The following is a 64891-nucleotide window of genomic DNA, read 5'->3' as shown; positions in this document are numbered from 1 at the left end:
GTAATAGACAGTGGGTGAGAGGCACCTACCTTAATAAACGGGTGGGCGGAATATTGATTGAGAGTGAAGAGCCTATATCAATAATGGTCACAGTCGCAGTCTAAAAGTAAGGCCTTTTTAGAGATGAGGAGGAATTTCTTCACCCAGACAGTGGTGAGCCTGTGGAATTCTCTGCCGCAGGAAATTGTCGAGGCCAAAGCACTGAAGACTCTCAAGAGAGGTGTAGACCAAGTTTTTTTTAATACTGGCATATCAATGATGTGGAGCTGATGGTGTTGGACTGGGTTGGACAAGGTCAGAAATCAGACAACACCAGGTTTTAGTCCTTCGTCAGGTGTTAATGAGGCTCCGAAAGTTTGTGTTTCCAAGTAAACCTGTTGGGCTACAACCTGGTGTTGTGTGAATTCTGACCTTGAAAGTATCAAGGATATGGGGAGAAATCGGGAAAGAAGGGTCTAGGCCCGAAACGTCAGCCTTTCTGCTCCTATGACGCTGCTTGGCCTGCTGTGTTCATCCAGCTCTGCACCTTGTTGAACTGGGTATTAAGTTGGATGTTCAGCCATGATTGTATTGAATGGCAGAGCAGGTTTGAAGGGCACAATGGTCTATACATGCTCCTATTTTCTGTGTACCTAAAGCATAATCGTTGTTGTCAAGAAGAAAGTTCAACGTACTTTATTGCATTAATGTAGGAACTTGTAATGGTCAGATCATATGTTTCTTCAGGACAAAAGCTAGTCATAACCCAAGGAGTTTCCTTGCTGTACTTTGTAATAGTCCTGTGGGATCTTTAACAACTACCTGTGGAGGCAGATAGAGCCTTGGTTTCAGTTCTCACTTTAAACATGGCCCCTGCAACAGTGCAGCACTGCTTCAGCATTGCATCTGTAGTGTCAGTACAGATTTTCTTCTTGTGTCTTTGGAACGGCGCTGTGAACCCACACTTTCTGACCAAAGAGCACTACCCAGTCAGTCACCATTGGTGCTGCTCGTTCCTTATGCCAGGGAACTGGAAGTTACAGGACTGGGCTTGAGCCTCTGAGACCTGGTGGTGGGTTTGAAATTGTATTGTCTGTCCACGCCCGAAAGATGAAGTGAGCGAAATTTGATCTTGTTTCTCTTTCACCTCTGGAATGGAAGGGCTGAGTTTAAGGAGGAAATGCTACGCAAGCGTTATGAAGAGGAAGTGGGCTCACTGGCTGAGGAACGAGCACAGTTAGAAGCTGAAGAACATCAGAAGCTCATGGCTTTCAACAATTTGGAAAATGAACGACTCCGAAAAATACGGTGAGTCAAACATCTTTTAATGCAACAACAAGCACGGGATGCTGGAGAAACTCGGCAGCATCTGTGGAGAGAGAAACAGAGTTAATATTTTGAGTATGGTATGACTTCTTCTGGACTCTGAGTTACAAAATTGTCAGACTGCTTAGTTGTCAAACAGAGAGACCCAGGGATTCAGATACACAGTTCTTTGTAAGTTGCATCACAGGTTGACAGGGTGGTTAAGAAGACATTTAGCACACTTGGCTTTGTTGCTCAGACCATTGAGTGTAGGTGTTGGGATGTCATGTTGAGGTTATACAGGATGTTGATGAGACCACTTTTGGAGTAACGTGTGCAGTCCTGGTCGCCTTGTTATAGAAAGGATATTATCAAACTGGAGAGGAGTCAGAAAATATTTACCAGGATCTTGCAGGAATTGGAGGGAAAGGCTGGGACTTTTGTTCACTGGAGTGTTGGAGGTTAAGAGCTGACCTTATTGAAGTTTATAAAATAATGAGTGCATTGATTGATTGAATAGAAAAAGTCTTTTTCCTAGGATGGGGTATTTCGAAACTAGGGGGCATATTTTTAAGGTGAGAGGGGAAAGATTTAAGAGGGACCCGAGGGACAACATTTTGACTCGGAGTGTGGTTTGTATCTGGAATAAACTGCCAGAAGAAGTGGTAGATGCAGGTACAGTTAGAACATTTAAACGACCTTTGGACAGTTCCATGAGTAGGAAAGGTTTAGAGGGATAGGGACCAAACACAGGTAAACGGGACCAGTTTAGTTTGGCAAACTCGACGTGGACAAGTTGGACCGAAGGGTCAGTTTCCATGCAGTATGCTCTATGACGTCCAGTATTGAATGAGCAGAAATACTTAAATGCTGATAAGACTGAAACCATTTTTTGTCCCCGTTTCCGATCTCTTTTCCTTAACTTCAGACTTGTTTCGGCAACAGTCTGAGATTAACCCAGTCTGTTCACAGTCTTGATGTCACATTTGATCTTAATGTGAGTTTCCAAGCTCTCACAATACTATATATTTCCACCTCTGTAACATCACTCAACCTCACCTGTCTCATACGTTTACTGCTGAAATCGTGCCTTCATTACCTCTCGACTAGGCTTGACTGTTCCAGCATGCTTTGAGTTAATCTTTCACATTCCACCTCTGAGGTTATCCAAAACTGAGCTCTGAAGAAGAGTCATACTGGACTTGAAACGTTAACTCTGTTTCTCTCTCCACAGATGCTGCCAGACCTGCTGAGTTTCTCCAGCATAGGGAAACAACTGGGAAAGCTCTGAACAAGAGAATTAATCTCCATGTGGAGAGGCAAGGTTTGATCAGGGATAGTTGACATGGCTTTGTCAGAGTGAGATCATACTTTACAAATTGATTGAATTCTTCAAGGGGGTGACCAGGTGTGTCAATGAGGGTGGTGCAGTTGATGTAGTTTATGTGGATTTCTGCAAAGCCTTTGTGAAGGTCCTACATAGGAATCTGATAAAGAAGATAAAAGCATGTGGGATCCACGGTAACTTGGGAAAATTGGATCCACGTTGGCTTAGTGGTAAGAGTCAGAAGGTGGTCACTGTTTGTGTGAGTGGAGCCCAGTGTGCAGTGGCATACCCCAGGGATCAATGCTGGGCCCCTTAATGTTTGTGTATTTACAAATGATGTAGGTGAGAATGAGAGGGCAGTGATAAGCAAGTTTGAGGGCAACAGAAAGATTGGCCAGGTGGTTAATAGTGAGGAAGAAGGCCTTAGGTTACAGGAAGATAGAGATGGATGGGTCAGTTGAGCAGACCATGACAGATGGAATTTAATCCTGATAAGTGTGAAGCAATGCACTTTGGAAGAAGGAACTGGACAATGGAGCACTCAATGAATGACGGGACACTAGGAAGCTCGGAGGAACAGGGGATCTCTGGATGCTTGTCTACATGTCCCTGAAGGTGGCACAACAGGTTTATAGGGTCATTAAGAACCTATACAGGACACTTGCCTTTATCAATCATAACATTGATTATAAGAGCCGGGAAGTCATGTTGGAGCTTTACAAAACTTTGGTTCAGCTACAGTTGGAGTACTGTGTACAGTTCTGGTCATCACATGATGGGAAGGATGTGATTGCACTGGAGGGGATGCAGAGGAAATTTGCCAGGACGTTGCCTGGGATGGAGCATTTCAGAGAGGCTGGATAAACTTGAGTTGTTTTCTTTAGAGCAGAGAAGGCTGAGACAGGATCTGATAGAGGGATGTAAGATTATGAGCAGTGTGGATAGGAAGCAGCTGTTCCCCTTCATTGAAAGGTCAGTAACAAAGGGATATAATTTTAATGTGAAAGGCAGGACGTTTAGAGGGGATTTGCGGAAAATCATTTTTATCCAGAGAATGCTGGGGGTCTGGAATGCACTGCCTAGGAGGGTAATTGAGGTGGGAAACTTTACAACTTTTGCAAAATACGTGGATGAGCACTTGAAAAGTCATAACATTCAAGATTTTCGGCCAAGTGCTGGAAGGTGGGAATAGTGTAGGTAGGTTGCCGCAGACTTGATGAGCTGAAAGGCTTCTACTGTGCCCTATAACTCTTTCAGATTTCCAGCATTCACAGTATTTGGCCATCATCCAAAACTCTGTGGCCTGTGTCTTAATGCACACCACATTCCATTCCCCTGTCACCTTGTGCTTATTGAGCTATAAATGGTTCTTGGTCAAGCATGTCATAGAATCCCGACAGTGTGGGAGCAGGCCATGTGGCCCGTTGAGTCCTCACTGACCGTCCAAAGAGCATCCCACCCAGACCCACCCCCCTACTCTATTCCTGTAAACACGCATTTCCCACAACTAGTCCACTTAGCCTATCCATCTTTGGACTGTAGGAGGAAACCCATGCAGACACGGGGAGAATGTGCAAACTCCACCCAGACAGTTGACCGAGGGCCGAATCGAACCTGGGTCTCTGGCGCTGTGAGGCAGCAGTGCTAACCACTGAGCCACCGTGTCGTCCCAATGTCTTGATTTTAAAATTTCCGTCTTTGTTTTCGTACCCCTCCATGGCCTTACCCCTCCCAATCGCTGTCATCTTCAGACACTCTATCCTCCAACATACCTGCAGGTCTCTAATACTGGTCTCCGTGTGTTCCCAACTTTAATCACTCCACTATTGGTGCCTGTCTTGAGTCACCTAGGTCCCAAACTCTCTTCCTATCTGTTGTTATTCTCCTTGAAGGCAATTCTTGATATCTATCTCCTTTGAGCAAGCATTTGGCCCTAATATCACCTTGTGTAGCTCAGCATCGTACTTTCTTTTATAATGCCCTCGGGAAGGGCTTGGAACATTTCCTCATGTTAAAAGCACTAGTAAGAAGGGTCTAGGCCCGAAACGTCAGCTTTCCTGCTCCGCTGATGCTGCTTGGCCTGCTGTGTTCATCCAGCTCTACACCTTGTTATCTCAGATAAATAATAGTTGTTGTTAAGTCTCACACTTCACTGAGCCGTATTAAATCACAGCCACCTTATTCCAGCAAAATTTACAGCAGAGAAATGGGCCGTCAGACCAACTAATCTATACCACACATCTCTCCCTCAATTTATCATTTCTTCCTATCGGTCTGTCCATTCATTCCATCTTGTGATTATCTCGCTTCCCTTTAATACATGAGTGCTACTTATCTTAACTGCTCCATGGCAGCATGGTGGCTCAGTGGTTAGCACTGCTGCTTCACAGCGCCAGAGACCCGGGTTCAATTCCACCCTCGGGCGACTGTCTGTGTGGAGTTTGCACATTCTCCCCGTGTCTGCATGGGTTTCCTACGGGTGCTCTGGTTACCTCCCACAGTCCAAAGATGTGCAGGTTAGATGGATGTGCCATGTCCATGGAAAGTGCAGGATTATAGGGCAGGGGGATGGGTCTGGATGGATGGTGATCAGAGGGGCACTGGGCCAAATGGCCTGTTTCCACACTGTGTAGAGAGTCTAGGTGTTAGTATGTTCGGTGATCTCCCTGATCTCTATGTAAAGAGGTTTCTGCTGAATTCCTGTTTTGATTTCTTTGCGACTGCCTTAGACTGATGGTCTCGAATTGTGCTATCTCCCACAAGTGGAAAAGCAACTCCCTGTATCTGATCTCTTAACAATCCATAAGGTTGGTGATTGAGGAGTGTGAAATCACAGAATTTCATGTTACCCCACGGTAGTGAATGGGCACGGTATTAAAATCTTTATTTGTTTTTGTTTTAAACTGTGAGAAAGGGCAAATCAACGAGGCAAAGTAACACCCAGATATGTTTCAATCAATGCCTTTGTATTTGGGTTTGTGTGGCAGTGAGGAGCGACTACAAAGAGAGGCAGAAGAGGAGCAGGAGCAGAAACTCCAAGCAGCCATCGTCAGAGAAAAGAAACAGAGTGAATTCCTCAAGGAGAAGGAACAGGAAGTACTGCGGCTTCAGGTACACATCGAGCGTGGGTGCAATGTACAGCTTCATTGTCACAACTCCAATCTGTTACACATCCAGTGTAATCCTCCCATCGTGCTGTCCCCATCGGACACTCCCAGGACAGGGACAGCACACGGTTAGATATAAAATAAAGCTCCCTCTACACTATCCCTATCAAACACTCCTGGAACTGGTATGGTGTGAGATTAGATAGGGTAATTGCATCAAATATTTGCAAGGTAGGTAAAACATGTTAGATACAGAATAAAACATTCTCTATGTCGTTTCATCAAACTCTCCTCAAGCAGGGGGAGATGTGAAATAAGCATTCTAGCTATTTGGCTGCTGCACTTTCCATTGCCTAACCTTGACTCAGTTGCAAATTCTTATGCACAGTTTATCTTCCCAGCATTCTCACATATGTTTTCAAGGTAAGGGGAAGCTGAGAGACAAAAAAATCTTTTTATCTGCACAAACTCTGCTGGATTTAAACTGTGCTCCCAGATAGATTGTACCAAAGAAATGGATTTCTCATTTGCCATTGAAAGTGTACTTGTGTGAATTAATCATCGATGGTGCGGTTGTGATATCGTTAATAATCATTAAAGATATATCAAAATATCACTCAAGTTTCTCCACACACAGCTGCTTTGCCAATTAGTCCAGCATTGTGGAAGCTCCCTGCTGCTTTATGGCTCTGTTTTCCAGTGTTAAGGTCATTACAACCTACATTATGTTATCCCCTCAATATAGAAAAGCATCACAAGGAACTTTTGCAGGAACATTGTTGGATAAATAATGACATTGCATTAAAAACAGAAACACAAGAACAAGGAACTTAATGCCTGGTCAAATATTTAGGAGGGAAGAAAAGTTCGGGGTAGTAATTCCAGAGCTTGTGTCCTGAGACCTAAAACGATTGGTGCAAAGGAGATGGGGAAAGCACAAGAGGTCAGAGTTGTACAGCCGTGGAGCCCATGGAAGATGGTTATGGTTCCAGAACTGCTGCTACAGATGCTCAAAATGGAGCATACTGCTTGAAATTTGAAATAAATACAGAAGATTCTAGAAATACTCAGCAAATCTGTGGAGAGAGAAGCAGAGCAGTTTATGACCTTACATCAAAACGCCATGGATGCTGCAATGAGATGGAGTCGTAGAGCTGTACAGCGCAGAAACAGACTCCTTGGTCCAACTCGTCCATCTCGACCAGAAATCCTAAATTAATCCAGTCCCATTTTGCCAGCATTTGGCCCATATCCTTCTAAAACCTTCCTATTCACGTACCCAAGCAGAGCCCTTTTAATTGTACCTGCCTCACCACCACCTCTGACAGCTCAATCCCAGCACACACCACCCTCTGTGTGAAAAAGTAGCCCCTTGGGCCCCTTTTAAGTATTTCCCCTCTCACATTAAACCTATGCCATCCACTTCTGGACCTACCCACCCTGGGGAAAAGACCTTGACTATTGACCCAATCCATGCCCCTTGTGATTTTTTTTATAAACCTCTATAAGGTCTCCCATCAGCCTCTGACACTCTAGGGGAAAAGGCCCCAGCCTATTCAGCCTCTCCCTATAAATCTTTTCTGGACCCTTTCAAGTTTCACAACATCCTTCCTAGAGTTAAATGGCCAGGTTGTGTGTTTCAGTCATGTCACTCGTTGGGGTGAGCTGAATTTGCCATTTTCATCAGCTTGACAATTCCTGGTTTTGATTTTGTGGAATCGCAAGTCTGAATGATCCAGATTTCCGAACAGTATCTATGGAGAGAGACAGAGTTAACATTTCAGTGCAGTGACCTTATATCAGAACTGCACAGATGCTGTCTGACCTATTGAGCATTTCTCACTTTCACTTGGTAATCTATCTCTACATAGTACAGAGAGGTAGGCACCAAGCGAGAATATGGCTTTTGAGATAGAAGATCACCCATTAGTTGAAGGGATAAATGATATACTCCTGCTCCTAGTTTGTATGTTTCAGCTAGGGGTTGTAGGTAACATATCTGGGTAGTGGGTGGAGGAGCTCCGACACCTACCAATAATCATTTCTTCTGCTATAATTAGGCAGCCCTTGTATTTTGGAAATCTGCTATAGAGCTGGCCATTTCTGCAAACATCCCCACTGTCTGTAAGGAAGTGTGCAGTCCTGGAAAACTCATACGAATGGCAATCTTTGTGCCAAAAGGTGGTTCGTACATCAGCGGTTTGTGATCTTGACAAAACCTTTTAATACAAAAGTTGTCCAGTTCAACATTACTCACTATCACCTTCCTCAAGAGCAAATAGGGACAGGCAATAAATGCTGGTCAGGCAGCAATGTCCAGGTCCCACGAGTAAATAAGAAAAATTCTTGTTTCTGGGATCTGGCTGTGCTGTTTTGATGGTAACTCTGGACAACCAGATGCCACAGCTCGATAAATCATATGCAAATATTTTGTAAGTTGATTAGTATGGTGGTTAATCACCAAAAGAAATTCGCACAAGGCAGAAGTTCTTTAACAGCTGGACATAAGTTTATGACATGAAATAGGACAAAACAAGGTTATAATGTTATATAGGTTATAAGGTTACATAGAAGGCACTTAGATCTTAACACAATTCAAAACAAAGTGTCAATCTGTCTCCAACACTATCCATTACTGAAACCAAATTCCAGAGAAAAATTCCTCTTAAACTCAATTTTTTAAAATCTTTACTTAATTGACATTTTCCAATTTCATTCCCCCTGTTGGCTGAGGCTGTTTTTCATGATTCGTTTTTCATGATTCATTTCCAAGTCTGCTGGTATGAACCTTTCACAGTCCTGATTATCTCAACATTCTTAGTTCTGACAACCAGAAGGTTTCCACGCACACTCTCCTGGTTTGGAATATACCGAGACTGAAAACCACTTCAGCTGTGAGAACTTTTTTTGTTCTCTCATGAGATGTGAGTGCCACTGGCTTAGCAACCCATCTTTCATTCTGCTTGAGAGGGTGGTAGTGAGCTGCCTTTTTGAACTGTTGCAGTCTATGATCTTACTCTGTCGTGAACCGACAAACCCGCTTCCTCTCTGAGAAAGACTCTCTTCATTTAAACAGAAGTCTTGAGTTCTTCGGAAACCGGACCTTTCCAACCAGAAGTCAGAGCTAAGCTAACTGCCTTAATTTGTTTATTCTATCTGTTATAAACTCAACAGTAGAAATATTTTATCCATTAACATTACGTGACTGTTCGGAATCTGCCTGGTCCTATTTTAAATCTAAATCTCAAAAATGATAATATGTGCAGTTTGCAGACTGTCTGCTGTACAGAGTTATAGAAATGTAAAGCATGGAAACAGACCGTTCAGTCCAACTCGTCCATACTGACCAGATATCCTAAATTAATCTCGTCCCAACTGCCAATATTTGGCCTCCGTCTGTTTAAACTCTTCCTCTTCATGTACCCATCCAGATGCCTTTTAAATGTCCTGCATTGGGCCATTTCAGAAACTATCTAAAACATTGGGAGATTGCAGATATTTTTAATCAAACTGTTCAGACATATTATGACACTCCTCTGAAGCAGTTGGTATGTGAACATGGGACTCCTGACCACTGCCACATAAGCCCCTAGATCAATAATATGCCATGCAATACAGACCCTGATGTTATATAAAAGTGATATGCAAGTTTGGAAGTTGACACAATCGGTATGAAAAGCCTGGCTTTATCAATCCTCTCTCACCTTCTGTCTTTCTGTCTCTCAGGAGGAGGTGAAGAATTTCATCACGCTGGAAAACTTGGATCAACGGATAGCAGAAGCTCTGGACAATCCAAAAAATTACAACTTTGCCATTGACACGGAGGGCAGGTTCATAAGGAGCCCTGTGAAGCAGGAGGCCACGCAGCATAGCTGAGTAGCCACCGCATCTGAACCCTACACAGTTCTGCCAAGCTCCCTTCTCTGAAGCGTTTGGGGCTGGGGTGTCATTGACATGCAAGATTAGGAAGGGAGGTGGTGAATGCCTTTAGACACTGAGAAACTGTACAACAGGTTGATTAATTTAGCATGGTTGAGGTATGTCCTGACCTGATAATCCAGTAAGATTTAACATCTTCAAAGGCTTCTGAGCGTTTGGTGCCCCCAAATTTGACTTGTCTATTGCATACGTCCAAAAGAGCTGTTTTCAGGGTGTATATCGTGAGATTTTTTTTTTCAGAATGTAAAGTCAGTTGATTTACTTGTAAACTCCCCTGAGTGCTGTGCAACAGTGAATATACTTTAATAAGGCTGGAGTTAAATTGCACCAATAAATACAACTCAGTTTGTGGTCTGGGTGTGCATTGTATCAATAAATACAACAGTTGGTGTTTATGTTCCATTACCTGTAATATAATAGGGAAAGAGGAAACTTCTAATCTGTGTGCGCAATAAATATAATTGAGAAAGCCTTAATTTCTTTTATTCATTCACACAATGTGAGTACCACTACCAGGCCGGCATTTATTGCCTGTCCCTAATTGCACAGAGGCCAGTTAGAATCAACCACATTGCTGTAAATCTGGAGAAACACATAGGCCAGACTAGGTGTTAATTGGCTTATCTGACAATCAGCAATGGTCTCATGTCATCATTAGACTTCTAGATTTCATTTTATGTTTAATTCAAATTTCACCATCTGCCACGACATATTTGAACCTAGGCCCCCAGAGAATATTACCTGGGTTTCTGGATTAGCAATCTAGCAATAATACCACCAGGCCATTCCCTCCTCTTCAATAAATATGAAGGCTGTGTGCATTATGTTATAAATACAAGGGTCTCAATTTGGTTGCACTTCAGCCCCACACTCCTGATCTTTGGGCACCTGTGCGGAGGGTGGGGCCAGATCAGAGGACCTCCTCGTGGGCCTGCTCCTGAGCCTGACCAGGCTGGCTATAAACCTGGGTCCATGCAGCGGGCCATGGAGGGGGTCATGTCTGCCGACTGCCCCTATTTGGTGGTTATGATTGTGCCTGGGTACGCTTGGAGAAGGAGCACACGGCATGCATCAATGCTCTTGATGCCTTTAGAGAGAGGTGGGCATCGCAGGGGGATAACAGTGCTTCCTTTTCCCCCTCCAACTCCATTTTTATTTATTCCCTTCCTTCTCTCCCTATCTCCCCCTCAACTTTGTTGGTTTGCATTGGCCTTAACATGTAAATATTGAATTGGCTACGTGAGTGGTTTATTACTGGTGGTGGTTAGTAGTTTACAAAGAAAAGATCATGGTGATTTTGGTTGCAGGAAGATCACTCAGTTGTGTGTGGTAACACCCTGGTGCTCAAGTGGTTGCAGGCTGAGCTGGCACTTTGGAGGTGACAATGATCATCTATGTCCGCCTTCCTTCAAAAAAGGGATTTCCAAGGTGTGGGAAATGGTCAACGTTCTTACTGAGTACCTGGAATGGAGAGAAGCAAATGGTTAAGATCTTAGACCAAGTGCTTATGCTCAGGTGGAGGCAGTGACAAATGGAATAGGTGCTGCACTAGTAACCCCAAACTAACTATAGACAATACGCTGGGACCCAGGTTCAAGTCCCATCAAAGAATATCTGGAACTAAAAGTCAAATGATGACTATGAAACTGTTGATTATCATTAAAAACCCATCTGGTTTACTAATTCCCTTTAGGGAACGACATGTGATTCTGAAGTGGTCTAGCAGGCTACTCAAAACTATTTTTAAAAATCTGAAAAAAAAAACCAGATTACCTGGCATCAACCTAGGTGCCAGAAAGGGCAATGGTAAACTCAGCAAAGACTTCCTTACCAATATCTGGGGGCTAGTGCCAAAATTCAGTGAGCTGTCTCACAACCTACTCAAGCAATATCTGACAGAGTTATACTCAGAGATAGTGTCCCACAAAATGCAATCACCATCCCTGGGTATGTGCTGTCCCACTGTTGGGACAGATCCAGCAGAGGTGCTGATACAGTGGGAGGGAGCTGTCCTGAGTGTCATGAATTCTCATGGCATCAGGTCAAACATGGTCAAAGAATGGTACTGACCACCATGTACCACCCTCTCGCACTGTTTAGAGGCATACGGCATGGAAACCAACCCTGCGCCCCAACTTGTCCATGCTGACCACATTTCCTAGACTGAATAGTCCCATTTGCCTCCCTTTGAACTTTTCCTATGCATGTATCTGTCCAATTGTGTTTTAAGTGTTGTAATTGTATCCACCTCTAACATTTCCTCTGGCAGCTTGTTCCATATGCACCACCCTCTTTGTGAAAAAGTTGCCCCTTAGGACTCTTTTATAAGTTTGCCTTCTCACCTTAAACCTGTGCCCTCTAGTTTTGAACTCCCCTACCCTGGGGAAAAGACTTTGGCTATTCACCTTAACTATGCTCCTCGTGATTTGAACCAATTTGTAATGGGGTCAGGAGCTGAGTGGCCCTGGCAGAACACAAACTGGATGTCACTGAGCAGGTTATTGCTGAATAGGTGATGACACCCTCCATCACTTTACTGATGACCGAGAGTAGACTGATGGGGTGGTAGTTGGCCGGGTTGGATTTGTCCTGCACTTTGTGTTCAAGGCATACCTGGGCAATTTTCCACATTGTTGGGTAGATACTAGTGTTGTAACTGTACTGGAACAGCTTGGTTAGGGGAGCAGCAAGTTCTGGAGCACAAGTCTTCAGTACTATAACTGGAATTTTGTCAGGGCCCATAGCCTTTGCAGTATCCAATGTCTCCAACTGTTTCTTGATATCACATTGGAATAAATTGAATTAGCTGAAGACCAGAATCTTGTCATTCCCCTGTGGTTACATGTATACCAATTGGCATGTCAACACATCAATTTTCAGTGCCGGAAATCACTGCTGAGTACAGCATGCACCGAGAAAACAATTTGAGGGCATTTTGCTGGAAACTGTGAGATACTAGGGACCTCAAGAGGAAGCAAAGATAGATCATCCACTTGGTACCTTGGGCTGAAGATTGTTGCAAATGCTTCAGCCTTAACTTTTGCTGTAATGAGATGCACCCGTCTGTCATTGAGGATTTATTTAGACTTATATAATATTGTCACTTGTGCCTAGAATAGCTTCTTCCCTGCTGTTATTAAACTTCTGAATGGACCTCTCAAATGCTAAATTTAAATGTTGTTCTCGTTCTTTGTGCGCCTTCTCTGCAGCCATAGAATTGTACTCCTCGCTCTGTTCTATTACTCTAATGCACTTTGTATGGAATGATCTGCCTGTACTGCATGCAAAACAAAAATTTCACTGGATCGACGTACGTGTGTCATTTTGGATTATGGAATTAATGGTAAAATCCTAAATAAATTGACATTAAGTTGATGTTACTGAAACTGAAACATCTTCAAAAGTTCATCTTTCCCTCACTGTAGACTTCACCATCTCCGCTCCTCCAGTCACGTCAGTCTGACATCGTCCCTGGGGTCCTGACAATGTGCTGCTTCCCTGCTGCCACTGGTGCAGTCGCTCCTACATCCGCCATCTCCGAGCTGGAGATGGTCACACTGTGTGGGTCCCACTTCTCCTCCAATGGTGGGCATCGATTGATGGATCCTGGCCTGTCTTCCAGCTCTGCTACCCAAGGTGGAGCGGGGATGGAGATAAGTGGGACCCCGGCCTCCCGCAGGAGGATGTCAGGAGAAGACCCCAGGTCAACCGAACAAAAAAAAATTGCCAAGCTGCAAAGACAATGATGAAGCCTGCAGATGTGGCCAGACCCGCCACATGAGCGGTGGATCCCCGCGCTCAGGAGCCCAACGCTGGATGAGGATATCTGTAAAAGCCTCTTCCTCCAGTGTGTTGTTTAATTATCCATCACCATTCACAGCTGGATGTAGCAGGCCTGCAAAGCTTGGGTCTGATTCGTTGGTTGTGGAATTGCTTAGCCCTGTTTGTCACTTGCTTCCTATGCTGCTAATATTAGGTAGTCCTGTTTTGTAGCTACATCAGGTTGACAGCTCATTTTTAGACATGCCTGGTGCTGCTCCTACATATCCTTCTGCACTCTTCATTGATTGTACTTCACTGAACTAGGTTTGATTTCCTGTTGTGGTAGTAATGTGGGATATAGATTGTATTTGAATACAGTTCTCCTGCTCCTGTTGACCCACAACACCTCGTGGATATCCAGTGTTAAGTTGCTAGATCTGCTTCAAGTCTGTCCCATTTAGCACAGTAATACGGCACACAATGATGGAGGGTATCTACAATGTGAAGATGGGAATTTGTCTCCATTAATAATGTGCCGTGATTACTCATACCGATACTGTCATGGCCAGTACGTGTCCACGTCCCTAGTCAAGCTATCTCACACAGCTCCAACACAGGTATCTGCCTGACAATATGAGAATACTATGGCTAACAGGACATGTCAGAGTCCTCTGGTAAATAACTTTTCTCCAAAGCCTATCCACCATTTTCAAGGAACAAGTCAGGAATGTGATGAAATACTCCCCACTTGCCTGGATGACTGAAGCACCAACAACACTCAAGAAGCTTGACACCATCTAGGACAAAGCAGCCCGCTTGTTCGGCACTACACCTACAAGCATCCACCACCAACGCTCAGTAGCAGCAGTGCGTACTATCTACAAGATGCACTGCAGAAATTCACGAAAGATCCTCAGATAGCACCTGCTAAACCCACGGCCACTTCCATCTAGAAGGACAAGGGCAGCAGATACATGGGAACACCACCAGCTGCAAGTCCCCTTCCAAGCCACTCACCATTCCCTCATTGTCGCTGTGTCAAAATCCTGGAATTCCCTCTCTCAGGGCATTGTGGGTCTACCTATAGCACATGGACTGCAGCAGTTCAAGAATGTAGCTCACCAACACCTTCTCAAGGGCAGCTAGGAATGGGCAATAATTGCTGGCCAGCCAGAATAAGGAGTCATATTTTGAGTATAGACAACCAAGGTAAAGTGATTCTCTTGAAGAGTATAAGGGGTGTAGGGGCATTCTTAAGAGGGCAAACAGGAGATATGAGATAGCCTTGGCAGACAAAGTTAAAGATTATCCAAAAAGATTCTACAAATACATTAAGAGCAAGGGAGCAACGAGAGAGTGAGTAGAACCCCTTAAAGATCAATGAGGTCATCTTTGCATTGAACTTCAGGAGATGGGAGGGATATTAAATATTTCACGTCAGTTTTTACTGTTGAGAATGAAATGGAGGCTAGAGAACTCAGGGAAATAAATATTAATGTTTTGAAAACAGTTTACATTACAGAAAAAGAAGTGCTGGAGGTTTTAAAAAGCATAAAGGCAGATACATTTCCAGGACCTGATCAAGTGTATCCAAGGATATTGTGGGACGTTAGGGAAGAAATTGTGCGGCCCCTGGCAGAGATATTTGTATCATCTACAGCCCCGCGTCAAGTGTCGGAGGACTGAAGGGTGGTTATTGTTGTGCCATTGTTTAAGAAAGGCTGTAAGGAGAAGCCTGGGAACTATAGACTGGTGAGTCTGACATCCGTGGTGGGCAACTTGTAGGAGAGGATTCTGAAAGCTAGGGTTTACATGCATTTGGAGAGGCCAGGACTGATTAGGAATAGTCATCATGGCTTTGTGTGTGGGAAATCATGTCTCACAAACTTGATTGAGTTTTTTGAAGATGTAACTATTGAGATGATGAGTGGCAGATGTTGTCCACATGGACTTTAGTATAGCCTTTGACAAGGTTCTGCATGGTGTACTAATTAGTAAAGTTAGATCACATGGGATTCAGGAAGTTTGCCAGTTGGATGTAAAATTGGCTTTATGATAGAAGACAGAGAGTGGTGGTGGAGGCTGCTTTTTGGACTGGTAGCCCTGTTACCAATGGTGTTCCTCAGGAATCAGTACTCCACTTTTGTTTGTCATTTATATAAATGATTTGAATGAGATTTCAGGAAGTAAGGTCAGTAAGTTTGCGGAAGACACCAAAATTGATCGTGTAGTCGACATTGAAGAAGGTTATTTTAGATTTCAAGGGAATCTTGATCAATTGGGCCACTGGACTGAGGATTGGCTGATGGAGTTTAATTTGGATAAATATGTGGTATTGCATTTTGGTAAAACAAACAAGGGCAGGACTTATATATTTAATGGTGGAGCCCCGAGTACGGCTTTTGAATGGGGAGACCTAGGGATTCATAAGAACATAAGAACATACATAAGAACTAGGAGCAGGAGTAGGCCATCCGGCCCCTCGAGCCTGCCCCGCCATTTAATAAGATCATGGCTGATCTTTTTGAGACTCAGCTCCACTTACCCGCCCGCTCACCATAACCCTTAATTCCTTTACTGTTCAAAAATTTATCTAGCCTTGCCTTAAAAACATTCAGCGAGGTAGCTTCAACCGCTTCACTGGGCAGGGAATTCCACAGATTCACAACCCTTTGGGTGAAGAAGTTCCTCCTGACCTCAGTCCTACATCTGCTTCCCTTTATTTTGAGGCGATGCCCTCTAGTCCTAGTTTCACCTGCTAGCGGAAACAACCTCCCTGCCTCCACCTTATCTATTCCCTTCATAATCTTCTATGTTTCTATAAGATCTCCCCTCATTCTTCTGAATTCCAATGAGTATAATCCCAGTCTACTCAGTCTCTCCTCATAATCCAACCCTCTCAACTCTGGAATCAACTGAGTAAATCTCCTCTGCACCCGCTCCAGTGCTAGTATATCTCAAGTAAGGAGACCAAAACTGCACGCAGTACTCCAGGTGTGGCCTCACCAGGACCCTATACAGCTGCAGCATAGCCTCCCTGTTTTTAAACTCCATCCCTCTAGCAATGGCAGACAAAATTCCATTTGCCTTTTTAATTACCTGTTGCACCTGCAATCCTACTTTTAGCGAATCATGCACAAGGACACCCAAGTCCCTCTGCACAGCAGCGTGCTGCAATTTTTTACCATTTAAAACATAGTCCATTTTCCTGTTATTCCTACCAAAATGGATGACCTCACACTTATCAACATTGTACTCCATCTGCCAGACCTTTGCCCAGGTACATACTTCTTTGAAAGTTGCATCACAGGTAGACAGATTGCTTAAGATGGTATTTAGCACACTCTTCTTCAATGCTCAGACTGTTGAGTATAGGGATTGGGACATCATATTGAGGTTGTTCCGAATGTTGGTGAGGCCACTTTGGAGCACTGTGTACAGTTCTGGTCACCCTGCCAAAGGAAGGATATTATTAAATTAGAGAGGGTTCTGAAAAGATTCACCAGGATGTTTGATTTGATTTGATTTGTTTTTTATTGTCACATGTACCTAGGTACAGTGAAAAGTTTTGTTTAACATGCAGTACTGGCAGATCATAACATATAAAGATCATAGGGTGATTGAACAGAGTGAGGAATACAAAGTTACAGCTGCAGAGAAGGTGCACAAAAAGCAAGATCAACCTTAAATTTGAATTTTGAGAGGTCCATTCAGAAGTCTAATAAGAGTGGTGAAGAAGCTGTTCTTGAACCTGTTGGAATGTGTGTTTAAGCTTTTGTATCTTCTGCCTGATGGAAGAGGTTGAAAGAGATTATAACTGGAGTGGGAAGGCTCTTTGATGATGTTGGCCGCCTTTCCAAGGCAGCGAGAAGTATAGGTGGAGTCAATGGATGATGGTCTGGCCTGAGTTCACAATTCTTTGTAGTTTCTTATGGTCCTGGGCAGAGCAGTTGCCGTATCAAGCCGTGATGCATCGAGATAGTATGCTTTCTATGGTGCATCTATAAAAGTTGGTAAGAGTCCTTATGAACATGCTGAATTTCCTTAGCATCCTGAGGAGGAAGAGGTGTTGTTGTGCCTTCTTGACCGTCACATCAGTGTGGTCAGGACAGATTGTTGGTGATCATCGGAGATAGCAAGAACTGGAGATGCTGGAGTCAGAGGCGATACAGTGTGGAGCTGGAGGAACACAGCAGGTCAGGCAGCATCAGAGGAGCAGGAGAGTCTTGGGCCTGGACCTGAGTCCTGATGAAGGGTCTAGGCCCAATCCTTTGACTCTTGTGCTCCTCTGATGCTACCTGACCTGCTGTGTTCCTCCAGCTCCACACTGTATCAACTTGGTGGTGATCATCATGTCTAGGAACTTGACACTCTCGACCCTCTCCACCTCAGCTCCATTGATGTAGACAGGGTCGTGCCCTCCTCCTTGCTTCCTGAAGTCGGTGATCAGCACTTTAGCTTTGCTGATGTTGAGGGAGAAATTGCCATCTCTACATGATAGGGAGGCAATGGCCTAGTGGTATTGTTGCTGGACTGTTAATTCAGAGACCCAGATAACGTTCTGCGCACCCGGGTTCGAATCCCACCACGGCAGATGTTGGAATTTGAATTCAATAAAAATATCTGTAATTAAGAATCTAATGATGACCATGAATCCATTGCTGATTGTTGGGGAAAAACCCATCTGGTTCACTAATGTCCTTTAGGGAAGGAAATTGCCATCCTTACCTGGTCTGGCCTACTTGTGACTCCAGACCCACAGAAATGTGGTTGACTCTGAACTGCCCTCTGGGGAACAAATCTGCACAGCCAGTGACGCCCTCATCCCGTTAATGAATAAAAACACCACGCCACCAAGCACTCTATTTCTTTGCTGTATTCTATTTCGTCATTGTTTGATATCTCACCTGCAACGGTGATGTTGTCAGCAAACTTGCAGATGGAGTTCGAATGAAATTTGGCCACACAGTGATGAGTGTACAGGGAGTACAGTAGGGGGCTGAGTATGCCCCCTTGCAGAGCGCCAGTATTGAGGATTGTCGTAGAGGAGGTGCTGTTGTCTATCTTCACTGATTGCAGTCTGTGGATCAGGAAGTCGAGGACCCAGTTGCAGACAGCAGGGCAGAGACCCAAGTCTCAGAGTCTGGAGATTAGTATGTTTGCGATTATAATGTTGAGGGCGGAGCTGTAATCATTAAGTAGAAGCTTGATGCAGGTATCCTTATTATCCAGATGTTCCAGTGATGAGTGTAGAACTAGGGAGATGGCATCTGCCCTGGAACTGTTGCACCGGTAGGCAAATTGCAAAGGATCTAGGAGGCCTGGGAGGCTAGAGTTGATATGGGCCATGAATAACGTCTTGAAGAACTTCATAATTATGGACGTCAGAGCCGAATGTTGCAGGACTGGAAGATTTGAGTTATAAGGGGAGGCTGAATAGATTGGAGTAACACAGCGTGGAGCTGGAGGAATATAGCAGATCAGGCAGCATCAGAGGAGTAGGAACGTTGACATTTCAGAACTGACCCTTCTTCAGAACCGACCCGACCCGAAACGTCAACTTTCCTGCTCCTCTGATGCTGCCTGGCCTGCTGTGTTCCTCCAGCTCCACACTGTGTTATCTCTGACTCCAGCATCAGCAGTTCTTACTATCTCTGAATAGACTGGGACTTTTTTTCCCCTGGGGGTTTGGAGGCTGAGACATGACCTTATAGATGTTAATAAAATCATGAGCATGGATAGGGTGAATAGTCAGGGTCTTTTTCCTAGGGTAGGGGAGACCAAAGCTAGAGGGCATAGGTTTAAGGTGACAGGGAAAATATTTAAAAGGGACCTAGAGGCAACTTTTTCACACAGAGGGTGGTGCGTTTATAGAATGAGCTACCAGAGAAAGTGGTGAAGGAGGATACAATTATAATATTTAAAAGGCATCTGGTTGGGTATATGAAAAGGAATGGTTTAGAGGATATGGTCCAAATGCTGGCAAATGGGACTAGGTCAGATTGGTATAGTTGGTTGGAGCGGAGAAGTTGGACCGAAGGGTGAAGACAAATAAGTGCACCTCCTCCACAATAACACTCTCAACACTGGAGCCCCCCAAGGATGCATCCTCAGCCCCCTACTGTACTCCCTGTACACCCCTGACTGTTTTGCCAAATTGTGAACGAATGCCATCTACAAGTTCAGTGAAGACACCACTGTAGTAGGACGGATATCTAACAACGATGAGTCAAAATACAGAAGGGAGATAGAGGGCTTAGTGACATGGTGTAACGAGAACCTCTCTTTCAACATTGGCAAAACTGAAGAACTGATCATTGACTTCAGAAAGAAAGGAGAATATACACCCATCTACATCAACAGAACTGAGGTTGAGAGGCATCAAAGAAGGCACAACAATGCCTCTTCATTAGGCAGCACAAGAAATGTGGCATGTCCATAAGGACACTCGCCAACTTCTACAAATGCACCATTGAAAGCATACTGTCCGGGTGCATAATGGTCTGATATGGCAACTGCTCTGCCCAGGACCGTAAGAAACTACGGAAGGTGGTGTGCACAGCCCAGACCATTACAGAAGCCAACCTTCCATCCATGGACTCCATTTACATGGCTCGCTGCCGTGGAAAGGCGGCTAACATCATCAAAGACCCATCACACCCCAGTAATGACATCTGACAACCTCTTCTGTCAGGCAGAAGATACAGAAGCAAAAGCAAAGTTGCTGGAAAAGCTCAGCAGGTCTGGTAGCATCTGTGAAGGAGAAAACAGAGTTAACGTTTCAGGTCTGGTGACCCTTCCTCAGAATTGATGGGTAGCTGGAAAAACGTCAGTTTATATGCAGAAAATAGGGAGGTGGGTGGGGAGTAAACAATAGGATAGAGCTCAAATAGAAAGACAGTTGGACAGACAAAGGAGTTGCTAACACTCAGGCTGAGATGGTGAATAGAGATAGTAGGAACTGCCGATGCTGGAGAATCTGAGATAACAAGGTTTGGAGCTGGATGAACACAACTGCAGGAACAGCATCTCATATTTCGCTTGGGAACCTTGCAGCTCAAAGGTATCATTGTGGACTTCACAAGCTTCAAAATCTCCCCTCCACCGACCGCATCCCAAAACCAGCCCAGCTTGTCCCCACCTCCCTAACCATTCCTCCTACCTCAAGCCCCAACCCCATCTCCTACCCACTAACTTCATCCCGCCTCCTTGACCTGTCCGTCCTCCCTGGACCGACCTATCCCCTCCCTAACTCCCCAACTACATTCACCTTTACTGGCTCCAACCCCGCCTCTTTGACCTGTCTGTCTCCCCTCCACCTATCTTCTCCTCTATCCATCTTCTATCTGCCTCCCCCTCTCTCCCTATTTATTTCAGAATCCCCTTCCCCTCCCCCATTTCTGAAGAAGGGTCTCGACCCGAAACGTCAGCTTTCCTGCTCCTCTGATGCTGCTTGGCCTGCTGTGTTCATCTAGCTCTACACCTTGTTATCTGGGAGGGTGAGTAGTTGTTAAAGGGGAATGTTAGTAACTAACAACAGTGGGTGTGTAATGGCAGGCTATGTGGTAACAAGGCCTGGTGTGTGGGGTGGGGGGCTGGGACACGGGGGAGTTTAGGCCCTAAAATTATTGAACTCAATATTGAGTCCGGAGGGCTGGAGGGTCCCCAAGCGGAAAATGAGGTGTTGTTCCTCCAGCTTGCATTGGGCTTCACTGGAACAATGCAGCAAGCCAGAGACAGATGTGTTGGCCAGGGAGCAGGGTGGTGCATTGAAGTGGCAGGCAACAGGTAGTTCAGGGTCTTTTTTGCGAGCAGAACGTAGATGTTCTGCGAAGTGGTCGCCAAGTCTACGCTTCATTTCCCCAATGTAGAGGAGACCACATTGTGAGCAGTGAATGCAGTAGACTAGATTCTGGGAAGTGCAGGTGAATGTTGCTTCACCTGGAAGGTATGTTTGGGCCCTGGGATACTGGGGAGGGAGGAGGTAAATGGGCAGGTGTTGCACCTTTACTGGTTACAGGGGACGGTGCCGTAGGGCTGTGGGGAGGTGTTGGGGGTGAAGGAAGTGTGGAACAGGGTGTCCATGCGGAAGGCGGACAAGGGAGGGGAGGGGAATACGTGTCTGGTGGTGGCATCTCGCTGGAGGTGGCGGAACTGGCGTCTGATGATCTTCTGCATGTGGATGGTAGGTGAGGATAAGGGGAACCCTATTGCTGTTGCGGGAGGCAAGAGAAGGGGTGAGGGCGGAAATGCAGGAGATGGGTCGGACCTGGTTGAGGGCCCTGTCGACAATGGAGCTGGGGAATCCTCGGTTGAGGAAGAAGGTGGACATTTCAGATGCTCTCTTGTCAAAGTTGGCCTCATCTGAACATATGCAACGGAGATGGAGGAACTGAGAGAATGGGATGGAGTCTTTACAGGAAGTGGGGTATGAGGATGTATAGTCTAGGTAGCTGTGGGGGTCAGTGGGTTTGTAATGGATATTAGTGGCCAGTCTATCCCCAGAAATGGAAACAGAAATGTGGAGGAAGGGAAGGGAGGAGTCAGAGATAGACCAAGTGAAAGTGAGGGTAGGGTGGAAATTGGAGGCGAAATTGATGAAGTTTTCCAATTCCAGATGAGAGAGGGAAGCAGCACCGATGGTATCATCGATATATCGGAGAAAGAGTTGTGGGTGGGGGCCGGAATAGGACTGGAACAAGGAATGTTCCACGTACCCCATGAAGAGACAGACATAACTAGGGCCCATGCCGGTACCCATGGCAACCCCTCTTACCTGAAGAAAATGAGAGGACTTGAAAGAGAAGTGGTTGAGGGTGAGGACAAGCTCGGCCAAGCGGAGGAGGGTGGTGGAGGGTGGGGATGGTTCACTCTACGTTAACTCTGTTTTCTCCTTCACAGATGCTACCAGACCTGCTGAGCTTTTCCAGCAACTTTGTTTTTGTTCCTGATTTACAGCATCCGCAGTTCTTTTGGTTTTTAGAAGATACAGAAGCCTGAACACACGCACCAGCAGGTTCAGGAACCGCTTCTTCCTGGCCATTATCAGACTGATGAATCGACTCTCTAGCCTCAAAAATAACTGCTGATCTTGCTAACTTTGATCACGCCTAGCGCATGCCCTGAGAAATGTAACCTGTATGCATCTAAGTCTTAGACAACAAGGTGCAGGGCTGGATGAACACAGCAGGCCAAGCAGCATCATGGGAGCAGAAAGGCTGATGTTTCGGGCCTAGACCCTTCATCAGAAAAGGGGGAGGGGAAGGGGGTTCTGAAATAAATAGGGAGAGAGTGGGAGGCGGATAGACACCCTCCTCCCTCCAGAACCCACTGCATCTAAGTCTTTCTGATCTGTACATCTTTTGCTTACTATGATCTGCCCGTACTGCTCATAAACAAAGCTTTTCACTGTATTTCGGTACATGTGGCAATAAATCAATCAATCAGTCAATTTGTCCTGACTCTTTAAGAAGCAAAATCCTTCGAAACTAAAATTTTGGCATGTGAGAAAGAATAGTTGTAGAGCGCATGCCCATTGAATACAGGCCCCTCATGGGCAAGGGGGATTCTGAGGGCAATCGTGCCGCGCTGCATGCTGGGAGTTGTAGTTCCGTTTGGACCGACGCAACCAGGAGATCCTGGAGACAGTGGACTACATCCCCCGGCAGACGGTGCGCGAGACCGCGCCTGCGCGTTGCTGACCCAATGCCGTTACGCCACGGTCAGTTTTGCCAACATGGCGGCGACGTGCTGAGGGTTAGAGGTACAGAGTCAGAGCGAGAGAGAAAGAGGAGGGATGGTGGTGGAGGGTGGACGTTGCGGCCTCTGAGAGGAGAGACGGGCACCGGAAGAGTTTCCAGGGACAGGGAGCAGGAGAAGCTGGGATCGGGGCCTCAGCTCAAGACCCGGAGCAATGGAGAGGCCGAGGGTGCAGCAACTGCTGGAGTTCAGAAGGTGAGAGACTCAGGACCACACCGACTTTAAAACTGGCCGCAGTGACCATTAAACTGGCCACACCGACCTTTAAACTGATCACTCTGACCCTCAAACTGAATACATTGAACCTCTCACTAATCACACTGACCAATAAAATGATCACACTGACCCTCAAAACAACTACTCTGAGCGCACTGGTCTTTGAAATGTCCATGCGAACTCTTCAGCTGTTCACTGTGACCTTCAAATTGACTACAGGGTCCACACTGACTCTTAAACTGGATAGATTTAACCCGCCAAGCATCCAGGACTGTTCATTTTCTATATACGAGCACCTGTTAGTTCTTAAATTCTCTGGGATAGTGTCTGGCCAAATGCTTGCCTTGGTACCAATTTATGTTGTCTTACTTTGACATGTTTAGTCTCCCTACTGCCATTGCAAGCTGTGTATTTTCACACTCAACAGAATTTCTGCTGAACTCTTTGACTTTACTTCCTGACCACTTGACATCACTCTGTGCCTCTGGACAATGAAATACTTGGTCAGTTAAAGTTTAAATCACAGTTTCCCATTTTTGCACCTTAATCTCGCTTTACCCTGAATACAGTCACACTGAAATGACTATAGGATAAATGTAAGAATGGAAATAAATGCATGGCCAGGCACAGAATTTAAGTTGGCTCCGTTAATTTGCAGGAAAACCCAAAGTAGGGATCTTGCATTAGGTACTAGAGATGGAACTTTTCTAAGCGTTTAACTTCTAAGAGCAATTTACCTGTGACTTCCCCATCTGCCACCCTCTTTCCATCCCTTAAGACATTATGCGAAGTTCCTGAGTATCTTTCTTTTGCATTTGCAGGTTACCTACAGATGGCTTCATTCTTGCCCTTCTTGTGCTCTATGCTCCTTTCGGGATCTGTTTAATGCTTCTCAGGATATTTATTGGCCTTCATGTTTTTTTAGTCAGCAGTGCTCTTCCAGATGGCCTTTTGCGAAGGTAGGTTCTTTTCCCCTCCTCCGTGTCCTCCAGTCATTCTCAATTAAAATTAAAAACACAGATGGAGTCCTTAGGGTTTTGTTTTAATTTTTCTTTACTTTTTAACAGATGGGTATTAAGTGATGATCCACCAGGATTGGGTGGGAACGATAGAGTGAAAAGAAAAGAGGTTTAATTTGGAAGGTAGAATTGGCTGATGATGGTAAAATGGAGACATTACCTAGAATGTATATGGTAGAACCAGATTAACAGCCTGACTAGCCTGCACTCCTTATGAGCCCTCCTACCTTACAATATCTAATCCTACTGGTGTACCCTTCTGTACATTTTTCAAAATTGTGTTTAACTGACTTTCCCTGAAATATACCTGAGTTTCAAGTATCTCTAGAAGAAGGCTACAGTTCCCTTGAGATAGAAGGCAACAGGTAAAGTCACTACGTTGCACACATGTTGTCTACCTGTTTTACTGTGATCTGTGCCAATATGTAGAAAATATGTAGATTACTGGGGTTCAAAAAGACACAAGTGCCGAGTTGAGAAGTACAGAATTCTTAGATCTGACAGTATTTGTTTAAGACGCTGTTTCCCCTGGCTGGACCATCTAGACAAAGGGGGGTACCCATTTAAGATGAAGATGAGTGCGTTTTCTCATTCACCGGATTGTAAATTCTTGCACTTCTCTACCTCATAGAGATGTGGTCGTCATATAATTGAGTATATTCAAGACTAAAATAAAAGGAGTCTAGGGATATAGGAACTGTGCAGGAATCTGGAGTTGATGGAGGAACTCAGCATGACCATATTGAAGAGAAGAGCAGGCTTGATGATCTCACACTGCAGCTATTATTCTTTACATTGTAATAGTATGTGTATGGGTATTGGCGGAATATCATTGTTGCAACTCACATTGGAGCAAAAGAGCAGCTCATCACCACCTTACGCACCACTCAGGATGAGCGTCCATAATTCGAGGATAAAGAACCCGTGTTTGTGTTTGTGTCCTTCAGATGGCGGTGATGAGCTGCCTTCTTAACCCACCAAGGTCTGTTTCGTGTCGGTACGCCCACAATACTGTGGGGGAGGGAGTTTCAGGATTTAAACTTATTTAACTTTGCCAATATCCTGCACTCAGAGTCTTTGTAATTCATTTTGGAATAAAATCTCCATTTCAGTAAAAATCTAGTTAATTTTCAATTTACAAATAGGATGAAAAAAGAGGACTTTTGAAATTAATTTATGGGACGTAAATTTTCTTGGCTGGGGCGGCATTTATTGTCCATCCCTCTAAGTGTCCTGGAGCAGATGGTGGCGAGTTACCTTGAAAGCTGCTCTCTAAGGAGCCCTAGGGACTTTCTGCTATGTATCTTTTAGATGGTACAGACTGCTACTACTCAGTGTTGATGATAGACGAAGTGACTGATGGAAGATGCAGTACCAATCAAATGGGCTGCTTTATCATGGGTGGTGTCAAGCTTCTGGGCTATTGTAGGAACTGCACTCAGGCAATTGGGAAGTATTCCATCACAGCCCTGACTTGCGCCTTGTAGGCGAAGGACAGGCTTCGGTATGTGAAGTTGTAAAAGGGGAGAATGTTTATTAAAATAATACAAAATGTTATGATGCTTTAACTCTCGCTGCACCTTGCAGTGCTGTAATGAAGTAGGGCTGCACTGTCTGAGGTGCCATCTTTCTATAAGAGATGCTAAACCCTGTCTGCCTTTGGCTAAATGTGAAAGATCCCAAGGCACTATTTAAAAGAAGGAGAATGGATTTTTCTCTGGTGTTCTGGACAATATTTATTCCTCAAAGAACATCACTAAAAATCACAGCAAAATGCTGTGAAACTTGGAGCTCTGAAATAAGCACAGAACGTGCTGGAGAAACTCAACAGGTCATCCTTGGATAGACAGATTTAATATTTCGAGTCCAATGTGACTTCTGACTATCATTAAAAGTCATTTGCTTGCAGTATTATTATTTACTGTTTGTGAAACTTATTATAAGCAAAGTACATCTCGTTTTATAAATTATAAAAGTGACCTCATTTCAAATTCAGAAAGTCATGAAAGGTGCTGCAGGAGTATGTCTTCATCCTCTAAAACATGGACATCTGCCTTAAGTCGCAACTGTGCTGTTCTCTCAAACTCAAATCACACAAGTTAGACGCAAGATAGTGATAACAGGAATCACTGGAAATATGTGACAGCTGAAGTGGTCAGAAAAACGTCAGTATTTTGATTGTTAGAACAGTTTCTCACAACCATTAATCTCTCTATTGATGTGACGGCGCCAGGGACCCGGGTTCAATTCCAGCCTTGGGCAGCCATCTGCATGGGTTTCCTCCCACGTCCAAAGGTATGCAGGTTAGGTGGATTGGCCATGCTAAATTGCCCATAGTTTCCACGAATGTGGGCTGAGTGGATTAGCCATGGGAGATACAGGGGTAGGGTAGGGGGTGAATCTGGGTGGGATGCTCTTCAGAGGGGAGATGTGGACTCAATAGGCCAAATGGCCTGCTTCCACACTAGGGATTCTATAACATTCTCTACATTTTTTTCCCATCTTTTTTTCTCTACACCTCATAGTAGAAATGCTAGAGAAAACTGTCTTAAGTTGTCAGGGTGGGTGAGGGAGGAAATGGTGCATGGTGCATTGTGCCAGTGCCACCTTTTATCTCCCTTAGACCCGTACTCAGGGCTGTCCTTGTCTCATGAAGGAAATGGCAGCTTAATGTTTTGGGTTCAGACAACGGGTGACCTCCTGAAACATTGACCTATCTTTTGTCTTCAGGTGCGGATGGGTCTGCCTTGTTTTTTCAGCTTTTTCTGTCCTTGGTTTATAAGTTTATACCGTAGAGGCATGAACGCTTCCAGGCATAGTTCACGTGGAGATTGATGACAGCTTTGGATCTACCAGATCTGTGCTGGTATGTATTTTTAAAGCATGTTAGAGAAGCGGTAGTCTAATCCTATTTATACATAGCAACTTTCACTCTCTTCAGATGTCCCAATGTTCTTTCCAACAACAAATTAGCTATTAAAGAGTCACTTCAGCATATGCAACAGTCAACTTACACTTAACAAAAACCCACCGACACAATGAGATGAATAAAAAGAAATAACTTCTATTATTAGTAGTATCTCTCTGGACTACGAGCCATCCAAAATGTTTCCCAGTCCACGTAGGGAATATGACAATCAATTGACACACATCAAGCAGTGACTAAGTAAAAGTTTTTTTAGAAATTGAAAGAACTGCGAATGCTGTAAATCAGGAACAAAAACAGAAGTTGCTGGAAGAGCTCGGCAGGTCTGGCAGCATCTGTGAAGAAAAGATCAGAGTTAACGTTTCGAGCCCGGTGACCCTCAGAACCGGTTCTGAGGACAGACCTGCTGAGCTTTTCCAACGACTTCTGTTTTTGTCTATGTAAAAGTGTTTTAAATCCTTGTTTGAAGGTTAGGTATTAGGTAGAGCACCTGCCAAGCTCTTTCCTTTGCAAAATAGTGCACTGAAATCTTGTATGTCTACCTTGATATAGCATATCATTCGAAAGGCAATCCTCCCTCGATACTGCAACGTTGTTACCTTTTGACTCTGTCCTCTGAGTTGTGGCTGATGGATCACTTATTTGTTATCTGTAAAAATGGGATATACCCCAGGTGAAAAAAGGTGGCATCGTGGAAATTCCAGAAACATTGTGCAGAGTGTGAAACTTTTGTAATTCTGAGTTGTTAGCATGGTCAGTTTGGGTGATTGTAACAGCCAATCCAGGTTGGTGAAAACAAAGCAAGCTCAATAGGGGATGTCACGTCAAACAGAACATGATATCCGGTCATGTTCTGGGTGGTGAACAGGTGAGGCTGATGTGTTTTATTCTGCATGTCATTGTTCTTTACAGTCACTTTGAATAAAGTCAGTGTACTACAAGCAGCCTTTGGGTGAAAAAAAAGTTAAGGTGAAGCTGATTAATTCAAATCAGTGCTCCAAATTTTACAGAACAGGAATGACTGCAAATTTTTGCAGAATAGTGATAGCTGTCTGTTAGCTAAGTCTCCACATGAAGTATATCATGTGCAAGGGGATTTTTGTTAAAGATAGTGTCCACGACTGAACAGCATGTTGGTATTCCCACCTTCTTTTCATTTGACAAGGGAGCTGGGCCTACTGCTCGGAGCTGAAATTTTTCTTATTGTTTCCAGGTGACTATAAGCCAGGCTGAAACTGACAGTATTTATGACAGTGGGTACCTTGTCTTTACAATTTTACAAACCAATTCTAGTACTGACTACAATCATACACATAGTGCGTAGGGTCCTATGGTGCAGTGATCATGTCACTAACTGTGAAGCAGAGGGTCCGGGTTCAAGTCCCACCTGTTCCAGAGGTATGTAATAAAATGTCTGAGTAGGTTGATTGAACACCAACCGGTAGCGCTTGGCTCATGCTCACCTTTGACTAGGTTCACTGAACTTGGTAAGTGATTGTGGTCCTATTTCTATATGTATATTACTTGTTTCTGATTTAGTTTAGAGACTCTGAACAAAGCGTCAGAGCCACAACTGTACCCTGATGTTGATTCCTGATGCTATTTTGTTAAAATCTAATCTGACATTGTGTAAGATTTTCAACATTTGAAACTCATGTGTTTGGTTTTGAAAGCTCTGAGGAAGGGTCAACGGACCCGAAACGTTAACTCTAATTTCTCTTCACAGATGCTGTCAGACCTGCTGAGCCTTTCCAGCAACTTTTGTTTTCGTTTTACTCTTTAGCAAACCTCTCAAGCTCCTTTCTTCCCTCTTCCTTTCTCCTGCCAGATGCAAGTTATGAAACGATGTATTATCTAACCACTGCTGCTCGATCATCTCCATTACAATCTCCCACTTTGTAATTGTGAGCCTCTTCTCTTCATCAAAACAAAATTCTGTGCTCTGATAAATGACGAGTTTATTTTCAATTTACCAAAGTGCTGGAAGGTGACTAAAAAGGGCAGAATGTCTCTTAAAATAATCTGATACGGTGCATCAGTTCATGGCCTTGTGAACCACTAATCCTAGTGTGAAATCAACAGAATGTAGCACTGTCAGAAGGGTAGTCTTTCAAATGAGCTGTTGAAATTGTCTACATTCTTAGCTAAGGGAGCCCTGGCTCTATTTCAAGGAGCATAGTATTGCTTTTTGGTGTCCTGGCCTCAACAAACAGCAAAAAAAATTATTATTCTTTTGTGGAAGCTTGCTGTGTACAAATTGCCAGCCAATGTTTCTTGCATTGCTGCACTAACTTCTTTATAAAGTACTTCATGATTGTAAAGCAGTTCTGAAACACTGAGGTTATGAAAGATGCTGTATATAAATGTCATTTTTTTAATTTGCATTTTCAGTTTCAGTCTTGTATTCAGTAGAGATAAGGACAAGGCCAGGAAACAATGTTTACCTTGTAAATAGCTAACAGCTGAGCTAACAGAGGGGGAGGCAATGGCCTAGCAGTATTATTGCTGGATTGTTAATCCAGAGACCCAGATGACATTCTGGGGACCTGGGTTCGAATCCCGTCACGGCAGAAGGTGGAATTTTAATTTCAATAAAATATCTGGAATTAAGAATCTAATGATGGCTGTGAATCCATTGTCGATTGTCAGAAAAACCCATCTGTTCACTAATGCCCTTTCGGGAAGGAGACTACCATCCTTACCTGGTCTGGCCTACATGTGACTCCAGGCCCACAGCAATGTGGTTGCCTCTGAACTGCCCTCTGGGCAATTTGGGATGGGCACTAAAAGCTGCCTAACCAGCAACGCCCTCGTCCTGTTAATGAATAAAGGGTTTGTCTCGCTAATGTCCAGTTTTGTGACAGGGTATCCCTGATAGAAAGAAACTGTATAAAAATTGTTTGTTATTTAAATTCTAAGTAATGTTTATAACTTCTGCCTTTTTCTGGATCATGCAGGGTTATCGTGCGGGCAATGTGCACAATTCTGGGTGTAATTGTTTTACAACGTGGTTCAAGGCATCGAGATAAAAATATCAAAATCTACATCTCCAACCACATCACCCAGTTTGACCACAACATATTGAATTTCCTTACACCCTGTCACACGGTAAGCTCAAGTATTATTAAGCAAGCTTGTATGTGTATTTACTTGTATTTGCATAACACTTTGCTAACTGCTGGATGTTTGCGCCAAACACAAAGCTAGTTCTCACAGTTTGTTGATTTGCTTTCCTTGTCTCCAAATCCTAAAAAAGAATCTTCAGGAGCAGGAAAGGACAAGTGAAAGAAAACATTCAAACACTTGTTCATCTCATCCCATAGCCCCTCCCTTCAGAAGTGATTTCTCTGTTTGTTTCACTGGTCTTATCCAATTCACCTGTTCCACATTTTCTAATGCCCTTTTGGTGAAAGTGACCCACACCCACCTTTACCCTCACCTCAGCCTTCATTTTTAATGTGTAACTTTCTTAGCGTACATTTTGTCTGTCCTGGAATTTGAAGTCACTCAGTTGAGTTCCTCGGCTTCGTTGACTAATTTCCCTTGTAAGCTTAGGACAAGTTGGCTGAAGACAAATTTTGCCCAGTTTGTGATGTGTTTGGTCAGAATGTTGCTTTGCGTCTGATGCTGGAACAATGTATTCCTGAAGCCAAGAATTAAGAGCAAGAGTAAGCCTTTCAGCCTCTTTGAACGTGCTGCACTGTTCACTAGAATTATTGCTACTTCATGTACATCTTTCCATATGATCCCCATGTTCCTTGATTCTTTCATTATCCAAAAATCTGTTAGTCTTTGAACTGTGTAAACGCAGCCGCAGACTAACTGGAACAGTAGGCAGTTCCAGATATTTACAGCACTCTTAAGTGAAGAAATATCTCCTCATCCTAGTCCAGGCAATAACCCATCCTGACACGATGGGGCCCTAATTCTAAACTTACCAAAGAGGAAACATCCTCTCAGTGTGTCAAGACTGCTTAGAATTTTGTACGTTCCTCTCCTAGTATTGACATTTCCACCCTTGGAAAAAGTCACTGTCTACCCATCCTATCCAAGGTCACCTTTCAGCTTCTGATGCTGTTGCGAAAACAATGCAAGTTTGTGCAACCTCTTCTTGTAACGGATGCATTTCAATCCAGGCAACAACCTGATAAAGCTCTTTTGCACCCTCTCAAGTTTCCACATCCTTCCTATAGTGTGGTGACCAGAACTGCATACAGTACTCCAAATACAGTATAAGCTGAAACATGACTTGCCAACTTTAATATTCGGTGCCCCAATCAGTGAAGGCAAGCAAGCCTTCTTTACCACCTTGTCTACTTGTGTTGCCATATTAAAGGAGCTATGGACTTGCCCTCCCCAAGATCCCTCTGTATATCAATGCTCCTAAGGATCCTGGTAGCCATGATGAGGAGGTGCCGGTGTTGGACTGGGGTAGACAGGGTCAGAAGCCAGAGGTAATAGTCCAGTAGGTTTATTTGAAATCACAAGCTTTTGGAGCACTGTGCCTTCATCAGGATTTGTGGATTTGAACTATAGGAAGAGGCTGAGTAGGCAGGGGTGTTTTTCTGCGGATCATTGGAAGCTGAGGAATGACCTTATAGAAGTTTTTAAATCATGAGGGGCATAGATAGGGTGAATAGCCAAGGGCTTTTTCCCAGGGTGGGGGAGTCCAAAACTAGAGGGCATAGGTTTAAGGTGAGAGGGGAAAAATTTAAAAGGGACCAGAAGGGTAACTTCCATACAGAGGGTGATGCGTTATCAAACAAGCTGCCAGAGGAAGTGGTTGAGGTGGTTACAATTTCAAGATTGCAAAAGGCACCTGGATGGGTATACAAATACGAAGGTTTAGAGGGATATGGGCAAAATGCTGGTAAATGAGGCTAGGTCAGATTGAGATGTCTAGTTGAGACTGAGTTGGACCGAAAGGTCTGTTTCCATGCTGTATGACTCTGATGCTCTCTCTTGGGTGTTCTCTCTCTCAGGTGCTCTCTCTCTCTCTCTCTCCCCCTCTCCCTCTCCTTCTCCTCTCGGCCCCTGTCACTGTCTCTGTCTCTCTCTCTCTTTCTATCTCTCTCTCGGCTGCTGGCCCTCCCTCTCCCTCTCGCCCGCCGTCTCGCACACACGAGGTAGAAAATTACCAATAATTCTAGTGAGTAGTGCAGCACGTTCAAAGTGGGATTATTGTGAATAGGCCAGTGGGCTCAATGGGCCAAAAAGCCTCTTCTGTGTTGTATGACTTAGTGAGTCTCCACACATTAATGTTTTTCTGGAATCTTACGTAGGCTAGACCGGGGAAGAATGGCTGATCCCTTTCCCTAAAGGAACTTAGTGAACTACGTGGATCTTCTGGACAATCAAGACTGGTTACATGCTTGCTATTATGCCAGCTCTCTATTCTAGAATTTATAATTCAAATTCCACCATCTAATATGATTTGAACTGATTTCTTCAGAATATTGCCCTGGGGTTCATGAGTGATATAACGTATACATCATCACCTTCCCCAATTTTGATTCATAAGGTATCCCATTAAGAGGCTAGTCGGTTATGGTTTTGTGTGATCTATCATTGTATCTCCTAAGTCTTCCTTGCACTTTTTAGACAAAAATGTGGTTCACTGGTATCTGCAAGTTTAATACTTTTCCCATCTCACAACCAAACAGGGTGCACTTGTTTTGTATCATAACATGTTTGAGGCTGTATCTCCTTTCCCAGTGGTTTGAGAGGTTATCCAGAGACATGTGTGATAAACACCAGTGGTTACAGGTTGGTTAGGTAGAATCTGGGCATTATTTTCTAGTCTCTTCTAGTATTGTTCCAACATTCACATCACAAAACTCCAACCCCATTGATTAGGTGTTCCATATTGTTATGATCACAGCTGATGTTATTAACAGACAAGTCAGATCCTCGACTGAAACCTGACTTTATAGATCAAGTTGTTTTTAACGTAATGGTCTTTCACTGAAACAACGCAACAGAAGTTTAGTAACCAAAGAAATGTTGAAATAAAATAAACAAAACTATCTACTTTTAACACATGTTCAAAGATTTCTAAGTACATAGTAGATGTACAATCACATCAATCCCTAAAACATTCCTTTATAGATTAAGAAAAACAACAGTCTTTCTAAAGTACTGAAAATATACCTTAACATACCCAAAAACACAGTGGCTAATTGCTAATAGTACTATATCCCAGTGGCTTCAAGAGCAATGAATAATGAGCAGAATAGCATCTTGCAATCTTGCACTATTAGGTGAGTCAGCATTTGGGAAAAAAAGGAAGCTCTGTGGTTCAGTCTGTGATTCTTCACTTGGCACCTCAGTATTAGCCCATTAGATGCATTTTGTAGTCGGTATACGGAAGCCTTTGTTTCATATTCTGTGTGAGTTAATTTAGCTGTTTGTGTTTAGCCCTTGCTAGAGGGACATTCCGGCTTTGTGAGCTGGGCCCGTGGATACCTGGAGCTGGGGTGGTTGGACAACCGGACACGCTTGGCTGAGGCACTCAAACATTACAGCTGTCTGGATGGAGCACGTGGTTTGCTGCTTTTTCCAGAAGACGAAACCACCAATGGAAAAGTTGGGCTTCTGAAATTCAGGTACAGTTCATAATTCATCATATTTAGAATGTAGGGACATAGGGTGTGGTTCATTTAGGGAAATAGGGAGAATTTTCATTTATAGAGTGCCTATCATAATCCCTGGGCATCCCAGAGCACTTTGTAGCCAGCAAGGGATTCTTTTGTTTTTGACTCGTAATGACTATTCAAAGAGAACATGACAGCCAATTTCCACACAGAAAGTTTCCCAATGAGCAACATGTTTACAATTATGAAATTGTTTTGGGACTGTGTTTAAATTTCAGATAGACATTAAGATGGTCATGTAAAATGCTCTGAAGTCATCCTGAGAGTAAGCCTGGAGTCAGCGTGCCAAAGAAGTCATTGGATTTGAATCGTTAACTGTTTGTCTGTCCACAGATGCTGCCAGACTTCCTGAGTTTCTCTAGCACTTTGTTTTTATTTCATATCTCCACCAGCCAAAGTATTTTGCTTTTATTATGGATTTTCTTCCTGACGTTTTTCCTTTTTAACTCTGTTTCGATGTTTGAAAATCACTGTGACGCCAGGGCTGAGAGAGTGGCTGAGTGAAAGACCCATTTTGAGGAATGTTAAAGACCAGACCAAACCCCCTCGAAACATGTCAGTGAGATAGCCTAGATCTAACTTTTTCATATTTTAAAGGCCAGATGCAATTTGATTGGTCAAACTACCAGTCTTGAAGCAAAACATTTATTCATACACTACAGTTAAAATATAACGAAATAAAGAAAAATTGGAATAACACAACTCTACTAGAAAACTTAACAGAATAATAGATTATTTAAAGACTAAACAGCAACTGTTCCAAAATAGTAACATTCCATAAACACACCCTTGGCAAAGGCAAATTCAGTAAAATAGATTGTCTCACATGCAATCCTAGCAGCAGAAAGAGAGACCCCAGCTTTTAGCTGTAACAGAGAGAAGAAAAACAGCTTCCACATCCAGCTTCAAGACACCAGCAGCAATTACTACTCAAAGCTAAAACTAAAAATCCTGGCTCTGTGGTAGCTTGACCCCACCCATTCAGGCTGCTTCCAACTTTAATAAAAAAAAACAAGGTGTCAAAAGCTGTTTATTTCATTGACATTAGAGCAGACTGCTCATCACCTGTATCTCAACCTTTCTTCATGTTTAAAAAAAAGGACAAAATACACTTTTAAAGCCATAGTGTCATCGCTGAAGGAAAGGGCATTTTTTCAGGATAGGAATTATAGCTCCAAGATTGGCCTAGTATTGGAATCCCTCATTGCAGAAAGGAAGATTGTTGTGGTTGTTGTAGGTCAAGGATATCTGAGCAGGAGTTCCTCAGGATGGTGTCCTAGATCCAGCTATCTTCAACTGCTTCATCAATTACTTTGCCTCAATGTAAGATCAGATAGTGGGCTTGGGCTGAAAAGTGGCAAGTAATACTCGCGGCACGTAAATGCCAGGCAAAAACCAGCTGCAGTAAGAGGCAGTCTAACCATTGCCCCTTGACATTCAGTTGTTACCATCACTGAAACCCCCCCCCTCCACTATCAACATTCTGGGGTTACCATTAACCAGAAACTAAACTAGACTAGTCATATAAATACAGTGGCTACAAGAGTATGACAGAGGCTAGGAATCTTGCAACGTGCAATTCACCACCTGACTCTCCAAAGCTTTTTTTTTTATTCATTCATGGGATGAGGGGAGTTGCTGGCTAGGCAGCATTTATTGCCCATCCCTAATTGCCCAGAGGGCAGTTAAGAGTCAACCACATTGCTGTGGGTCTGGAGTCATACGTAGGTTAGACCAAGGAAGGATGGCAGTTCCTTCCCTAAAGGACATTAGTGAACCAAGGATGCGTTTTTTTCTGACAATCAGCAATGAATTCACAGTCATCGTTAGATTCTTAATTCCAGATATTTATTGAATTCAAATTCCACCATCTGCCGTGGTGGGATTCAAAGCCGGGTCCCCAGAATGTTATCTGGGTCTCTGGATTAACAGTCCAGCGATAATACCTCTAGGCCATTGCCTCTCCTTGTCCACCATGTATGAGGCAAGTCAGATGAGTGATGGAATACTTCACTCTTGCTTGGATGAGTGACATTTCAACAAGCTTGACCCCATACAGAACAAAGCAGCCTGCTTGATAGGTACCACATTCACAAATATTCACTCCCCCCCACCACCGCAACTCAGCAGCAGCAGTGTGCACCACCTACAAGATAGTTCCTTGGCATCTTCCAAACCCATGACCACTTCCATCTAGAAGGAAGAAAGGGCAGCAGATACATGGGAGCATAACCACCTGCAAGTTCCCTCCAAGCCACTCACCATGCTGATTTGAAAATGTATATCAACGTTCCGTCCCAGTCACTGGGTCGAAATCCTGGCGTTTCCTCTATAACAGCACTGTAGCCTACCGACAGCACATGGACTGTAGTGGTTCAAGAAAGCAGCTCACCATGGCCTTCTCCAGGGCAACGAGTGATAGGCAGTAAATGCTGGCCCAGCCAGCAATGCCCAGATCGCATGAGTGAATTTAAGAGAAAATGAAATGCAGCGGTTGTTGCCGCTCTAATTTTGCAACTGTTTGAGAAGCCCTGTATTACAAGAGATTAAAGGTAGGTTTAGGAAGATCTGTTAGAAAGAAAGTGCAAGAAACCTTTGTGCTAACATCAGATACTGAGAGTCTGCAAAACTCCAGAAAAGTGTTGAGAATGTCAGATTGTAAAAGGTTTCAAGCTGCCATGTGAGAGATGCAAGAGAGTTTGGCTGTTTAGCTCTTTGGTTCATGAGCCGTTCAACCTAGATACAAAACTCAAATTGTAATGGAGAGAGATGCACAGATCAGATTGCATAATTTTGGAGTCTGCGTAAATCTGGGAGGGAGCATGTGGAGTTCCAACAGTCTGTAAATGGAAATTCATGCTTGGATTGAAAAAGCCAAATTCACAGCAAATTGAAATGAATGGTTCAGAACAAACCCTTGGGTGCTAAGAATTCCTTTAAATTGAATCCAGGAAAAATGAATAAATACGTAAAAAGGTGTTGTGAAATATGCGTGAGGAAAATTTTTTCACTTTATCTTAGATGAAAAGTTTTGTGTTTTAATAGATAAGTTGCCAACAAAGATAGCATTTAGGTCATTGTATCTATTGACATTTGCTTCAGTAAACGTTTTAAAATGGGAAGTCCTGATGTGTCATTCTGTCAGGTGTTAACTGGAAGTTCAGAATTCATTTAAAGAGTTACCAGTCTCCATAGGGATCAACAAACTAGTAATGATCAAATGATGAAGGGTCCTGACCCGAAACGTCAGCATTCCTGTTCTTTTGATGTTGCCTGGCCTGCTGTGTTCCTTCAGCTCCACACTTTGTTATCTCTGACTCTGCAGTTCTTGCTATCTCAATGATCAAATTATCTGCTTTACATGTTGAGATCTGTGTTGAACAGGACACTGGCAAGAACGTACTTGATAAATACTGCAATGGATTCTTTATATGCACAGGCATTTAGAGGGAATATCAGTTAACTATCTCATCTGAAGGATGGTAGAGTCATAGAGTAATACAGCATTGAAACAGGCCCTTCGGCCCAAACTGGTCCATACTGACCATTGTGCTATTTCAGCTAGTTCCAATTGCCTGCATTTGGTCCCTATCCCTCTAAACCCTTCCCATCCATATACCTGTCCAAATGTTTTTTAAATGTTGCTATTTTATCTGCCTCACCACTTTTTCCAGCAGCCCATTCCATGTGTGCACCACTCTCTGTGTGAAGAAGTTGCTCCTCAGGTTCTTCTTAAATCTATCACCTCCCACCTTAAACCTATACTCTCTAGTTTTCAATTCCCCATCCCTGCGAAAAAGACAATGTGCATTCATTCTACCTATGCCCGTCATGATTTTATACACCTCGATGAGGTCACCTCTCATTCTGCTATATTCCGAGGAATAAAGTCCTATCCTTGCCAACTTCTCCTTATAACTCGGGCCCATTAATCCTGGCAACGTCCTCGTAAATCTTCTTTGCACTTTTTCCAGTTTAACTATGTCTTTCCTCTAACAGGGTGACCAAAGCTGTACACAATACTCCAAGTACGAACTCACCTCTGAGAAAGCAGAACTTCCCCCAAAACTCCCATCGGAGTGTCAGCCGAGAATGTGTACTCTGGTTGCTCGAGTGAGACTTGAACTTGAGTGCTGCACACTGAGTCACAGATGGCCTTGGGGTCCATTTCCCCTCGACTTAGATTGGACAGAAACGAAGAAATTTCGTTAAACAGATGTTTAATTTTTATCAGTCTCTATTGTAATTAAATGTGTCTGTATAAATGATTTGTAGTTTCTTTTTATTTGTGTTCTAGCTCCTGGCCTTTTACTATAGATAGCATTGTTCAACCCCTGGTGTTAACTGTAAAGAGACCCTTCGTATCTGTGGTAAGTTACACTTGTCTATCAAGTTAATGCAATACCTTCTTTTCATGCTGGGCCACACTGAAACCCTGCAGGATCTCTTGTCATTCTCCATGCTCATTCTTCACCCGTCCTCACCGCTTGGCTTGTACAGAATAGAAGATGTAGAGTAGTATGGACATGCATCTGGCAGAGAAGAGTTTCCATGACTTGATTGCATTGGCTTTTTTGAATGGAATGATTAATGCTGGCAAAGCCAGCATTTGTTGCCTGTCTCAAGTTTTCCTTGCCTTATTGAATCACGCTATTTCAGAGTGCAACTACTGTGATACTCCGGCTCAGATCCCTCACTGAAAGACCATTCTGTGCTTTCTAAACTCAGTTGGAGACCATCGTCACATGTGCTACAGTATTCTTCAACCTCTTCTGGATTTGTACTCAGTCAGCTGACGATTGCAAGGTTATCGTATGTGGCTGTCGGCTAAGAATGGGTTCATGGTCTAAATGGCCACTGGCAGTCACAGTGTTGGCTTATTTGAGGCACTGAAGTGTTGATGCCAATGAAACAAATCCAACATGTCATTGCCTTTTAAGGGTGCAGCTCATCATTTTGAACAGCAGTTGCTTCCTTTTTTGCCAACCGAGTATTGGAAGCCTGCTGTTTGTTCCCTCTGGATTTAGTTTGAGTGACTACTGTTTTGCTTAACCACAAGCATCATGCTACCCTGAAACTACACTGGGAGAAAAGAGAAGCAACTGAGGGAGGGTGAAGAGAAGTGACAGACTATTCAAAATATATTTGCTTTAATCAATCGGTGAAGGGCAGATAAAGTGGTAAAAGGTAGCTGTATTCTGAGATAGGTGGATCCCTGAATCCTAGCTGAACACCATTCTAAAAAGTCCCATCTGTTTAAAGTATGGATGAAATTACATAACAGAATATTCAAGTGTTGCTGAAAAATATGCAGTTAGTCCAAGCTTTTTATCTTGCTGCCATCAGGACAATTTGGAGAAATATCATTGTAAGAGGAAAATGATGTATGACAAGTAGCCTCTGGTAGAATAATTTATATGGAGAATACACCACTTAATGATGGCTGACGGTTAACTACCATGCTTTGCTTAAATTTTAAACAAGACAGGTTGACTCTGGTCAAGATATTGCCCCGCGAAATGAGCCAGAGAATGCTCATCAACTATTTAGTTGTGCTAAAACAGCCACAATGTTTAGATCACTATTTGTATTACATTTCTCTCTGCATGTTGTGCAAAATAGTGAACAAGCATTAAGACCATAATCTTTGGTCCTGAAAAGTGCCTAGTCTACCTCCAATTACCCTGAAAGGGTAAGGTACCTCAAAAGATCGAGTTGCTTCACGCACCTGCTATACAGTAACAATACAAGCAGTGTTTGCCACTATCCAGCTACTGCTACAAAGGCAAGAAAGAACAAGTGCACACACTGGTCCTGTTTTAATACAACAAAATAAATGGCAACCATCCTGTAGTTCATTCCTCAGGGCAATGTCTTGACTAATCAGTCAACCTGTCTCGTTTAAAACTTGAGCAAAGCTTGACTGTTAACTATCAACTATCATTAACTGGTGCGTTTCTATGTGACAATGCATCTACCATCAGAGTCCACTTGCCAACCAATCAGCACTCTCCTTTTCTACTGTGTAAATGTTGTTTTCCGTTTACTTTGGTATTTCTTGTGAATTGTCCTGATGTGTGCATTAGAGAAGTGCAACATGAAAAGTTTTTTTAAAAAAATGCACAGTCATACTCAACTTTTGTACTAAAAAACAACTGTAAGAATATTCTTCTTGTGTTTCTGTAAGTTCCTGTTGAGAGAATATAGTTTTGTGAAAGTAGGGTAAGTCGCTTGCGAAGTAGGTTCATTCTCAGTTGTGCACACACACACGCACATGCCTTTTAGAAGGGGCAATTGGACAGGGACCTGTTAACATAACAGGTATTGAAAATTTGTAGTGCAGAAAGAAGCCATTCAGTTCATCTTGTCTTTGCCTACCAAATAAAGAACTACCCGTCCTCATCCCATGTTGCAGCTCTTTCTCATAGCGTGTAGGTTATGGCATTTCAAGACAAAATCACAAAGAGACCAGTCATTTGGAGAGCAACAAGTAAATGCAATTGAGATAAGAAGCTGTATTCGCGCTTCAGATAGTAATAGGATGTGCCTAACTGTGAGTCTGTCCATCCCCTGGAATGGAATAACGAGCCTTATGTTCAAGTGCCTACCTGAAAATGATCTATTGGATAAAATAAGAGGGGGCTGGTGATTCCCTAAAGCCTGATATGAAGTACGTAACATTGCAGTAACTGGTAATGATTAATTTAAGTTTGAAATTGACAGAAACATTCATGGAAAATATGTTGAGAATGCATGGGATGCCGGCCTTTATATCTAGAACATAAGGAGGTAGGAATCATTCAATACCAATGCAAAATCCTGGCCAGATGTCAGTGAAATATTGACAACCATTCTGGGCACCTCATCTTAGGATCTATATATTGGATGGGGAGGGAGTGCATTGTAAATTTATCATGGTGATGCCTAGGCTCCAAGGATTAAGTTATAACGAAGGATTACACAGACTTGGATGATGTTCCCTGAAATTTAAAAAGCTAGGTGGTTTGATAGAAATTTTCAAGCTGTTAAGGAGAAAGATGGAGTAGATAAAAATTGTTTCTGCTGTTTGGGGAGTCTAAGACTAGGCGGAACAGTCTGAAATTTAGAGCCAAACCTTTCTTTCAAGAATAAAATTAAGCAATACGTCTACATGCAAAGGCTGGCAGACATCTTCCTCAGTTTGCAGCTAATGGTAGATCAGTTGTTTAATCTAAAGCAGATGGATTTTTGTTAACCAGAAATTAAAGGATGTGGGATAAAATTAGTATATGGACTTCGGCCACAGATTAGCCATGATCTCATTGCGTGATGAAAAGGGCAGGAAGGGTTAAATGGCCCGCTCTTGAGAGGAAAGGAAGTACAATCGGCACTATTCCACCATTGTGTCTATGCCATTTACTAGTTAAGCAAAGCACTTTCTTCCCCTCGTGATGTCTCATTGGACTTTGATTAATTCCAGTGCCCAATTCATGTTCTATATCCCATTATTGTGAACAGTACCTGAAGGAGTGGAAGAGAAGAACGTTGGGGCATGCAAGCATAACACTAAATGCAGATGGGTAGCCTGGAAATAAGCATTTTATGTGAATTCTGTCTCCATGATCTCATGAATAAAGGACTGATTCCCATTCTCCTTTTTAATGAGAACAAGCTGGATTTGAGATGGAACTGTACATGGTCATGTCTTTCGTATCTTGACCCCTCCCAGTTCTTGGTTGATACTTTCCAGCCTTGTAAAGGTAGCAAAAAGGATTCTCACTTGTAAAAGTTATGCTGTTGTTTCCCCCCTTTCTCCCTTAGAATGTCGTCGAGTCCTCTTGGGTTACCGAGCTGCTGTGGATGTTTTTTATTCCCTTCACCGTATACCAAGTAAGGTAGTAACTGTCGCTAACTATCACTGGGGGTACAATCGGTAAGGTTGAGTGAACTTGCTCATGTTTGGCTGACTCTATGATAAGCCCATTGCTTTTCCCCACCTCTATGTTGCATGTGTGATTGCAGTGTCCAGTGATAATGTTGAAAGCAACACTGTAGTGTTTCTTGGGAAACTGCTTGTTGGCTTAGGAATCCTCATCTATTTCCTTTGTTTTAGGATCTGTCCTTGAACTTCAACAGAGCTATCTGTTCCAGTGTAATGTGATCACGAATATTATAAGTGTGAAGAGGCCATTCCAGCCATCCGACTCCTTCCACCATCTATATCCTTGTAATTCTGCCAAGCTACAAACACATAGAAAATAGGAGCAGGTGTAGGCCGTTTGGCCATTCAAGCCCTCTCCACCATTTAATATTCATAGCTGATCATCATATTATGTACCTTGTTTCCACTTTTGACCCCATATCCTTCGAACCTTTTAGCTCTAACAGCTATATCTCATTCCATAGTTGCAACTCCATACCCCATCCCAACAAATATTGGTCTATCTCCATTACAAAGATGCTGATGTACTCCTAAATAACTCCAGGTGTGGGCAGAGGTCACAGGAAAGTCCATTTCAGTGACTTGTCTGTGAAACCGGAGGTGTGGCTACACTACGTTTTTTTAAAGGGTTAATCTTGCTGACAAATCTTACTCCTTCAGTGAATCTTCCTGCACTTAACTAATTTGTGGCTAAAGCTTTGTGATGTTGAAATCATCGCATAGAAAGAGGATCATTTGAAATTTTATTCGGTTCCTACATGCAAATGTTCTGTTGCATCTTATTTATTTTATTTTGGCCTCAAAGGAAGAAGTCCATTCATTGTTTATAATGTTAAACTGGCAAGCCAGATATTGCAAGTTTAAATGTCACAATCACATGTGGTTCAGTCCCTTGGACCCACTGCACCATTCATTTGGTACATTGTAAGAGGTTTGGGCCATTCATCTCCTCAGCAATAATTTGCCAACTTGATGAGATCATGGCTGATCAGGACATCAACTCCAATTCTGTTCAATATTGTGTTGCCCTGTGTAAGGAAGTTACCATAAAAGCTGCCAGGTTATTGTAAAGCCCCAACATTTTTTCCCCAAATATACTCCAGTACCTGGACTGTAGTACCACACGATACGGCTGTCTCTTTATGATCTCAAGTGGAGCAGTATACAATACTGTCTTGTCAGAACATATTGTCCAAATAATCAAGTGTTAGTAGTAACACACTTGCCTCCTCAGTTAGGGTTGTGGCCTCGAGCTCCATGCCAGGAAATGAGCTGTACCTGACACTAGCCTATCAAAGCTATCACCCCTGGAGGCTCCATCATACCTCTCAAGTAGAAGGAAAAGAGCACGGACGCCTTCTGGAGTACCGGTCAATCCTGTACCTTAAGCATCAAGTCCAGAATGTCTCACATCACATTGCTGTTTGTGAAACTTCGACTCAGTTAAGCACTTTTGTAATGCCATGAAAGAAATTTAATTATTAAAAAAAAGTTTTTTTTTTCCTTTTCTGTAACAGAACTTGTACTAATTCTGCCTACTTCAGTCAGATATGAGTTAAGAAACCACAGAAATTCAGTATGGAATAAAGCACATTTAAAGTATTTCCTTGTTTCTCTGTGGATGAGAAAAACGTCCCTGTAAATTTCTGAGTGACAGTCTCCCTCCTTTCCTGCAGACGGTGATTATGTTGGAGCACCAGATCATCAGTCTCTTAAAACCTTTTAATTTCTACCAATTGCCACTTTGAAGCTAACTGTCTGTTCTGCCAGCTTGTAAGAAAAATGCAAAGCTAATCCTTTGTGCTGTCCTTATAGTAACCTTCCCATATTTACCTTATTTTGCTGCAAATGCATTTAATTTTCCTTTAAAAATGCAGCGGTCACTGCCTCAACTCTTCCCTATAGTCAAATCTTCAATGCTCTATGTGAGCATTTCTTCTGAATTCCCTCTTCACATTTTGTCAATTTCCCAATTTAAAATGGTCATAATTTTAAAAGAATCTCTTAAGTCTTCTACTTTTAATTGAAATTATCTTCACTCATACATTCTAAATCTAGTTTTCGCCTGGCGTCATTCATGTCAAGCTGCACAACAGGCTCAATGCTTTTTATCTTTTCTCCAGTTGAGCACCTAAAAAGCCAGTGCTCAGTCGTAACCTGATGCAGGTTTTATACAAACTTAGCAACACTTCTTGCTCTTGTACCTTTGTGTCCAGGTTTATAAGACCGAGCATGCTTTTGCATTATCTTCCTTTTTGGTCTAGTAGCAGAGTGGTTGCAGTCCTGAACTCGGGAAGCGAGAGGTCAATCTCTCAATAGCAAATTGGGGAATTTAATTCAATAAATCTGCTAACTAATGACCACGACTATGCCAGCTTGTTGAAAACTGTTCACCAGTGTTCTTCAGAGATGGAAACTCACCTTCTTAGCCTGTCTAATCTGCGTATGATTCCAGATCCGCACTGTGTGATAAGTCTGGGTGACTTCAGGTCAAGCAATGATGGACAATGTTTAATAACCACACCATTATATAAAAAAACTCTGTCTCTTCATCTACTCTAACTGCGTTTTGATTTTATTTCTTTCCGTGCGTGTACTCCCTCATACTAATCCAGTTTAAAGTTCACCTGTCTCCCTGTTACTTCAATGTTCAGAAGTTAGTTTTTGCCAGTGAATGATAAGTTATGAGTAGGTGTTGTAGTCCAGTTCTCGCTGCCTCTGCTACTTTTTGACCATTGTCAGGACTGAGGTCAGTTACAAACACACTTGAACTGAGATTGGCTAAATCAGTGTCAGTCAAAACCGTGACCTACCCTGTCTATGGACATCACTTGGGCAACATACAAATCAGTCAGCAATTTAATCTTGCTTTACAGAACTGTCCAACAGTGGTTTTGGCAATAACCAGCTTTAGGAATATCAGCTATCAAAGTATTTTAGGTTGGAAAGCAAAACTTTGGTATGAATTTCATTGCAATTGGTTGCAGTATTCCTATCCTTCCTTATAGTTGTGCGTTTCTTGGTTTTTGTAGGTGGCTGCCCAGCATGTCGCAAATGGATGAAGAATCAGAGGAAGATTTTACCGTCAGAGTCCAGGAGGTAAGTTGGTTGGTGATCAATATCTTCCACCAGCTGCCCAAGAATTGAATTATGACTCTTGGTTTTCAGCAGTGCCTACAATGTGAACTTGGAAGTTAGAATGCATTAGATAAATCCTAGTCCTTTCGATGATTCCAAAAGACTGCTGTCACTTATTTATCCAAAACATTCATCCTAAGGCTACATAGAAAGCAATCGTGCAGCCCTGCACCTAGAGCTTTGCAAGAATTGTGAGTGATGCTTATCCAGGTTTGTACATGGTGCTGTGCCTTGAAGCTTTCTAAAGCTCCTTTTGAGTTTTGCTTTCCTTTTATTTATTTTGTTTTCTATTGCCAGTTAAATCAATTCTGACTTTGACTATAATTAGTTGTTCTATTTTTATCTGCTCACTAAAAGTAGTGATTTAGAATAATAAGTCCATATGGGAGCAAGGAAGTCTTAATGTAACTCTGCAGGGCCTTGGTGAGACCATACCTAGTAGTACACTGCTGAGTTTTGGTCACCTTACCTAAGAAAAGATATACTTGCCACAGCGGGAATTCAGCAAAGTTTCACAGGTCTGATTCCTGGAATGACAAGTTTGTGTATGAGGTGAGATTGGATCATCTAGGCCTTTGTTCTCTGGTGTCTCATTGAAACAGGTAAAATTCAAATAGGGCAGTACAGACTGAATGCTGAGATGATGTTTCCCTGCCCAGGAAGTATTTCCAAACAAGGGGTTGTGGTCTTCGGGCACACGGTGAGCCTTTTTGGATTAAAGTAGGGAGCAGTTTCTTCACACGAAACCTGTTGAATTTTCTCCCACAGAAGGCTATGGCAGCTGGTACACTGAATGTATTTAAGAAAAAAAATAATTTTCTAGAGGCCTATGGTGTCAAGGAATATGTGAAGAGAACTGGAGTATTACATTGAGATAGAGTATGAGCCATGATTATGTGGAATGGTGGAATGGGTTCAGTGGACTGAGTGCTCTACTGCTCCCATTTTCTCTGTTTCTAAAACAAATAAAATACTGGGTTCATTTCTGGGGAGGTAAATTGTAAATTTGTGCAGAACCTTGGTGAATGCATAGTTTTGGTTTCCATTGTATAAAAAGGACCTGGAGGTATTAGAGAAAGTGCAAAAGGGATTACCAGAATGGTATGTCTAACTTCTAAATTCTGTTTCAGGAAAACCTAGGCAGGCTGATAATCTTTTCTCTAGAAAAAGAGGAAGCTGAGGGACGACAATGTTAGAAGCCTTTAAGATTATGAAGTATCTGAAAGATAGACAGCGATAATATGTTTCCACTCCCAAATGAGACTAGAGTTTGGAATGTAATCAATTTAAGATAATCATAAACTGATCCAACAGAAAATTCAGGAGAAATTTCTTTCCTCCTGGAGTAATTGATGCATTTAAGGGGCACGTAGGTTGACACAAAGGAGAAAGATGTGGAAGGATATTTGTTTGTAGGGTGAAATGAAGCATGTTGGTGAAGGCTTTTGTTAAGTAGAAACACCACAATTTTGATTTTTGTTTTAAATTCATTCATTGGATGTGGGTGTTTCTTGTATATTGTCCATCTTTATACTGATACCTCAGATAGCTAACTCCACTTGTCTCACTGATTTTCATTGGCCCAGGTTCACCCACAGATGGCTGATGTATAAAATTATTTTTCTTTTAAATCTTACCAACTCCTTGTTCCTTTTGTCCCTGTAATCGCCTTCACTCTAGCTTTCTTAGTTCTTCCAACTCTGACCTAATGTTCACCCTTCACTTAAGGTGATTGGCAAAAGAACCAGAAGCAGCATAAGAAGCTAAAAACATTTATGCAGCAAGTTGTTACAGGAATGCATTACCTGAAAGGTTGCTCGAAGCAGATTCAACTTCAATAGAGAATTGGATAAATGCTTGAAAAGAAATAAATTAGAGTTATGGGGAGCAAGCATGAGACAGGGACTAATTAGAGAGCTCAGCACTAGCATTACAAGTTGTCTGGCTTCATTCTGTATTGTTTGTCATTCTGTGATTCTAAAAAAAATCAAGCTTACATTGTCTATTTGTTCTGCAGTTTTGTTTCCTGGAAAGAGTTTATTCAATAACAGTTGATACAGGCTGTATAAATAGCATTCAGTTCGTCGCCATCTATGCTGCCAAGTGTAATTGTAATTTCTTCTTAGCATTTAGCTACAGAGCTCGGTGTTTTGTCGACTCAGCATACCAAGTCTGATAAAGTGGAATACCTCAAAAGAATGAAGCACATGGCACCACAAGCAACCGTTTCAGGTCAGGTTTGTGTTCTGGCTGCTTCAATTAATTAGCATGTACAGTGTGGCTGTTTTAATGCTGCAGGAAAGTCCCTTGTGCGTAGAAAATAGAAGTCAAGTTATAATAAGTTTGCAAAGTCACTTACTCAATGCCTGAGAGGTAAAGTTGCAGCATTAACGATAATCTTTGTAAAAGATAGAGAAGCAATTTAATCAGGGGGTGTTGGGATATAGGAACAGAGAAACGCCATTTTGCCCCTATTCCACATTTATTGCTGATCTGTGATCTGAATCTCTACATTGGTCTTTTCCCTCATGAAGTTCCTTAGGTTACTTTAAAGTAGCAATAACTTGATGGAAATACTTTATTTTTCTGATTTTAGTTCAGCAAATATTTTCCGAGTGGGGTCGCATTTCAATTTTTCTCTCACCTGGGAGACCGATGAGCAGATTTCAGAAATGTAGCATTTAAAATGGCAGAAAACACCAACTTCAGAAAAATAAATGAGTAATTAATAAAAATGGCCACTGGAGTGACTGGGCCTTGATGCCACGATGGACCATTTTGACTGCCTCCTTCACTGGCCTGGCAGCTATACAGGGGGAGGAAAAAAACTGCCTACTGCTTGACTCACTCTCCAGCTCAGAGCTTCTTGTCCCCAGAGCCCAACCAGCGCCTCTAAGCTCTACAGTGAATGTATCAGCATTAGGAGGAAAACAGTCTCTGATCAGAAGAGCATCTCCTTGCTGAAGCTTCTCTACAGCTGTCGCGTTCTGGATAGAACCACTGGGTAGTGTAACCACTACGTTTGTGACCAGCGGGCTGTCTGTGACAAACCTGTGTCGTATTGTGAGTGCGTGAGAATTTGGATCTAACTGGAGGAGACATCTAAAATTCAGGGCTCATATCATTTTATTTCAGCAGCCAACAGTCAGCCGTCTGGAACACGAGCTCGGACCTTCCTCCCAGGGCTCAGCATTAGCAGTTTGTCTGCAGAGGATGTTCGGATCACAGGAATGGCCAAGCAAGTCAAAGAGGTGCTGCCTCACATCCCACTCGGTGTCATTAAGATGGATTTAGGTAGGATATCAGTTTATTTTTCTTCCCCTTGCCCCAATATCTTTTTCTGATTTTCATGTTATAATTTCCCATCATTCTCCCATGTGAGAAGGGAGAGTGCAGTAAATTTCAGACACTGGGGGTATTGCTGATGTCACCGGGCGAATAATCCACAGACCAAAGCTAACAGTTTGGCTACATGGATTCATATTCCACCATTGCAGCCAGTGAAATTTAAGTTCGGCTGATAAATCTGGAATATAAATGGTTAGCATGGCAACTATCATTGATTGCTATTAAAAAGAAAAAAAATCTGCTTCACGAAAATCCTTTAGTGCGGGGAACCTCAAACCAAAATGCTGCAGATGCTAGAGATATGAAATAAAAACATGAAGTGGGTCAGATATCTGGCCAGAATATGAAGACTGGCAGAGAATGTTTAAACAGTTCAAAAACAGAAATTGCTGGAAAAACTCAGCAGGTCTGGCAGCATCTGTGGAGAGAAAACAGAGTTAACATTTTGGGTACAGTGACCCTTCTTCAGTTCTTTAACTTTTTTTTTCTAAATGGTTAATCTGTCCAAATAAATTAGAACAAGAGAGAAAGCCAGCTAGAAACGTCAAACAGATAGCAAGAGTTTCTACAGATACCGAAAAGGAAACGAGTCTTCTTGGAAGTAAGAATGGGAAGTTAATAGTAGATAATAAAGAAATGGCAAATGTAATGACTAAATATTTTACTCTGTCTTCATGATAAAGCATACAAATACATAAATCAGAGGATTGAAAGTAGAAAGGAACTTGGTGATATCATCATCACTAGGGAACCAGTACTGAACAAACTGATGGAGCTGCAGTATCCAAGGACTTCAGCTTAAGGTTTTAAAAGAGTTAGCTAATGAGATAGTAGATGCATAATGGGGGACAATGACCTAGTGCTATTATTGCGAGAGTATTGAGCCTGAGACCCAGGACGCGGGTTTGAATCCTGCCATGGTAGGTGGTGCAATTTGAATTCAATAAAAATCCGGAACTAAAAGTCAAATGATGACTGTTGTTGATTGTTGGAAAAACCCATCTGGTTGACTAACGTCTTTTAGGGAAGGAAACTGCTGTCATTTACCTGGTCTGGTTTACATGTGACTCCAGACCCACAGCAATGGTTGACTCTTAATTGCCCTCTGAAATGACCCAGCGTGTTACTCAGTTCTAACAATTGTTAGAAAGTCTCAAAAAAAATGAAACCAGATCCACCACCTGGCATTTGCCTAGGCACCAGAACTGAGAACAAACAAAAACAGCCCCATTGAACCTGCAAGCTCTTCTTTACTAATAGCTGGAAGCTAGGACTAAAATTGGGAGAGTGGTCTGACAGACTCATCAAACAACAGCCTAACATCTGTAATGTATGAGCCCATGAATATAACTTTGTTCCATGCACTACCATTACCATCCTTGAATATATGCAGTCACACCAGCTGGACAGACACAGCAGAGATGGCAGCGCAGTGGTATGCAGTTGGTTGGGAGTTGCCCTCGGAGTCCTCAACATTTACTCTGGATGCAGAGTCTCAAAGCAACAGGTTAAATGTGGGCAAGGAAATCACCTGATTGCCTCGTACCATCCTCCAGTTGTTGAACAACAGTTGAAGAAAACCCTGATGCCCCCTGGGTAGGGGATTTCAGTAGTTTTAGGCAATCAAAACCACCTAGTGTAGTTTTGCAGTAGCACTACTGAATGAACTGGTCAAGTTCTAAAAGGCGTAGCTACCATACTGGATTTGTGGCAGATGTGAGAGAACCAAAAGGAGGGAAAAACATATTTGACCTCATCCTCACCAATCTACCAGCTATAGATGCATCTGTCCATGACAGTATCAATAAGAGTGACCACTGCATGTTCCTTGAGATGAAGTCCTGCCTTCCCATTGAGAATAGTCTCCATCATGTTGCGTAGCACTATCACTGTGCTTTGAATGTGTCTAGCAACTCTAGGCCAGGCATCCCATGAGGCACCGTGGGCTATCAACAGCAGCAGAATTGTACTGCAACACAATCTGAAATCTCATGGCCTAGCATGTCCCCCACTCAACCATTACCATCAAGCCAGAGGATCAACCCTGGTTAAATGGAGAGTGCAGGAGAGAATGTCAGGAGCAGTTCCATGCATAGCTAAAAATGAGATGTCAACATGGTGAACCTACCAAGCAGGACTACTTGTGTGCCAAACAGCATAAGCAGCAAGTGATAGAGCTGAGCAATCCCACAACCAACAGATCAGATCTAAGCTCTGATATCCTGCCAAACCCAGTCGCAAATGATGTTGGACAATGAAAATGCTCACTGGTGGAAGACGCTCGACAAATATCCCCATCCTCAGTGATGAAAGAGCCTAGCATATCTGTGTAAAAGATAAGACTGAAGCATTCTCAATCATTTTTAGCCAGAAGTACCAAATGGATGATCAATTTTGGCCTTCTCCTGACATCCCCAGCATCACAGATGCTGATCTTTTGCCAAGTTACTCTAGTATGGCTTCAACACTGGCATCTACCTGACAATGTGGAAAGTTGTCCAGGTATGCCCTGTACACACACACCAGGTCCAATCTAGCCCATCAGTGGACTCTTAATCACCAGCAAAGTAACAGAAGTTGCCATTATCAGTGCTATCAAGCAGCATCTGCTCAGTAGTAACTGATCGTTGATACTCAGTTTTGGTTCTGTCAAAAACAAAAGCAGAAATTGTTGGAAAAACTCAGCAGGTTTGGCAGCATCTGTGGAGAGAAAGCAGAGTTAACTTTCCAGTTCCAGTGACCCTTCTTCAGAAATGATTGTAGCTAGGAAAATGGTGGTATGTATGTTGAAGATGGTGGGGGAGATGCAGCCAGAGAGAGAGGGTTGGTCAGATAAAGAAGTGGGTAAAGATGAGCCTGGGAGAATGAATAGCAGCTAATGGGGACAATGGGTTTATTTGTAGTACCAGCCCATGTGATGACAAGGCCTGGAGTGTGGGAGTTGGTTAAGGGTTTGGGAGAAGGTGCTCAGGCCCTAAAATTATTGAACTTAATATTGAGTCCAGAAGGCTGCAGGGTTCCCAAGTGGAAAATGAAATAGTGTTCTTCCAGCTTGCACTGAACTTCTCTGGAGCACTGTAGCAAACCCGGGACAGAGCTGTCAGCCAGGGAACATGGTGTGTTGAAATGACAGGCAACTGGAAGCTCAGTCATTTTCGGGGACAGAGCATATGTATTCTGCTGTTGCCCAGTCTGGTCTTCGTCTTCCCGATTGTAGAGGAGACCACAGTGAGCAGCGAGGTGGGGATATTCACCGATGGTTGCTTAATGGTCAGTACCATTTGTGACTCCTCAAATACTGACACAGTCCATGTTCACACTGATTCCTGGTACAGCAGGACTAATGTACAAGGAGACTGAATCGGTCAGCACTATATTCACTAGAGTTTAATGAGGTGAGGTTCTCATAGAAACCTATAACATTCCAACAGGGTTTGACAGGGAAGATGCAGGAAGGGTGGTCTTGATGACCAAGGTTTCTAGAATCAGGGGTCGCAGTCTAAGGATCGGGGGTAGGCCTTTTAGGCCAGAGGTGAGGAGAAATGTCTTCACCCATCAAGTGGTGAGCTTATGGAATTCTCTGCCACAGGAAACTGTTGAGGCCCAAACATTGAAGACTTTCTTGAAAGATGTATGCTGATTGGAATATTGAGTTCTGGTTCCAGAAGCCTTGGAGGCCTGTGCACCTGAAGGAAAATTGGAGGGAACACTGGTGAGCTGAATGCTTTTGAATGATATGTTCACCATCTACAGTCCAGATACTGGACAAATAATCCAGGCTCTTATGCCCATAGTACTATTTCAGGGAGTGCCATCTTTCAAGTGAGACATGACCGAAGGCCTGCCTGCCTGCTTCAAACAGTGGTGGAGTTCTCCCAGTGTCCTAGCCAATGTTTATGCTTCTGTCAACATCGCAAAAAAGCCAAAGATGATCTATCTTTGTGACTTTGCTCTTTTTAAGGCTTCGTTGTGCACAGATTGATTGCTACATTTCCTTCATTGTAACAGTGCTTCTCTCGTTGTAAAATACTTTCAGAAAATTTTTTTGTGGGTTGAATGCCACTGGCAAGACCAGCATTTGTTAGTAATGTCCATAATGTTCACTGCCTATTTTCTGCCATTGGAGGGCGCTGTGAATTTACATTATGTGGTGTGAAAATCAGTGGAAAGAAGAGGGTTCCCTGTGTTGCTTCAGTAAAGATGCAGGTCCTTCGCTCATTACATTGCTTCTCAGTTACCTCTTTGGCTGCAACATTGAAAGTCAGTCCACAGGCGCAGACTTGTTTTGTTTTTCTTTGGTGTGCAGATTTTTGAAGGTGCCTAGACAGGTTAACAAAAGCCAATGAGATTGTGGACTTTGTAAGCGGAGGCATAGAGTAGAAACGCAAGGAGGTTGTGCTCTACATATATGAAACATTAGGTCAACTCCAGTTAGAGTATTATATGCTTTAAATGGGCCACATATTTTAGGAAGTGCATGAAATCTTTTAAGAATGCAAAGCAGATAGAGAAGATGTGCCTTTGTTACCATCCGTACATGCTCTTGAACTGAGCAGCTTGCTGAGCCTTCTCAGAGTTGAAAATCAATCTCATTGCGAGTGACATCTAGGCCAGACCAGATAAGGATGGCACATTTGCTTTCTAAATGATCACTGGTGAGCCAGCTGGGTTTTTACAGCAATCGCTGTTAGTTTCACAGCCACTATTGCTGAGACCAGCATTTCGTTCCAAATTATGAATTAAATTCAAATTCCATGGTAGGATTTGGATCCACCTCCCCTGGATTATATAAAGTAATATTACCACTACGCCACCATTTTCCAATATCAACAACTGTGGTATTTATATAGGTCTTTAATGTATTAATGCATCCTTAACAGCAATACCTGTGTTCAACCGAGTGAATAAAAACTGAAAGAACTGTGGATGCTGTAAATCAGGAACAAAAACAGAGGTTGCTGGAAAAGCTCAGCAGGTCTGGCAGCGTCTGTGAAGAGAAAATCAGAGTTAACGTTTCGGGTCCGGTGACCCTTCCTCAGAACTTGGAAGGAGGTAGAAGCGAGCTGTGCGGGGCTGGGGGACTATCAGCTTGAAAGTAGAGGGGTGAAGATCACCGAATGAAATGAGATCAGGTACCGATATAGATACAAGGTTTGTTCTGAGGAAGGGTCACCGTACCCGAAAATGTTAATTCTGATTTTTTTTTTTACAGATGCTGCCAGACCTGCTGAGCTTTTCCAGTAACTTCGTCTTTGTTCAACTTTGTTCGTGAACCTTTTCTGGACTGTGTCCAATGCCAGGATATCTTTCCTTGGATAAGGGGACCAAAACTATTCACAGTTGTCAAGATATGATCCAACTGATGCCTTACATAGAGTTAGCAAGACCTCCCTGTTTTTGTACTCTATTCCATTTGGAAAAAAAAAGACCATCTGTCCATTTGCCTTCCCTTTTACTCATGGAACCTTGATGCCAGCTTCTGTGATTCACATGAGGACCCTGAAGTCCCTCTTTGTTGCAACTTACTCCAGCGTTTCTCCATTTACATTTTCGTTCAGCTCTAGAATTAATCCTGTTAAAGCACAAGACCTCACACTTTCACATTTTATTCCATCTGTCATGTTTTTGCCCATTCACCTGACTTGTCTATATCCCTCTGCAGACTTTATGTCATCTTTCTCCTTTGCCTTCCATCTATTTTTGTGTAATCTACAAATTTTGCTATAGTACTATTTACTTTCCTCATTCAAGTCATTAATGCATGTTAGAAATAATTGTGGTCCAGCTCTGATCGTTTTGGCATTCCACTAGTTACAGGTTGCCATTATGAAAATAAAGTCCAAAGGTAAGAGAGGATTTGACATCAGGAAAATGTTAGTTTACATGTAGGTGTTGATTCTTACCTTCATAGACTGGGTGATAGTTTGGTCAGTCAGATTGCCCATTCTTTAAAGGACGTGTTCCTTTTTTATTCTGTTGATCTTAATTATGATGAAAATATTATAGAATATTTGAAGGATGAGTGATCTGATCCTTTAGTTTACAACCTAGGTGGGTGAAGATAAATATTTACTTTGAAGAGAATTCAGTGTTTGGCATTCGTGAAGTATTGAGAGAATGCACTTGCAGAAGTTCAGCCCATTGAATTAATCTTTAAAATTAGGCCCCTGTCTGCCATGTCTGGAAGCTGTAAAAGATCCCATTGCATTTGTTTTAAAAGTGAGCAAAATGATGTTTTCCTGGTGACATTTATCCCACTAGTATCGCTTAAATGCTGATTATCTGGTCATTATAACTGGCTGTTTGCAGGAGATTGCTGTACCCAATTATTCCATTTACTTCATTACAACACTAACTAAATTTGAGAAATACTTCAGTTACTGTTAAGTGCTGTGGGATGACTGTAGGTGCAATATAAATGCCAGTTTATTTTACCGTCTTTAATAATTTGAAAATTGTGTGTATCTTTTGTTGAAATATTCTTTACAAGTCCTGTTGTTTTTATGCAGCATTTTTGAAGATTGATTTGAATTTTGAGCAGCCATGTCCTAAGCTTGTCCATTGACTTTGCTTTCCTTTCCACATCCTCAGTTAATACGAAGTGTGTTGACACGACCATCACAAATCTGCTGGAGGGAAGAGTACAGTTTACGCCAGAAGAAGTGTCAGTCAGTCCTTCCAGCATATCATTGTCAAATAAGCCTCACCTGGCACCTTGTAAATTAGTCACCCCTCTGAAGAAGACACCAAAGGACGCACCTACTACCAAGGTCAGTGCTGCATCGAGCGGTTTTAAATTAGGCAGCTCCTGACAATAACTCACATCTGTCTCTTGAGTACCTTTAAACTAAGGTTACTAGGTTCACTGAAGATCTCCCTAATGCCTGGCCTCTATTGACAAGGCACAAGCCAGGAGTGATGGAATACTCTCCACTTGGTTGGGTTATTGCATCTCCAAGAATGCTGAAGAAGTTTGACACCATCTAGAACAGTGCATCCAGCTTGATTATTTTCCAAACCACCATCTTCAGCATTTAATCCCTTCACTTATGACAGCAGTGTCTACTGTCTACAAGATGCACTGCAGTAACTTACCATGGCTCCTTAGACAGCACCTGCAACCTCTACTACCTAGCAGGAAAAGGGCAGCAGATACACTGGACCACCTGTAAGTTTCCCTCCAAGCAGTATGCCATCCTGACTTGCAAATATATCGCTGTTCCTTCACTATTGCCGGGTCGTAATCTTGGTGCTCCCTCACTAACAGCCGTGTCGGTGCACCGACACCATGTGAACTATAGTCTTACAAGAAGGTAGGTCATCCCGAGCTGTCCGGAGAAGGTAGTGATGGGCAATAAATGCTGGCCTAACCACTACCTCCCAGATCCCATGAATGAATTTTAAAAAACGATTGTTAGAATCTTAGGAAATGGAGAAGGAGGCCATTCATTGTATCTGTTAATATCATAGAAGTGCTACCCACAGTCTAACCCCAGTTTTCTTCTACAGTTGGCCAGAGTTGCCATTAATCTAGAATCTTTGCATCACTTTAAAATATACCTGATTGCACCCCATAAATCAAAAGCTGTTGTAACTCTCCATCAGTCTTTGATGAATATCCATTCATCTTTTTTTAAATGGACGTGTTCAGTACACAGTTAAGTGCTTCCTATAAGACTGTAATATTATTTCACTTACCTTGAGGAGGAAAGCAGGGTTATCAAGTTATTTTTCTAAAATGTGGCTTCACTGGAGACTTTCCATATCCACGTTAAATGGCTGTAAGATCATTTTTAGTATCAACATGTGACTTGTGAGGAAAGACTGGAAAATTGTGAATTTCCAGATTGCCAATGCATCCTCAAAGAAGGAATCTTAACAGAAGATGTAAAACTGTGCCATTCTGACCTCTTAAACGTTCTCAATTTTAACTGTTGTATCTTCAGCTACTGAGGTCCTAAGGTCTTGGATTCTCTCCTTAAACGAATCCACTTCTTTGCCTCTCTCTCAACCTTAATTTTTACCAAGTTTTTGCCATCTGACCTAATATATAAGAATATAAGAACTAGGAGCAGGAGTAGGCCATCTGGCCCCTCGAGCCTGCCCCGCCATTTAATAAGATCATGGCTGATCTTTTTGAGACTCAGCTCCATTTACCTGCCCACTCACCATAACCCTTAATTCCTTTACTGTTCAAAAATTTATCTAGCCTTGCCTTAAAAACATTCAGCGAGGTAGCTTCAACCGCTTCACTGGGCAGGGACTTCCACAGATTCACAACCCTTTGGGTGAAGAAGTTCCTCCTGACCTCAGTCCTACATCTGCTTCCCTTTATTTTGAGGCGATGCCCTCTAGTCCTAGTTTCACCTGCTAGCGGAAACAACCTCCCTGCCTCCACCTTATCTATTCCCTTCATAATCTTTTATGTTTCTATAAGATCTCCCCTCATTCATCTGAATTCCAATGAGTATAATCCCAGTCTACTCAGTCTCTCCTCATAATCCAACCCTCTCAACTCGAATGAACCAAGTGAATCTCCTCTGCACCCCCTCCAGTGCTAGTATATCTCTTCTCACATAAGGAGACCAAAACTGCACGCAGTACTCCAGGTGTGGCCTCACCAGAACCCTATACAGCTGCAGCATAGCCTCCCTGTTTTTAAACTCCATCCCTCTAGCAATGGCAGACAAAATTCAGTTTGCCTTTTTAATTACCTGCTGCACCTGCAATCCTACTTTTAGCAATTCATGCACAAGGACACCCAAGTCCCTCTGCACAGCAGCGTGCTGCAATTTTTTACCATTTAAAACATAGTCCATTTTCCTGTTATTCCTACCAAAATGGATGACCTCACACTTATCAACATTGTACTCCATCTGCCAGACCTTTGCCCACTCACTTAGACTATCTATATCCCTCTACAGACTTTCAGTGTCTTCTGCACACTTTGCTGTACCACTCACCTTAGTGTCATCTGCAAATTTTGACACACCACACTTAGTCCCCAACTCCAAATCATCTATGTAAATTGTAAACAATTGTAATATCTCCATTTATGGCTTGGTGTCCATTCTGGTTTGATAATACTCCTGTGAAGCAAATTGAAACATTTAAGTAGATGAAAGGTGTTATGTTAATACAGGTTGTGAAGATTGATTTTATTTTTACTTGGTACCAAAATACAGTAAATGGCTTTGTTTATGAGCAGTACAGGCAGATCACAGCAAGCAAAGGATGTACAGATCAAAAAGACTTACAAGCATACAGGTTACATTATTTGAAGCTAGAGTCCATTCAACAGTCTGATAACGGCCGGAAAGAAGCTGTTCCTGAACCTGCTCGTGCGTATGTTCAGGCTTCTGTATCTTCTGCCTGACGGAAGAGGTTGTAAGAGGTCATTACCAGGGTGGATGAGTCTTTGATGGTGTTGGCCACTTCTCTGTGGCAGTGAGCCGTGTAAATAGAGTCCACGTTGGATGGAAGGTTGGCTTCCGTGATGTTCTGGGCTGTGCACACCACCTTCTGTAGTTTCTTATGGTCCCTGGCAGAGCAGTTGCCATACCAGGCCATTATGCACCCGGACAGTTTGCTTTTAATGGTGCATCTGTAGAAGTTGGTGAGGGACCTTATGAACATGTCAAATTTCCTGAGCCGCCTGAGGAAGAAGAGGTGTTGTTGTGTGAAGAGTTTGGGGGAAGATAGAAAGAGGTAATAGGAACATGGGTAGGGTTTCAGCAGCCAATGTGCCAAAATGGGGTGGATTTGGGCGATGTCCCAGATGTGGATATAAACAAACTTGGTACAGGTATGTGGTCAGAAACTCATTCACCAAGAATGCAGTCAGGTGTTATGGCAACTCAGGCAGTTGCCAACAAGACAGGTAACGCTGTAGGCAAGGAAACATTTTGTGACAGGGACCAGAGATTTGAATCTTCCCAAAATAGCTGCTGGTACATGACATGATCTCACACCAAGGGGCAGTAAAAAGATTACCAGTGGTGGTGATGAGGTACAACTCTGTTGCATGAGCATACATTTGGAAACGGGCTGTATTTTTGGCTGATAGTCAGAGGCAACATACTGACAGTAAGAGGGGTTAAGGATGGCTCTTTGAAGGACGCCGAAGGATTGTCCTCACCCTCCAACTTGCCGTCAAGGCAAATTTGTCCTTCATTAATTAAGGAGACCAAAACTGTACACAGTACTTCAGCTTGGATCTTACCAAAGCCCCTGACAATTGCAAAAGACTTCTTTATTGTACAGATTGCAAGAAACAGTTACAAATGAGTAAAGACTATTTTAGGCCCAATAATAAAATATCAGCAATAGCTCTTTACACTTGCAATGGAATGGACTCCTGGTTAGAGTTGTGAGACCAAAAACCCTGGAAATGTTTAAGAAACAATTGGATTTGGCAATGCAATAATTCCAAGGAGAGGGTGAAGAGGAAATTTACCAGAATGATAACCAAAGATTAAGGACCTTCATTTCTGCAGAAAGTCTGCAGAAGCTGAGATTATTCACTTTGGATCAGAGAAGACCAAGGGCAGTTTTAGTTAATGAAGCTTGTAATTATGAGGGAGTAGTGGTTGGGACCAGGTGGACCTAGTTGAATACGAAGTTCTTGATTGGGGTTGTTGATCTGGGCCAATCAGGAAAGCTTTGGCTGACCAATATAACCAGGAAATTAGAATCTCCTAAATTGAGGACTGACTTTGTACTGTGTACTAGTAAATAAAGGGCGACTCGGTGACAGGACACCAGCCTCTGTGCAGCTATTTCACAGCGATTGGTTGAATAAATAAGTAAAAGTTTATTTCCACTGGCAGGTAACCAGAATCGATAGTTTGAAGATAACTGGCACAAGAATCTGAGAGGACAAAGTTTTTGTATGCTGCCTGTTATGATCTGGGCTCTATGTCTGACAGGGTGATGGAAACCGAGTTAGTAACATTTAAAGAGAATTGGGTAAATAATCAAAAACAAAATATTTTCAGGGCTCTTGGAAAATAAAGGGGAAGGGACTGGGAATGGATTCCAGACCTTTTCCAGAGTGACAGGACAAAATTGTTGGGAGGAAGGATGATGGGTGAAAAAAACTTGGTGCAAATTACAATTTGACAGATTTCAACTTGGCCATCAATATTTCCTCTCCAGAATTGCATCAAACCGCCCCAGTATCATCTGTATCCTTTCCACAATTCTGTTATTGTGTGAAAGGACCCATCAGTTCCTATGAATCTGTACATTTTTGTAGTTTAAGCCACACCTCATGCAGGAACTAGCACATTGATTGATTTAATTATTGACTTAATTTGCAGGTAAGGAAATCCGTGATTGCAATTGGAGTTCAATCTAGAACGTGTAGGATCAGGTACCTGTGATGGACAGAGTAACCATCCCTGAGCTTCATTATCATTTTTTTTGTTGTCTTTTCCAAAGCCTGTTGCTAAAATGAGGTTTGAGAAATCGCCAGTTGACAGACACCAGTCCCTACAAGAAAGGAAAGAAGCCCTATATGCCTACGCACGGAGGTCAGTACCGGTTTTATAAAAGTACAGTTGCCTTCACTTGCTTGTTCAAACTTTACCTACAGCTCCATAAAGTGTGCAGTGGAATGAATAGTTCTTCTCAAACATGGGCTTTGAGTCCACCCCAGATCATCAGACAAAATAATAAATCGGCTTTCATAAGCTTTATTTAAGGCATGCTTAACTAAAAAAAGCCCAATGCACTCTCCCAGCTTTCCTCCACACCCGTATGTATGCATTAGAATGTTTTTTTTAATTCTTTCATAGGATGTGGGTATCACTGGTATGGCCAGCATTTGTTGCCCATCTCTACTTGCCCTAGAACTGCCATTTCAGAGTTACCCATATTGCAACGCACCTGGAGTCACAAATAAGCCAGTCTAGTTAAGGGTGGCAGATTTTTTTCCCTGAAGGACATCAGTGAATTCGATGGAGTTTTGCAACAGCTGTCACGGTCAGTATTAAAATTAGCTTTCAGTTCCAGATTTATTCCTCAGGCCAAAGGATATTTCTCTGTCCTACAGACCTGAATGACTCCGTGATTGCACCAGCTGCCATGGTGATCTTAAACACTCATTTTCAGAGCATCAGCTTGGTCTCTAAATTGCTAGCCCCATGACACTGCCGCTACATCACCATCTCCCCCCAAAATGGACTTTGCAATTCCCACCACAGCAGGCTCATAGACTTCAGGATGATCTTTTGCCACAGTTTTTAAGTGCCAGTTAGACTCTCATGATTCCCCCATCACTATCAACATCCTTGGGGGATACCATCGACCAGAAACTCAGCTGGACTCGCCACGTAAACACAGTGGCTACAAGAGCAGGTCAGAGGCAAGGAATACTGCAGCAAGTAACTCATTTCCTGACTCCCCAAACCATCTACAAGGCACAAGTCAGGAATGCGATACTCCCCACTTGCATGGATGCGTGCAGCTCCAACAACGCTCAAGAAGCTTGACACCATCCAAGAGAAAGCAGCCCGCTTGATTGGCACCACATCCACAAGTATCTACTCCCTCCACCACTGACGCCCAGTCACAGTATTGTGTGCAATGTACAAGATGCACCACAGAAATTCAGCAATGATCCTTAGACAGCACCTTCGAAACTCATGACCACTTCCATCTCAAAGGACAAGGGCAGCAGATACATGGGAACACCACCACCTGCAGGTTCCCCTCCAAGTCACTCACCATCCAAACTTGGAAGTATACGTAGGAAATATATTGCTGTTCCTTTACTGTCGCTGGGTCAAAATCCTGGGATTCTCTTTAAGAGCATTGTGGGTCAACCTACAGCCCATGGACTGCAGTGGTTCAAGAAGGCAGCTCACCATCACCTACCCAATGGCAGCTAGATATGGTAATAAATGCTGGCCAGGCAACGATGCCCACGTCCCATGAGTTTAAAAAAAGTATTGCTAATTTTGGGTTGTGTGGATGCCTGGCTTTTGTCCTCCTGTACACCAACCTATCAAAGTTTGGCCTGGGCCAATTTGCTGTGGTAGTGGTGCATTAATGATGGAGGCAGGGAGGTTGTTTCCGCTAACAGGTGAAACTAGGGCTAGAGGGCATAGCCTCAAAATAAAGGGAAGCAGATGTAGGACTGAGGCCAGGAGGAACTTCTTCACCCAAAGGGTTGTGAATCTGTGGAATTCCCTGCCCAGTGAAGTGGTTGAAGCTTCTTTTTATGTGTGATCTTACTAGCTGAACAGCTGACCTGCCAGAAATAGCCTCAGTCCCTAACATGGTGGGAAGCATAGTGTTATTTGCTAGGTATAGAGCGCCAACAATTGCAGTTTGAATTGCTGTGCTGCTGGAGATCAGGAATAGTAGTTCATTTTTCAGAGCAGCCCTGTGAATCACAGTGGTCCATCCCAAGTGTTGTCCTTGTATAATCTGACCACCTTCTCCCTTCCTGAAACAGACGGTACATAGAGAAGCACGGATTACAGCTAGAGACCGAAGAGAGCCAGGCTGAAGAGCCTTGAGTACAGCTGTGGGAACCCAACACTCAAGACGTCACCTATCGTTTCCGTTCGTAGCTCGTGTAAATGGCACCTGAACAATATTTTTTTCTTTCTACTTTTTTGGTTTATTTTGTTTGAAAATTTTTCTCCAGTAATATGGGTCTGATTTTTAAGATGTTTTATGGTAAACTTTACAAATAAAATAATTGAGGGGAGGGAGGATGGAGAGTGCAGAGTGGTCTGCATGGCAATCATGCATGTTCATCTGTTGGATATTTCTAATATTCTGAAAAGAGATTGTGTCCCTTTTTTGGAGTCTTTATAAAGATCTTACAACTGATTTCTCTCCTGCCTTCACTCTCGTGTCCAATGAAAGCCTTTTGTTTTGCATGCAACTTCGCTATTTCTTCAGGTCTTACAGTAAATGTAAAGCAGGGCCATAAAAGGCAGTTGAGTATGTTTATTAGATGTACAAGTATGGCCACAAGTGAGTTCCACTGTCTGCTGCCTCTCAATCATCTTCCCCTGTTTGTTGTACAATAAGACCATTAGATATAGGAGCAGAATTAGGCTGTTTGGTCCATAACGTCTGCTCCACCATTCAATCGTGGCTGATGTTTCTCAACCCCATTCTCCTCCCTGTGATCTGTGATCCGTGATCCTTGATCCCCTTATCTATGTCCATCTTAAATACACTCAATGACTTGACCTCAACAGCCTTTTGTGGCCATGAGTTCCACAGATTCACCACCCTCTGGCTGAAGAAATTCCTCCTTGTCTCAGTTCGAAAGTGTCTTCCTTCCACTCTGAGGCTGTGGCCTCAGGTCTTAGTCTTTCCTACTGGTGGAAACATCTTCTCCACATCCACTCCATCTATACCTGTTGGTGTTCTGTGAATTTCAATGAGATCCTGCCTCATCCTCCTAAACTCCAGTACAAACCCAACGTCCTCAAACACTCCTCATGTGGCAAGCCCTTCATTCCTGGGATCATTCTTGTAAATCTCCTCTGGGCACCGTCCAAAGCAAGCACATTCTTCCTTAAATACGGGGCCCAAAACTAATCTCAATATTCCAAGTGCGGTTTGACCAGAGCATTCTACGTCAGCAGTACATCTTTGCTCTTGTGTTCAATCCCTCTTGAAATGAATGCTAACATTATATTTGCCTTCCTAACTGGAAACTGAACCTGCATATTAATGTTAAGAGAATCCTGAATTCGGACTCCCAAGACCCTTTATAGTCTACATCTCTTTTGTTCCCACCAAAGTTCTTCCTATTCCTCCTACCTCACACATTATCACATTGTATTCCATCCAGCACTTCTTTGCCTGTTCTCGTAACTTGTCCAAGTCCTGCAGCCTCCCCTTTCCAAACCTAGCCATAATGCCCTCACTTCCTTCATCTGGCTCTTAACGTATGACATGAATGAACCCCTACGGAACTCCACTAATCACTACCATCTGAAAAAGATCCCTTTACCCCCACTATCTGCTGGTCTGCTAATCTTCCATCTGTTATCAGCCCCTTACCTCTAACACCATGGGCTGTTATCTTATTTAACAGCCTCCTGTGCAGCACCTTGTCAAAGCCAAATAGATCATGTCTACTTTATCTAACTTGTTCATTACCTCCTCAAAAAATTCCAACAGATTTGTCAGACATGACATCCCCTTTGATGAATAGGTAAGGAAGAAGCAGCGGATGTGATGTAATAAATCAAAGAACTCCGGATGCCAGAGATCTGAAACAAAAAAAAAATTACTGGAAAATCTCAGTAGGTCTGCCAGCATTTGTGAAGAGAAGACAGTTAACGTTTCAAGTCTAGTGACCCTTCTTGCCATGTGTTGTATGGGCTTGTTTTGATACAGTTCCACAAAAGAGGCTAATGGGCAAAATTAAAGCGCGTGGGATTGGGGGTCATTTAATATCGTGGATCGGAAATTGGTCGACTGACCATTGAAACAAAAAGGGAGAAGAAATCGGTCTTTTATCAGGTGATGACTAATGGTGTACTGGAGGGGAATCAGTGTTTTGGTCCTCAGCTATTCATGACATAAAAAAATGACTTGGATGACGGAACTGCATTATTTCCAGATTTGCTGAAGAAACACCACTAGGTGAGGCTGTGATGAGAATTCAACCAGGACAATCTGGACGAATTAATTGCATGGGCAAACATGGCAGATGCAGGATAACTTGAATAAGTGTGAAGTTACCTACTTTCAGTGTGGAAAAAACAAAAATGAATCATTTAAGTGATAATATATTGGCAAGTGTGGATGTACAAAGGCGTCCAGGTAAGCAGACAGGTGCAGCAAGCAAATAGGAAGGTGGTGTATTGGCCTTCGTTGCAAGTGAATTTGAGTTTAAAAGTAGGGAAGTCTTACTGCAGTTATGCAGGGCCTTGGTGTGACCACAGCTGGAGTACTGCGTGCAAGTTTGATCTCCCTACCTAGGAGAGGCTATACTCACCATAGTGGGAGTGTAGCGAAAGTTCACTAGGTTGATACTGGGGATGGCAGGACTGTAAAATGAGGAGAGATTGGTTCAACTGAGCTTGTATTCATTAGACTTTAGAAGGATGAGTGAGGATCTGATTAATTTATATAAAATTTTAACAGGGATAGATAGACTAGATGCAAGAAGGATGTTTCTCATGGTTGAGCCTAGAACCAGGGAATCATCTAGAAAGGAATAGTTTGATTAGGGATAGTCAACACGGTTTTGTGAAGGGTAGGTCGTGCCTCACAAACCTTATTGAGTTCTTCGAGAAGGTGACCAAACGGGTGGATGAGGGTAAAGCGGTTGATGTGGTGTATTTGGATTTCAGTAAAGCGTTTGATAAGGTTCCCCATGGTAGGCTATTGCAGAAAATACGGAGGCATGGGATTGAGGGTGATTTAGCGGTTTGGATCAGAAATTGGCGAGCTGTAAGAAGACAGAGGGTGGTGGTTGATGGGAAATGTTCATCCTGGAGTTCAGTTA

At 42.9% G+C, this 64891-nt stretch overlaps 2 protein-coding genes across 10 annotated transcripts; both read left to right on the top strand.

Annotated features, from left to right (window-relative positions):
* Positions 1 to 96: 96 nt before the first annotated feature.
* mrps26 (mitochondrial ribosomal protein S26) lies at positions 97 to 10133 on the top strand. Its single transcript, XM_020519242.2, has 4 exons — positions 97 to 220; positions 1141 to 1287; positions 5599 to 5722; positions 9445 to 10133. The coding sequence occupies exons 2-4, from the start codon at positions 1160 to 1162 to the stop codon at positions 9592 to 9594; spliced, it is 402 nt and encodes a 133-aa protein (XP_020374831.1). The 5' UTR covers positions 97 to 220; positions 1141 to 1159; the 3' UTR covers positions 9595 to 10133.
* Positions 10134 to 23129: 12996 nt separating this feature from the next.
* Positions 23130 to 62244, top strand: aup1 (AUP1 lipid droplet regulating VLDL assembly factor). 9 transcript variants are annotated; one of them, XM_020519240.2, is made up of 12 exons: positions 23130 to 23373; positions 24216 to 24353; positions 30297 to 30447; positions 33757 to 33944; positions 38290 to 38362; positions 41793 to 41866; positions 44946 to 45012; positions 47178 to 47283; positions 48190 to 48345; positions 54991 to 55169; positions 59842 to 59933; positions 61862 to 62244. In XM_020519240.2, the coding sequence occupies exons 1-12, from the start codon at positions 23333 to 23335 to the stop codon at positions 61923 to 61925; spliced, it is 1329 nt and encodes a 442-aa protein (XP_020374829.2). In that variant the 5' UTR covers positions 23130 to 23332; the 3' UTR covers positions 61926 to 62244. The 9 variants fall into 9 exon arrangements, with proteins under 9 accessions (XP_020374829.2, XP_020374828.2, XP_048452245.1 ...); XM_020519239.2 differs by having other exon boundaries at positions 48187 to 48345; XM_020519241.2 differs by lacking the exon at positions 23130 to 23373 and adding an exon at positions 27144 to 27279 and having other exon boundaries at positions 24240 to 24353; positions 48187 to 48345.
* The last annotated feature ends 2647 nt before the right edge of the window (positions 62245 to 64891 follow it).

Source organism: Rhincodon typus, chromosome 1 (assembly GCF_021869965.1).
Source record: "Rhincodon typus isolate 14 chromosome 1, sRhiTyp1.1, whole genome shotgun sequence".
NCBI lineage: Eukaryota > Metazoa > Chordata > Chondrichthyes > Orectolobiformes > Rhincodontidae > Rhincodon > Rhincodon typus.
This window is presented reverse-complemented; position numbering and strand designations above follow the sequence as displayed.

Coding starts and splice junctions, on each gene's coding strand:
- mrps26 (XM_020519242.2), top strand. CDS start 1,160: ATGCTACGCAAGCGTTATGAAGAGGAAGTGGGCTCACTGGCTGAGGAA. Junction 1,288..5,598: donor GAACGACTCCGAAAAATACG/GTGAGTCAAACA, acceptor TTTGTGTGGCAG/TGAGGAGCGACTACAAAGAG. Junction 5,723..9,444: donor AGGAAGTACTGCGGCTTCAG/GTACACATCGAG, acceptor TCTGTCTCTCAG/GAGGAGGTGAAGAATTTCAT.
- aup1 (XM_020519239.2), top strand. CDS start 23,333: ATGGAGAGGCCGAGGGTGCAGCAACTGCTGGAGTTCAGAAG. Junction 47,284..48,186: donor ACCACAAGCAACCGTTTCAG/GTCAGGTTTGTG, acceptor ATTTTATTTCAG/CAGCCAACAGTCAGCCGTCT. Junction 59,934..61,861: donor CTATATGCCTACGCACGGAG/GTCAGTACCGGT, acceptor TTCCTGAAACAG/ACGGTACATAGAGAAGCACG.